This window comes from Panthera leo, chromosome C2 (assembly GCF_018350215.1).
Source record: "Panthera leo isolate Ple1 chromosome C2, P.leo_Ple1_pat1.1, whole genome shotgun sequence".
Taxonomy (NCBI): domain Eukaryota; kingdom Metazoa; phylum Chordata; class Mammalia; order Carnivora; family Felidae; genus Panthera; species Panthera leo.
Window position 1 is genome coordinate 116782893 of NC_056687.1, and position 72089 is coordinate 116854981.

General features: G+C 36.9%; 1 long non-coding RNA gene and 1 pseudogene across 1 annotated transcript; one reads left to right on the top strand and one right to left on the bottom strand.

Annotated features, from left to right (window-relative positions):
• The first annotated feature begins 21999 nt into the window (after window positions 1-21999).
• LOC122230245 lies at window positions 22000-23351 on the top strand (annotated as a pseudogene).
• A 12053-nt stretch (window positions 23352-35404) lies between these two features.
• LOC122229896 lies at window positions 35405-47861 on the bottom strand. Its single transcript, XR_006207170.1, has 3 exons — window positions 47768-47861; window positions 38412-38538; window positions 35405-35755 (listed from the first exon to the last, which is right to left on the bottom strand). It is a non-coding gene; the product is annotated as an uncharacterized LOC122229896 (long non-coding RNA).
• Between the last annotated feature and the right edge of the window lie 24228 nt (window positions 47862-72089).

The window sequence follows — 72089 nt, forward strand, 5'->3', positions numbered from 1 at the left end:
GTTAACATCATACTCAACAGTGAAAAGCCAAAGGCTTTTTTCCTCTAAGATCAGGAACAAGACAGGATGCCTTTCTCACCACTTCTATTCAACATGGTACTGGAAGTCCTAGCCACAACAATCAGACAAGAATAAGAAATAAAAGGCATCCAAATTAGAAAAAAAAAGTAAAACAGTCACTATTTGTAGATGGCATGATCCTGAATATAGAAAACCCTAAGGATCCACCAATAAAATCAGAATAAATGAATTTAATGAAGTTGCAGGATCCAATATGAATATAAATAAATCCATTGCATTTTTATACACTAATAATGAACTATCAGAATGAGAAATTAAGAAAACAATCCCATTTCCAATTGCATCAAAGTTAATAAATCTCGTATGGACTTTAAGAATTAATATTGTTAAAATGTTCATACTACCCAAAGCAATCTACAGATTCAGTGCAAGCCCATTCAAAATACCAATGACACTTTCCATGGAACTAGAACAAATAATCTTAAAATTTGTATAGAAGCATCAAAGATCCTGAATAGCTGAAGCAATCCTGGGAAAGAACAAAGCTGGAAGTATCATGCTCCTTGATTTCAAGCTAACACTACCAAAGTATAATAGTCAAAATGGTATGGCACTGGCACAAAAGCAGGCACATAGATCCATGGAACAGATAGTCCAGAAATAAGCCCATGTCTATATGATTAATTAATCTTTGACAAGGGAGGCATAAATATACAAACCATGGGTAAAAGAGAGTGTCTTCAATAAATGGTGTGGGGAAACCTGGACGACATACAAAAGAATGAAACTGGACCATTTTCTTATACCCATACAAAAATACAAAGTCAAAATGAATTAAGGGCTTAAATATAAGATTAGAAACAATAACAAATCCAGAATAAAATAAAGGCAGCAAGCTTTTGTACATCAGTCTGAGAAATATTTTTTTTGGATCTGTCTCCACAGATAAAACATATGGACTGTATCAAACGAAAATACTTTTGCACAGCAAAGAAAGCCATCAACAAAATGAAAAAGCAACCTGCTGAATGGCAAAGGATATTTGCAAATAATGTAACTGATAAGAGGTTAATATCCAAATATAAAAAGAACTTACACAACTAAAAATTTAAAAAATAGACAAAACAAATAAAAAATAGGCAGAGGACCTAAATAGATACTTTTCCAAGGAAGATACATAGATGGGCAACAGATACATGAAACAATGCTCAATAATCAGGGAAATGGAAATTAAAAACACAGTAAGATAGCACCTCATGCCCATTAGAATGGCTATTATCAAAAAGATAAGAAATGATAACTATTGGCAAGAATGTGGAGAAAAGGAAACCCTTGTGCACGGTTGGTGGGGATGCAAAATGTTGCAGCCACTATGGAAAACAGTATGGAGTTTCCTCAGAAAATTAAAAATAGAACTACCATATAATCCAGCAATTCTACTTCTGAGTATCTGAAGAAAACAAAAACACTAATTCAAAAAGATATATGTACCCCTATATTTATTATTTATTGCAGCATTCTTCAAAATACCCAAGATATGGAAGCAACTTAAGTATTCATTAATAGGTTAGTGGATAAAGAAAATATAGCATACACATGCATACATACATACATACATGCATACATACATACATACACACAAGGTAACATAAAAAAGAATGAAATCTTGTCATTTGCAGCAACGTGGATGGATATGGAGAGTGTTATGCTAAGTGGAATTGTCAGAGAGATGAACACTGCATTATTTCACTTATATGTGGACCCTAAAAACAAAACAAATGAACAATAAAACCAAACAGAAATGAACTCATTGATACACAAAACAACCTGGTGGTTGCCAAAGTGAGGAGGGTAGGAAGATGGGCAAAATAGGGGAAGAGAATTAAGAATTACAATCTTCCTGGGTGCCTTAGTGGCTCAGTCAAGTTGAGTGTCTGACACCTGCTTTCAGCTCAGGTCATGATCTCATGGTTCATGGGTTGGTTTCCCATGTCTGGCTCTGCAATGATGGGCTCTGTGCTATCATGCAGAGCCTGCTTGGGATTCTCTGTCTCCTTTTCTCTCTGTCCCTCCCCTGATCATGTGTGCATGCTCTCTCCCTCTCTCTCTCTTTCTCTCAAAAATAAGTGAATAAACATTAAAAATTTTTTTAAGTTACAAACTTCCAATTCTGGAATAAATAAGACAAGGAACTACAACATACAGCATAGGGAACGTAGTTAATATGTAACAGCTTTGTATGGTGACAGATGGCAGCTACACGATGATCACTTTGTAATGTATATGTGTTGAATCACTATGTTGTATACCTGAAATTAATATAATATTGTATGTCAATGTCACTTCAAAAAATTCTCATCAGAAGAAAAAAATTTGTAACTTTGGTGACAGATGGTAACTAGACTTACTGTAGTGATCATTTTGTAGTGTATACAAATACGGAATCATTATGCTATACACTTGAAACGAATATAATGCTATTCATCAATTATACCTCAGTAAAAATCCAAATTCCTTGTAATAGATTACAAGATCTACTTCCTTCCCAGTAGTATCTCTCTGACCTCAATTCCTATAAACCTTCTCTTGATTTATGCTGGGTTTTTTGATATACCATGCCTACCCCCCGATTCAAGCAATTTGCTCTAGCTATTGGTTCTTCCTGATTCTCTCTTCCCCTACCACATCTATAAGTCTAACCTACTCATTGTTTAAGTATTTGTTGAATGTTTTCTTCTCAATTACACTTATCCTTACTACCTGTCTCCAATACTGTAGATGCCATTCACCATCTGAGTTTTTTTCTCAACAAGGCATATATTTATGACATACTAAAATGTTACTATTTATTATTTATTGCCTCTCCCACAAGAATATAAATTTAATGAGGGAAGAGATTTATTTTTAACAATCTTTTTCACTTATGCATCATTCCCAATACCTGGCATGCGTAGGTATTCAATGAATCTTTGTTAAATGGTGTAATAAATTTATTTTCTTGTACAGCTATTGTCTCCTGAATCTAGGAGAATTCTTTGAGAATGAGCATTGCTGAAATGTGGAAGCAGATTATCTTTTCCTTCCTGTGTTCTTATCTTACTCCTTCTGTCTCTTTCACAGACACAAATACATACACAACCCCCCCTCAGACATGTTTAGGCACACACATTGAAGAGGAGAAACTTGGTAAGCGTGACCTGAAATATAAAAGGTTGATGTTGCAAGTAAGAGTGGCAAGAAATAAAAAGAAAGAGAGAAAGGAAGGAAGGAAGGAAAGAAGGAGGGAGGGAGACAGGGAGGGAAGAAAGAAAAGAAGTCATGTGAAATTGATTATTTCTGATGAAACAAGGAGTAGGGTTTTAAGCAGCCACTTGAACTGTTGTGCACAGTATGCTTTCATTATTATTCACCCTCGTTTCTTCTCATGCACAAAGAAGGAAATTAAGATAATACCAAAACAATCATCCTACAAGAGAATATTTTTTATTTTTGGAGATGCTTTCAACAGCTAATGAATGAGACCACTAATTTGCATCAGAGTAGATTGTCATTCTGTATCCTGGAAACCTCTCTTAAAATATATTTTTGGAGCTTATATTATATTGTGCACTCAGGTGAATAATAGGGAGAAGTTTAATGGTACATTTTAGCATTCTCCCTTTATACTCCTTTACCTGCCCCATCAAAAAGCTAGCACAGGTTTGGAATTTCCTAACGACCATAGATTATTATGGAGGCAACTATATTCTCATCACAGTTCTTAATTACCAACAATGTTGTATACATGATAAAGGTGAAAAGTGTATGTGTCTATACATATAGAAATATTTTGTTTAAAGTCCTTTTGAGACCAATTAATTTACCAAACAAATATAAATATCTTCAAGACAAATGCCTACTGATTTGTGGTTACAAATTTGGATTTCAAAGTTGCAGATATATATGGAAACTGAGGATGTTGAGCCTTCTAATAGTTGGCATAAAGACCACAGAAACAGAAAGGAACTCACATTGTCCCAAGGTATTTTCCCTTGCCCTAACCTTCCCTTGGCTACACATTATTAAACATTCTAGAAGTCCCCCGCAGCCTAGGCTAGGAGTTAACAAACTAACCTGGTCTTAAACTAGTTTGTGTCAAGGTGGGCAGTGGTGGTTTACTTTAAAAAAGGCCTAAATGGAATGTTTAAATGGAATATTTTCAGTATCCTGTTGGACTTTTGGGCTGTGTGGATTGGAGCGCAGAAACCAGAGGCTTAGGAGTTATAAAGTAATTGACATGTCCTTACTTAGAACAGGATAGAGGTTTAGTTAAGGAAAAGTATCTCTGTCTCTGTCATTCTATCTCCTCTCTCTCAAAAGTAAAGCATATGAACTAGTAATAAGGATAAACACACAGGCAATTTTGCCTGCATTTAGCAGATGCTGCCAGTGTGGCACAGGTGGATGGTCACAGATGAGTCTTCCAGAAGACTACTGTTCTCACTCCACCATCTGAGGACACTTCAAGCTCGATATCCAGAAATCTTCTCAATGGGCTTCCCTCTGGATTCAGAAACTAGGTTTTCAACTATTAATCTTTGTTTTTCTTTTCATAGATACCCCCTCATTAAATGCCTAAATGTTTGTACAATTCAGCAAACATTCTCTACTACCAAGTCTCAACAGATGGTTCAGCAGGTCCTTAATGATCATAAAGCAATTGAAAGATAAAATGGACTTACATTGTTCAGAGGAAGGAAGGATGTCTCTTCTTTCCCCCAATCAGAGGAGGAACTGACAGAGATTCCTCGACCAAACTTCAGTCAAGCTCCTCTGAGCCATTTTCTGGACTAGGCCTTGACCTTTGGACTTCTGAGTCAGTCTTTGCATTGCCCAAGGATCCTGCTAAATAGGTTTAGTCAGAACTCTCCACCTTAATATCTAATCATTCTTGACTGCCTTCAGCAAGTATCCTGTCGAGTTGGTTTAGCAAGAATCTCCATCCCTCTTAATAATTTTCCATCCACAGCCCTGCTCCTTGGTTATAAATCCCGACTTATGGCTGAACCCAACCCCCCCTCTCCCCTACTGCAAACCCCATTGCACTAGTCCACTGAATGAAGTCTTCCTTATCATCTTTAACGAGTATCAGAATAATTTTTTTCTTTAATTTTTTTTTCTCCTCAATACATAGAGGAAAATGCAGGTACCTAGGATGAAACAATAGTTTTCCTGCAACAGAGAACCACCATTGTCAAGGATTAAAAGATATCCAAAGTATTTCAATCTTGTTGGACCAATGTGATGCATGTTTGCCTCATATCTGATAATTAGTAGTAATATCCAGGTAGTCTCTTAATGTAATAGTGTTCGTAATCATGGGTATTAGAATCAGACAGACCTATGTTACTATCCTAGCCATGTCAGTTTCATTCTGTGATCTTTAGGTGAACACTTGACCTTTCTAATATTTAACACTTCATTTGTTACATGAGCCTAATGATGACATATATAATATATTAAATGAGATAATACATAAAAAGAGCATAATATAGTGCCTAAAACACAGTAGGTGCCCAATAAATATTAGTCACTTTGATTTTAAATATTCATAATAATTAAGTACTTTCCAAATATTTTGTTTTGAGTTGTTCCACTTGTTATATCAGACATTCCCAGGAGTCTCTTTAAAGGGGATATGCTACTTAACACCATATTCTGAAATGAGTGATCTCATAGAAAGGTACGTTTGATATGTGAGTTATATATACATATATAATTTTTTCAAAATAACTCACCTAGTAATTCTTTCTAAACAAATCATAGTCAAAATTTATTTCCTTTCTAATCATGAAAGCCGTCATCTGGAGCCCAGGTAACATTCTGATATTTTATAGGTAATCACAGAAATCCGGTAACTTCTGGTGGATAAGAATATTAATGTGGAAAAAATCCATTTTTCTGTAACTCCTGAGAATAAAATATGCTACATAAAGGTGTAGTCAACTCAGTAAGATATTCTTATTGTTGACTTGAACCTTATGGAATCACCACTGAATGTCAAAAATAATCAAATATCAGCAATTTCACATCTCATAGTAAAAAACTATCAAATTTGTTTCCATGAATAATGTTAACTACATTTCCCCTTGTGGGTTCTAATTCCAAAAGGATAACTTATTTACTTGAGCCCTATATTTGTCCATGCCAAGCCTAAACCTTCATGGCTTAATTCCCATGCATATGAAGGTGAGGCACTGTAAAATTGGGGTTCTTAGATATAAACAACAGAAATCATTTTGGGTAGCTAAGCAACAAGGGTATTTCCTGGAAAGATCGTCATGGGATAGAAAGGAAGTTTGGAAAACCAGGCTCAGGTACGAAGGCCAAGACCCTAACACTTGTCAATTTAGGATATTTCCATAGTTCGGGACTCTGCTCTCTCTGACATTAGCTCATATGCTACTCCACTGTATCTTCCAAAAATAATCTCTACTGGACCCTGCACTGTTTTTCTCACTCTCCCAGGTTTGAACTCCTGGGAGGAAGTATCTGATTAGCTGACCACACATCATGTCACTCTACCTTCTATATGACAACGTCCCCTCATTGTCTTCTGTAATGGAAGACAAAGCCCCACCTCCAACCTTTCCTGTTATTCCTGCCAAATAGGAAGTTTATAAGTTGGGCACATGTACATAGTTTTTTTTTTTTAAGCTAAAATCCTCTAGATTTACTCCTATATAACATTATGTCATGATAGTACCAGACTGCTACAGACTAGATTTTGCATTTTCAATATTTTTGGTTGTTTATATATACTCCTATTTAAAAATACATGTACAAATGTGTAAGTCTAAAAACAAAATATGATGAACTAAATAAATGATGAACTAAAACACAGTTTCTAACCCTTAAAAAGTCTGTGGTTCAGAATTGCCCCATATGTATTTGATTTTTCTCAATTGTACTGTCACTGTCAATTGCTGTTACACAAAGAGTGACATGAAAGTCACATAAAGAACAATCTTTTGTGTGTTTTATGGTGCAAAATATACTTAAGAGAGGACTTCCAGGGATGTTATTCGGATATAGAAGTCACACATTTAATCCTTGCATAGAAAGTACAGAAGATTATCAGTTTAACAAAAGGGAAACGAAAATCAATTTTGTGTGAATTTAATCAAAATTGAAAAGTAAATAAACCTGCCTGCTGATGAATATGCTTTCTATTTGAGGGGAAAAATATTTGCATTGTCGGTGAATAAATCATCTTTCACAAAAAAAATGATTTTGTTCTTTTCCAAGGTGAAGAATTTACTTCAGATTAACCTTAAACTTTGGTGTTATAGGAGAAGTTAAAACTTTATTAAGAGATCATAAAACTATATGTAATCAGAATTATTTCACAATAGGAATGAAACTGACTGAATCCTACTTTCCTGAATCTCCCATGATATTTCAGCTCTAAGAAAGATGTCTAGAATCTCAGAGGCAGTGTGTTTTTTACATCAGCACTTCTTAGCACATTATATTCCCTAGTCTCAATTACCTCTCCCTTTACTCATTTAAAATAAGCCAGGAAAAAAAAAAAACAAAAACCAAAACTCAGTTTCAGAACATGCATTAAAATGTGACCCTTTCCATTGAATTAACAATTGAAATCACTTTAAGTTTCTATCCTAATTATACCTCTTTGTAAATGTTTCCTTCTCTAATTTAAAAAGAGAAGAAGTTTTTGTGTGGGTGTGGCTTTTTGGTTTTTGTTTGTTGTTTTTTATCCCTTTTGGGGAGAGTAGAGAGGTTTGGGGGAAAGCTGCCTTTAATATTAAGGAAAAAAACAAGTTTGTTGGTAAAAAAACTGATTAGAAAGTAATTGAACATTCACTAAATCATAGTTTTAATACAGCAGTTGTATATATTTAAAAACTGTCTTTTAATAGTATTCAAAACATGGTGTTTTTCATTAAACAATGTAAGTTCAATACATGAATTAATTGAGTATAGTACTGGTGAGGTACTTTTCCTATAATTGGGATGATTTTTACCTAATCAACAACTTAGCTGAGAGTACTCATTTGAGGATGGTTGATTGTTAACATAGGGGTGTTGTTTCTTCATCATGAAACAGAAAAGGATGAAAGGGTCTATTGAACCTTGATTTCTGATCTTGGTAAATTAGCATTATGTTCAATCAGGTTTGGCTATTTGTTTTTTTCTATTTAATATTTAAATGATGCTATAATAAATATTTGGTATCCTATGTCTATGAGCAGGAAAGGACATTTTTTTTAGGGATGCCAAAAACTAAAGTTCTAAGATTGCAATTTTCATTTTCCCCCAGCTATTTCTATGGGGAACACCATTTTACAGATACCAGATACATTACCATGAAAGAAAAACATCAACAGAGACAAGTTTTGGATTATTTTATTTCCGTGAATAACAAAGTCTTTTTTTCTGAGCGTGAGCATGAATTCATGGTATGTACCTAATCATAGAGAAGTTGGTTAAAAGGGGACTGTCGACGGTTCCAGGTCCAGTGGCTAAGTTATCCATATTGTTTTTCCCCAAAGAATAGGCTAGCAAAACAAAATGCAAAGATATCAAAGGAGGGAATAAAAAAATGTATGTATGTCTGCTTTTGCTCCCAGGTATATTTAATATGAAGATGTATGTGTATGGTGTGTGTGTGTGTGTGTGTGTGTGTGTGTGTGTGTGTGTGAGAGAGAGAGAGAGAGAGAGAGAGAGAGAGAGAGAGAGAGAGACATATATCTTAGATGACTCCTTTTAAGTTAGAGGAATTTGGAGCAAATATTAATCCTCTCTAAGGCACAAATATGTGCCACCTCACTTGAGTATTCAGCATCAGATGTGCTGAAACAAAGAGAATAAAACAAACAAAACTAACACAAACTACTAAGAGAAGGCAAGGAGGCATTTGGTATAAGACATCTATATCTTCCTCTCCATCTCCTCCGTTCCAAATCTTCCAAGTCTGTACCCAAAGTGTTTCTACCTCAGAAAGCAAGTCAATGATAAAAGACATGGCGTCAGCTGGTGGTAACCTTGACCCTGACTCTGCACGTCTGGGCCCTTGACTTCGGTGTCTTGTACAAGAGGAAAAGTCAGAGAGTTCGCATGCAGTCTTACAGCATCATATGAACAAGCATGAGGTGTCCCGTGCTGTGACTGGGAAAGTCCTTTCACTGAACTTCCCTCCTGATTCTGTCACTCAAGGCATTGAATGCAGGCATTTCTTGCATATCCGTTCATTTGCTGAGGATCCACTCAAAAGGCAAAACTTAGTCATTAATGATTCAACTATCCTATATTGATTAGGAAGACAAAGTTTAATGAATCCTAAAAGCAGACCTCTATTTCCAGCCAGCTTTTACTGACAATAAAAAATTATCTAAGGCATGTGCTCGAAATAGTGCATTCTATCAAAAACTTATTCAGGCTGACTTTACTTCAGCTTTACCCAAGATGAGATCATTATAAAAATAATCTAAAGGAGAAAAAAATTCTCCAAGCAACATGTATTTGAAACTCAAATTTCTCAAAAATAAACCAGTCTAGGAGTAAAGATAATGGCCTAATAAGCGTAATAAAACAGTATTTCTGTTTTTGCCACTATGCATAAAATTTCAGAAGCTTCAGCTTTCTTCAGATTTTTCCAACAGATTTTAAGCTGTCCCCATGGGGATAGCCAAAAGCAGTCCATTCAGCTCACATGCAGAGAGTATGGTTTCCTCTTACATATTCTTCTTGGATACCCCAGGGAGCCCTCGACTTCTTTTGTCTCCTACTCCAGCTGCTGTGAGGATATGTCTTTCTTCTAATGCTCTGATGTTCCAGCCCTGATATAGTTCTTTTCTTTTCCTTCATTCTACACAGAGGCTGGATTGGTTTGCTGCTTCCACTAATGTGACTACAGAGATCAATAATTATCTAAATTACGGAAAGCACTGTACTCTGCTATATAGACTACTGGGTTATGGTTTTGCTGTACTTTTCAGGTTTTACAGAGATTTTAAGAAACCAGCTCTATTTAATTCATGTCTCTTATACTCAGATTTCTGCTATATGTCTCTAAAGGAAATGAGGAAACACATAACATCTGATCTGAACCAAATTTTCCATCTTTTCTCAACACTTAAAGTTTATACGCACAGACTCTCTTTATCAAAGAGATTTGTTCTTTCCAAGGAAAGACCCTTTCCTTTATGCAAAAAGACCCTGATAAACATTTAAACAGACTCACTAGAGTTGCTGAAACATATCTGAAACAGATCTCTCAAGCTAAGATCCCATCATCATATATGTACACATATTAAAGTGATAAAATTCTAATTAAGAACAGGCTATTTTATTATTTTAAATATAATGGTGAATGGGCTTCAAATGAATTATTTTATTGTATTTGTGCTATAATTTACATTTAAGACTAAAGAAAATTTCTATTAGAGGAACAAGGAGAGCATCGCTTCTTAATATCATTTTGAATGGTAGGGTACCAGGGTAACTGAGTTTCCTGGAAAGAATCAGTGTTATTCCCAAGAATAACCATGATGGTCATTCTCAAGGCTTCTTGGGGGATTGAAGCACCAAGTGCACCATTTTGAGTTATTACAATGATCTATTCAAAGAAGCACTTCTCTAAGAAATTAGTCTTTTGCTTGATAGGCTTTGTTCATGTTTTTCAGACTCAGTCACTCCTAATCCTATGTGCAACAAACAAATCGCACATGCCCATACCAGTCATTCTCCCATATTTTCAAAACTGTTACACATGGGTGGTGCCTTGTCATTTTTACATATTCTATAAAAAATACATACACAGGATAATGTTGATCTAGTAAGAAATTATAACCTGAGTCTAAATGTGACATGGCTTTTAAAAAGGTGTTTATAAACCATATAAGGTTGGGGTTCTTATATGGCTATAAGAAGTTTATAAAGCCCCCTCCCCCCACTTTCATGCTCCTTGAATCCTGGTTAGGATTCAGTCTTCACTTTGGACAGACACCTAAGCCTACCACTATCTGAGTGTATATCTAAATGAGGGAAGTAGATGAGGTTCCAGAAGTCCTGGTCATAAAACTTCCCAAGCATGATATTTTTTTGTACTCTTTTCCAAAAGCTGTATCCTTTAATCTTATAGTGATAAAATGGAACTTGATTAAATTTTACGTATTGGAATGACTAGTTTTATAAATTTTCAAAATTTTTTTCTGTCTTAGCTGCCATGCAAGTAAAGGTTTTGACTAAGAATTTTTTAAAAAAGACTATTTGATATTCCTATAATATTTATTTAATCCATTCCTAAGTGAATATTAATCAAATTTATTATAACAATGAGGCTATATCCAATCATTCAAAGAGACTTCAAATATCAAATCTGTATCTTCCTTCTTATTCCCTGACCTTGAGCTCAAGAGGTTGGAGTGAGCAAATGGGGTCTCTTAGACTTTTACATGGATGGGACAAAATAAAGGAAAAAAGACCAGATTTTTGAAAAGTTTGATGTATATCAACTGTGATAGGCTTCCATGTTTGTTTATTTTCCCTAATATCATATTTTGAACCAACTCCCTGACAAAAGGAATCCAATCCAATACAGAGGATTCTGGAATCCCAAAGTCATCAAACACCAGGATAGAAATATCAACTCAAAATTTTCCACAATGGAACCTGATTCATAAAACTAAAGATGTTAAAATATGGGTTATCTATAAGGAAAGAAAGAAAAGGGTCTCTATTGAAAAAGGTCTAGAGTAGAGCAAAGAAGAAAAGAGACAGCCAGAAGGAAAATCTGTAAAAGATATCTCTGAGAAAGGTCACTTCAATTGATGTAGGTTTTTCTGTTATGAATTCCTTTTTATGTGTTTAGCTGTTAAATGTTAAAGCTTCCATTTTAAAATGTACTTCAGTTTCACTATGGAATAGGGCTCTAACCCCTGCAAATGATGGTCAGTCTCTACATATGTATTTCATTTTATGTCATGTGCTCTTTGCTCATGCTTTCTATTTTTCTTATTTGGTGCATTGATATAAGGGCACTTATCTGTCTGAAATGTCATTGTGTGAATGTGTATTGATATCCTCTTGTGTAAGTGCCTCAGGGACATTCTTTTCTGATGGATGTCCCAGATGTCAGAGTTTACACCTGTTCCTAAGTGTAAAATGTATATGTTAACTAACAAAAATAAAGTTTTATAAGGCTAATATGATTTTAAATTAAGAAGCTCATGTAAATGGATATAGCAAGGTGTAGAAATAAAACACCTCATATTTGCTTGGAAAACATATTATTTCCAGAAGAATGCAAATATGACATTTGAAGGAGAGGTCTGGATTAAATATCATAAAATTAAGTGACTAAATAGGGTAGCTTAAGTAAATGGTTTCCTGGTTCCCACAGGGTTATGATTTTTCTCCTTGTCCTGACATTAAATAGCCAATAGTTTGGGGGTAGAGGGGAAAAAAGGGGAAAATTAGAAAATAAATGTCAATTTTTGAATATAGAGTTTAATAGTTTTATGAGTTCTTTAAATATAATATAATCCACAATACAGTTAGTGGTGATATGTGTTAATAGAAGCCTAGATGATATTCTCCACTTTATCACTTATTAGTAATAGTTACTCAAACATCCATTCAACAAATATTTAAGTGCTTAATATGTATCAACACTATTTTATATTTATGTATGTCACAAATCAAAATAGTTCAAAAGACACATAACTGACACCATGTTTCCACTTATCCCAATGGCAGTCTATTCTCTACACAAAGTAATTTTTTTTTTAATTTTTTTTAATGTTTATTTATTTTTGAGACAGAGAGAGACAGAACATGAGCAGGGAAGAGGCAGAGAGAGAGACACAGAATGTGAAGCAGGCTCCAAGCTCTGAGCTGTCAGCACAGAGCCCGACATGGGGCTCGAACTCACGAACCGTGAGATCATGACCTGAGCCGAAGTCGGACGCTCAAACGACTGAGCCACCCAGGCACCCCATACACAAAGTAATTTTAAAATATAGAAATATATAGATATAGATAGATATAGATGATATAGACAGATATATAGATAGATATAGATATAGATATAGATATAGATATAGATATATAGATATAGATATAGAAAGATATAGATGATAGAGACAGATAGAGATAGAGATAGAGATGATAGAGATAGAGATAGAGATAGATAGAGATAGAGAGATGATAGATCAGATTATTCTACATCACTCCTGCTCAAGACTCCCTGGTAACTTAAATTCATAATAAAACACAAACTCCTTATATGCCTTTAAACCATACTTGATCTGGGTCTTGCCTCCTCCTTTGACTTCACTTCTATTCCCATCTTCAGCTCCCCGCCCCCGCCCCAGGTCCCCACCACTGCCACCCATGGTTATCATGTTTCTTCTTTACGTGTATACTCTCTGCCCTTGAATACATCTAGCTTGTTTCTACTTCATGGCTTCTACACTGTTACCTCTCATTCATGTTCTCATCAGATCACATATCATTTATCCCATCCCATCACTATTTTTTTTTCCTAGTATTTAGCATTATCTGAAAGGACTCTATGCATTTGTTTACCTGTTTTTATTCTGCCTCTCTGACTAAAGTGCAAGTTCCTTGAGAGCAGAGAACTTGTCCATTGCAGTCACTGTAACTTCTCATGCCAGATATTTCATATAAGTTTCCCATGCCAGGTACTGATATAAGACTTAATATAAAATGTAGTTAATTTATTGAATGAATGATTTAAACTTTTACTGTTGATTAAAACTATCATGCTGAATATTTGTTACTCTATTCTCTTGTAATATGGTAGGCTACTTTGGAAGCCATTGAGAATCTAAGAACTTTGGGTCTCCATATTTCGGTACATTTTGAGTACTAAAGTATTTGGGTTAGTTCTTCCTTAGGTTCATTGATTTATCTTTCTGTTGACAGTAAGTCTTCTTTGAGTAACCAAGACTTCCACCCTACCTCATCTACTACTGTTCTGAAATCAAGAAGAGGCAATTTGGTATGCATTGTGTGTAAACTAAAGGTGAGAAGGTTTTGAAGGAGGTCAATTTACAACTATCTGCTTGATAAAATTGTTCCAAGTGAACACACCCGTGTAACTTCCTTCCAAATCAATAAATGCAAATATAATCTACAATGTGGGAGCCTCCTCCTACTTCTTCCCAGTCATTATTTGTTTTCAAAGATCAGAAAATTACTTTGATTTCTATCACCACCAATTACGTTTTGTTTAAAATTTCACAAAAATAGAAGCAGAAATAGGTTTTTGTTTTGTTCTGTTTTTTGGCTTCTTTGGCTCAACAGGACCTTTGTAAGATTTATCCATACTGTTGCATGTAAAAGTAGTTCATGCTCATTGTTGTATAACAGTTCATGGCAAATATATATACTACAGTGTATTTATCCTTTCTATTGCTGACAGATACTTGAGCCCTTTCTAGTTATTGGTTGTCACAAATATTGATACTGTGATATATCTGATAGATATTTAGGTAGGATTAGAATTGCATAAACTTAGCTATAATAGATCTAGCAAAAATAGATTTCCAAAGTGTGTGAGAATATTACTTGCTCCACATCATTGTCAACTTCTAAAATTGTCAGCCTTCTTAATTTGCCATTATAGTACTTGTGTACTATTATAGTACTTGATGTATAGAAGGTGTGTGTGTGTGTGTGTGTGTGTGTGTGTGTGTACATATCCTCAAAATGTCTTTTGTCAGATAATACATTGCAAATATATTCTGCCATTCTTTGATATCTTTTAACATTCTTTCTTTAAATTTTTCAATGTTTATTCATTTTTGAGAGAGAGAGAGAGTGAGACAGAGACAAAGCACAAGCCACAAGCAGAGGAAGGGCAGAGAAAGGAGGAGACACAGAATCTGAAGGAGGTCCAGGCTCTGAGCTGTCAGCACAGAGCCCAATGCGGAGCTCAAACCCACAAACCGTGAGATCATGACCAGAGTGGAAGTGGGACCCTCAGCCGACTGAGCCACCCAGGCGCCCCTCATCTCTTAACATTCTTAATGGTGAGTCCTGATGGGCAGAAATTTTAATTTTTGTAAAAATACTTTATTTATCTTTTTTCTTTTATGATTAATCAATTTTATGCTATGCTGCTCCACAATCATGAAAATGTATTCCAATGTTTTGTTTTAGAAGGCTTATCATTACAGCTTTTATATTTAGGCTTATTGTCCAAATTAAATTAATTTTCATGTTTGATTTGAAGTACATGTTAAGATTCATTCACAAACGAAACCACAACTAAGCAAATTATAATCAAATTGCTAAAAAAATGATATGGTTATGTGAAATTATAACTTTATTAGAGAGATTTACATTTTGGATAGTGACCTTGAATAGCAGTTTAAAAGAATTTTGAGGCTTGTTTAATTATCTGGCCTCAGAATTCCAAATGGATCTTTAAGGTGGCAAGATAGATACATGTTTCATTTTCAGAGAAACTACCTGAGCAATTTCCAACGTGGTTGTAAGATTTTCTACTTCCAACAGCAATGTACAAGAATTTTAGTTTCCCCATATCCTTGCTAACACTTTTCAATCTTAGCTGTTCCGGTGGGTATCTCATTACAGTTTTAACATTTTCCTGGTAACTAGTGACGTTGAATACCTTTTCAAGCACTTATTGGAAATTCATGTATCTTCCTTTATGGAGTGCCTATTCAAGTCTTTTGTCCATTTTTTTAAAAGTTTATTTATTTATTTTGCGAGAGAGAGAGAGAGAGAGAGAGAGAGGAGCAGAGAGAGAGAGAGACTGAAAATCCCAAGCAGGCTCTGCACTGCCAGCACAGAGCCTGATGCAGGGCTTGAATTCACGAACATGAAATCATGACCTGAGCTGAAAACAAGAGTCAGACGCTTAACTGACTGAGCCACCCAGGTGCCTCTCTTTTGCCCATTTTCAAAATTTGGTTTTGTTGAGTACTTAGAACAAAAGTTGTCATTCTCAGTGTTAATACTTTTGAAAGGAGAAGAGTATAGACAAAATAGGTAAGAATACAGGTGCAGTAAAAGTAGACTCGGACTCATAGAATCCAGTTGGGAATAATTTGGGGAAAGAGTGGACAGAATCTCAGAGGATTTAGGGTCAGAATTTAAGCCTATGGATTAGTTATTATTTACTACTTGAATATCAGCTTATTCACAGGAAGGGGAGGGTCCACCTAAATAAAACACTGTATTCTCTTTTTTTCTTAAATAATCTGAGGCTTAATCATTTGTATTCAACTTTTAGAAGATTTTTTTACTTTTTAAACATTAATAAAATATTAGCATTTAAAACTGACACTTGGTAGCTATTAATAAGGTTTCACATATTTTGAAAATGTAAACTAATGAAATATTTATCTCTTGACAACGTTGAAATTGAAAGCATTACTTTATTATTAATATTTTTAATATGAAATTTATTGTCAAATTGGTTTCCATACAACACCCAGTGCTCATCCCAACAGGTACCCTTCTCAATGCCCATCTTTATATGTTCTATCATTTATCAGGTTCTTATCATGATATCCATCTTTTAGTTTTCCTTTATTGTTACAAGTGAAATGATACATTTTATAGGTAACTTAGTTGAGAAACAGTGAATTACGTGTAGTTACAAGATACTCGGGAGCTCAGGATTCAATGGCATGTGGTGTGAAAAAGGAATTGAGGTCATTCACTTAAATCTAGATGTCCAGGGCACCCAGTTTGACACATAGGTTACGGAAATCAACATGTTTTGTAAACTTTTTGGAACATCAAACTTCAAACACAGTAAAAATTGTGTTTTTACGAAATATTGATCATTTTTTAGAACTGTGCTTCCACAATGCTGCTTTAGCAAGTTAAAGCAGGACAAGGGGTTCCCAGCAGCATCCTGACACATTCACCTCAAAAGTACTCTGATGCTAGGGGCACCTGGGTGGCTCAGTCGGTTGGGCGTCCCAACTTCGGCTCAGTCATGATCTCACAGCTCCTGAGTTTGAGCCCCGCGTTAGGTTCTGTGCTGACAGCTCAGAGCCTGGAGCCTGCTTCAGATTCTGTGTCTCCCTCTCTCTCTGCCCCTTCCCTGCTCACACTCTGTCTCTCTCTCCTTCGAAAATAAATAAACATTAAAAAAAAGTGTTTTTTTTTTTAAAGTACACTGATGCCACTTAACATCCTCTGTTTTCCTTTAGGTTATATTAACTCCAAGATGCTTACCTTTATTTGATATCATACCCATATAGAATCTCAATTTCCCAGATCATGTTACTGCCTTTGCCAAAAAAACTACTGCCACTATAAAAAAAGAAAAACCCAAGGTTAGCTATTATGTGTAGCTAGTGAATGAGAGTGCTACCTTTTCTGCTTCTCTATTTTCAATACTCTATTGTTATCAATTATCAAAAGCTGTAAAAGATGTTTACTGTAACACGTGAAGCCTCAGAATATAGCTAAGATGAATGTTAAATTACATATAATGTAATCTGCCTGCATAAAAGGACGATATTGTAGATTACATTTTCAACTATGCCACACACTTACCATCAACAGAAAACAACAGAGTTAGCCATGGAGTTGAACCAGCCCATGCCAATTTTGTTATTTCATATGCTGCTCTCAAAACAATAGCTCTGGAAGAAATCCAAATGGAAACTCAATTCAATAGTACTCTATTCCAAAGGGTTTGTGATGGGACCAGAAGTATAACAAATGTGACTTGAGGGCACAATGTTCTAAGAAAAAAAATGGCGTATCTCACATAAAAGATGAGCTGATTACAACTAGTGGGGGGCAAATTATAATATGCGCATGGATATTCTGACACATAAGAACACAAAAACATTTTAGGTGCATGAAATAATATACTCTACACACTCAAAATCTGAAGTTTCACTACCCGATTTAATTTCAGCGCAGAATTCTTTTTGCACCCTACATATTACATATTAAATTATATTACCACTAGTATCACAACCTGTTGCTTTGTTTTCCTTTCATTCGAAAATGTTTCTTCTCTTTCCATTTATTGTAAACTCAATGAAGCTATTTATCGCCAGATGACAAACCTGCCAACAATATCTATTTGTACATAGAAGTAGAAAAATTTCTCAGGCAAAATGAGTGCTTTTTTTTTTCCCCTGAGGTAACAAAATATGTCATTTATCTAGATACAAATGTTTCATTTACATTATTGTAAATATGAGGCAAAAATATAAAGTTCTCACCTTTTGGGGGCTCCTGGGTGGCTCGGTTGGTTAAGCACGTGACTTCAGCTCAGGTCATGATCTCACGGTCTGTGAGTTCAAGCCCCATGTCAGGCTCTGAGCTGTCGGCACAGCCTGCTTCAGATTCTGTGTCTTCCTCTTTCTCTGCCTCTCCCCCGCTTGTTCTCTCTCTCTCTCTCTCTCTCTCTCTCAAAATAATATACATTTAAAAACTTTAAAAAAGAAAGATTTAAAATTCTCACCTTCTTAATGATTTCCTTGGGCATGAAACCAGCACAAGGCCAGCAATGTTAGAGTAATTTTCTCATAAATTTGTTACAGATTTACTGTAACAAATAGAAATACTCGTGTGTATGTGTGTCTACAGTCCTTAAGCCATCTTCCCTTGTATCACTCTAAAATCTTGATTTCAAGGATAAAAATTTGGTCCAAATATGAAACATGGCAATAAGAATAAAGGAGTTCCTTTTTTTCTCAATTACATTTAAGTTTCACCATAAAATTGTCCCTATTTCCTTTTCTTAACAAAACGCAAATATTCAAGGGGTTAAATTCCCTAAAGTACACCAGGAAGCAGCTTATCTTTCCCTCTACTTCACATCCTTCCAACCTTCCTTCTGATCTCCCTGTCCTGGCCTTTTGATGGCAACTCAAGCCTATCTTATGAGTTTACAGTGACTTTCAGATATTAGAAGTCTTCATTTCAGATATTAACAACTTTAGCCCAACCCATATCAAAACATCAATTTCTCCTTCCATTTAAATACTACCCCAATCTAGTCTAACCCATGGCCAAGCAAGTAGCATTATGGAAAGGGACATACACTGTCTATTCTTTTACCCAGGTTTGTGGAGTCTAAAATATTTACAGTTTGGGGAGAGGCACCCTCTTTACAAAAAAAAAAAAACAACAAATTAGTAATACAAAATTTGGTCCATGGCATCCCAAGGATATCTGTGCAAATGAGGCACTCTGAAGTTTCAGCTTCATTAGCTTCAAGGTAAATCCACCCATACCTTCACCTTGCACTCCCTCTCTTCCTCCTCATCCTCTTGGTTTTTCCAAGAACAAAAGCACAATGAAGAAGGTTTTGAAAAATGAAAGGTCTTTTTAGTAGTGGAATTATTGGCTATTCTTTCTTGGCTCGCAATGACTGGTTATTTGTCAGAGACTATGAGTCTGGAGTTCTCTATGCCCAGCAAGAGAGTGGATGCAGAATTGAATACGAGAGAGGCTAATGTCCAGGAGGAGACAAGAGACCTAAGCAGGGGTTTTGTCTCCGTATTTATTGAGCTCTCAAGACATTACCCTCGTGGTGAATGTGAAGAAAACAAGATCTTACACACATGGTGAATGTGAAGAAAACAATCAGAGAGTAATCATTAACTTGTATGTGTAAGAAGGAAAGGGTCTGGCGGGTAAGTGGAGTTTGTGATCAAAGCATAATAGTATATTGGCATCAGATGGAAAGTAATTTCCTGCAGATGATATAACAAGTTACTCGTGATCTCGTGACAATATCTCACTAACTAACCTCGGGCATTTTCACTCCATGGTGGCAGCTTTCTGCCCTAAGCTTTTTTCTAACTCATTGATGTAAGTAGAACCTATTTCCCCACAGTTATTGCCCTCTGTCATGGCAAACATCCAACACTTGTAATTTTATGAATCATGTTATTCGATTCTTTATGAACCACCTCCCCTCTCTACCCATCCCATGGTGACCTTCACTATTACATGTTCTATGGTGAAAATGTGGCCATCCTGAGATAACATTTTGATTTCACTCCTGGTTAGTGCCTCTGACAGTTTACCACACTAGGCCTTCTCTATGGCAAGCATGTTTTTGTTTTTGTTTTGTTTTTATTGGTGGTGGTGGTGGTGAGGGAGGGGCACTACTTTCAGTAATACTTCAGTCTAGCTATCTTCCACAGTACCCACTTGGCTCAATGAAACATAAACCCCCTTGTTTGTCAAATTATAGAATTTCAGCTTGCTTCTACTATGGCTTCTCTTCTCTTTACCTCATCAATGTAAGGGTGCTCCAGTCATCATCAGAGCTTAAGAACTTTTTTTCTTAATTTTTAAATGTTTATTTATTTATTTTGAGAGATAGAGTGCACAAGTGGGGGAGGGGCAGAGACAGAGACAGAGACAGAGAATCCCAAGCAGGCTCTGTATTGTCAGCACAGAGCCTCATGCGGGGCTCCTTCTCACAAACTGTGAGATCATGACCTGAGTCGAAATCAAGAGTCCAACGCTTAACTGACTGAGCCACCCAGGTGCCCCCAGCTTGAGAACTTTCAATGTGAGAGTGAGGCTGAAGTTTCTTTGCTGCCAAAATTCAGGCTCTCCTAAAACCTCAATACTCTCTACCCTGATAGCAACACCCTGAGTTTCTGAGCTCAGGAACATGCATTCAGGAACTAGGACCCTGATTTCTCCTTGGCCCCAATTTCTCCTAATCTCTTCAAGGATTTTTTAGAACTTTCTAATTTACTTTAAGGGGTACCTACAAGGAAGGTACCTACCTTCTTATAAATTCCTTCACTTCAAGAAATCCTGTCCTCATCAATATACCCCAATCTCAATCTACATAGGTTTCAGGTGAGCAATGGTTACTGTGCTAGTCTGACTTTCTTTCAACCAGTTCCATTACGATGTGTGTAGTACCTCTCTTTGGTTTGTGGCATTTGTATCAACAACCAATAGTATAAGCAATGTGGCTTTAGCCAAGATTATAAGGTAATGGAGAAGCCCCATTCTAAATGTTGTGCTTTTCTTTCCTGGCTGTGAAATGACCAAGCAGCTATTTAGCCCAAATTAAATACAGGCTTTGTGACCTACAAATAGAGAAGTTATATTGATTCAGCCAGAATTCTGTTCATTTATGGTTTATGGAATACCAGTGTAAAGGTTTGAAAAAAATTGCAGGCACATTATTTAAGACAGGATATGGACTTTCAGTGATGTCACAAAATTATCAATGTTTAAGATATGTCGGGGCTCACAACTCTCTCTCTATTTTGCACCTGGCTTCTTGACTGATCCTTATTAAATGAAGTTTTTATAATTTCAACATTTTCTTTCCATTTTATACTTTCCAAAAATATTTTAGCAGCTATTCATTGCTGTCCAGAGTCCAGCTTTATTCACTTGGTTATTTAAGCCCCTTTTTTATTAGAGTTGAGCCTTCTGGACAGTCATATTTTTATTCTACTCCAACTTATTTGATCCATTCTAGATAGTCTATTGCCCACTCTCCCAAGAATTTATTTACACCCTCTATACACCTGGAATTCTCCTTTTTCTTTACCTTATCTCCATTCTTCAATAAAATCTCTATAATACATCAACACAGAATAGATGATCCTAATTCACAATTGCTAGTATATATTTTTTCTGCTTATGAGGTACAACTAGTTGGTTATATACTGGTTTTTTTCAGGCACTACCCCTTTTTGAGCCACTACCCTATTCAGAATATATGTAGTGATTTGTCTTCTCAACTGTATTGCAATCTATGAGACTTTGCCTTACATGCATAGAACTACATTTTGAAGGCCCTTATTAAGACTTGCATTTTTAAGAATAACTATGAATAGAATTTTAAGAATATAATTAAGAGGTTCTCTTACATCAACCACGTAAGAATCACACTGTAAGAAGCAACAATCTCCTCTTCTTCTCCACCATCTGCTTGGCAGCCTCAAAGCAGCAACCATGCATGAATGCATCTCCATCCATGTTGGCCAGGCTGGTGTCCAGATTGGCAATTCCTGCTGGGAGCTCTATTGCCTGGAACATGGCATCCTGCCCACTGATCAGATGCCAGTGACAAGACCATCATGGTGGGGGGAGGACTCCCTCACCACCTTCTTCAGTGAGACGGGTTCTGGCAAGCATATGCCCAGGGCCGTATTTATAGACCTGGAACCCACAGTCATTGATGAGGTTCACACTGGCACCTACCACCACCTTTTCCACCCTGAGTAGCTCATCACAGACAAGAATGATACTGCCAATAACTATGCCCAAGGATGCTACACCACTGGCAAGAAGATCATTGACTTTGTCTTGGACTGAATTCAGAAACTGGCCAACCCGTGCACGGACTTCAGGGCTTCTTGGTTTTCTACAGCTTTGGAGGGGGAACTGATTCTGGGCTCATCTCCCGGCTAATGGAATGTCTCTCTGTCGATTATGGCAATAAGTCCAAGTTTGAGCTCTCCATTTACCCAACTCCCTAGGTTTCCACAACTGTAGCTGAGCCCTACAACTCCATCCTCACTACCAACCACCCTGGAGCACTCTGATCATGCCTTCATGGTAGATAATGAGGCCATCTATGATATCTGTCATAGAAACCTCAATATTGAATGCCCAATTTACACTAACCTGAATAGGTCGGTAGGTCAAATTGCATCCTCCGTCACTGCTTCCCTCAGATTTGATGGAGCACTGAATGTTGATCTGACAGAATTCCAGACCAACCTGGTGCCCCATCCTCACAACTACTACTCTCTGGCCACATATTCCCATGTCATCTCTGCTGAGAAAGCCTACCATGAGCAGCTTTCTGTAGTAGAGATCACCAATGTGTGCTCAGAGCCAACCAACCAGATGGTGAAATATGACCCTCGCCACGGTAAATACATGGCCTGATGCCTGTGACACCATGGCAACATGGTTCCCAAAGATATCAATGCTGCCATTGCCACCATAAAGACCAATTACAGCATCCAGTTTGTGAACCGGTACTCCACTGGTTTCAAAGTTGTCATTAACCACCAGCCTCCCACTGCAGTCCCTGGTGGAGACCTGGCCAAAGTACAACGAGCTTTGTGCATGTGGGCAACACCACAGCCACTGCTGAGGCCTGGGCTCACCTGGACCACAAGTTTAACCAGATACATGCCAAGTATGCCTTTGTTCAGTGGTATGTGGGTGAGAACATGGAGGAAAGAGAGTTTTCTGAGGCCTGTGAGGACATGACTGCCCTTGAGAAGGATTATGAGGAGGTTGGTGTGGTTTCTGTTGAAGGAGAAGGTGAAGAAGAAGGAGAGGAATACTAAAGTTAAAAATGTCACATAGGTGCTGCTTTTACAGTTTATTCTGTTTTAAACATTGAAAAGTTGTACTCTGATCAGTTACATTGTATGTAGCTGTGTATACTCTCATATACAATTACTGACCTATGCTTTAAAACAACACTTTGTTACAGACTTAGGCTATCCATTACTCTTAAGGGTTTGAATAAGGGATTCCCTGTCTTAGACAAAAAAAACAAAAACAAAAACAAAAACAAAGAATAGGGGCGCCTGGGTGGCTCAGTCACGTAAGCAGCCAACTCTTGATTTTGGTTCAGGTCATGATCACACAGTTTGTGATATCCAGCCCAGCAGGTTCTGTGCTGACAGAACAGAGCCTGCTTGAGATTCTCTTTCCCAATCACATTCTCTCTTCCCCTCCCCCACTCATGCTTTCTTTCTCTCTCAAAATAAATAAATTTAAAAAACAGAATAGAATTAAAATAATTTACTTTTTTTCTTTTACAAAGCATATGCATGGGGCGGGGAGTGGGGAGACAGATGAAAACAATTCATCAAAGAAGCTGTGACACCTTGCCATGACATATTTTGTTATTATTGACTATGTCTAGTCGGGCAAGGGGCAGTAGGGGGGTCAGTGCAAAAAGAGTTGGAGAGGATCTTGTTGTTTTTCCCCTCTCCCCTGCTCCTTCTTTATTTCATTTGGATTAGATCACGTTACATATTGTTTAGTTAACTTTGTCATTCAAAGCATCATTATAATAGACAAAGATGAAGGGCAGAACCTCTCAATCTTTTCCAAGATCATAGTGTGTATATGTAGCTTATGTTTTTGGCATTGTGCTATTGGTTAGAAAGAGGGGTTAATAGAGATCCTATACAGTTGTTTCCAGAAGGCACCTCAAGTGTCCATAATATTGTAACTGTTCCCTATATTTTCACCCTTGGCTCCCTTCAATCCATTATAAATTCAGAAACTGATGTGATGCTTTAAATTATATTTCACACAATTTTCCTTTCTGAAAAGGAAAGTTAAAGTCCTTACAAAATTAAAGTCAGTCCTTACAATTAACTTCAGGGTACTGTATGACTGCCCCCTACTGTCCATTCCATCCACCCTATAATTTCACCTCATCTGCTACTGCTTTCTCCCTTTCTCTTTCGCCTTCAGCAACAACTCCACAGGGCCTTTGCACTTGCCATCCCATCAGCCTGCAATGCTCTTCTTCCCAGTTGTCCCATGACCTTTTCTCCTACTTTCTTCAGCTTTCTTAACTTTTTCAGACGTCTCCTTCCCCTATGTTACCCTATTTACATGACATTCCCCCACCTTTTTCAGTTTTGTTTTTTCCCCAGCTCTACATTTTTACCAACTTCTTTTATTTATTATCTGTTTTCCTTCAGTGACATATATATTCCGTGAGCACAGTAAGTATTGTGTATTATGTTCATTGCTACATCCCTAGCATTCAGAACAGCACCTGACACCAAATAGGACCTCAATGAATATTCGTTGAATGAATGAAACAGCACCTACATGAATGCCGAAGTAGCAAGGCAACGGGGGATACACAAAAATGTGTAAAACATAACCTTTATGATCCAGGAGTCCAAAATGTGTTACAGGAGATCAATATAAACATAATGAAGATAAAACAAGTACAAAATATGTTACAAAAAAGAACTATGGTAAAGACTTCTTTGAATTTGAGTAGGACAACATTAATAATTATGCTTAATCTTGTAGAATGAGATTGAAATATAAGACAATAGGGGGCGCCTGGGTGGCTCAGTCGGTTGGGCGTCTGACTTCGGCTCAGGTCATGATCTAGTGGTCCGTGAGTTCGAGCCCCGCATCGGGCTCTGGGCTGACAGCTCGGAGCCTGGAGCCTGTTTCGGATTCTGTGTCTCCCTCTCTCTCTGACCCTCCCCTGCTCATGCTCTGTCTCTCTCTGTCTCAAAAATAAATAAAACGTTAAAAAAAAAATTAAAATAAATAAATAAATAAATAAATAAATAAATAAATAAATAAAAAAAAATATAAGACAACAGAAGTAAAAACTAATTCTCAGCTGGGGTGCCTGGGTGGCTCAGTCGGTTAAGCGTCTGACTTCAACTCAGGTCATGATTTCACAGTTCGTGGGTTCAAGCCCCACATCAGGCTCTGTGCTGACAGCTCGGAGCCTGGAGCCTGCTTCAGATTCTGTGTCTCTCGCTCTCTGCCCTTGACACTCTCTCTCTCTCCCAAAATAAACATTAAAAAATAATTACAAAAAAATAAAATGTGCTAATTATTAAAAAAAAAAAAAACTAATTCTCGGCTAATAACCAAGCACGAGAAAAACAAAAAGTCAATGTTAGGCAAATATGTTGCCTATTAAGTTGGAGTCAATAATGCAATTTGATGGAAGTGTTGAGTATGAGGAAATACAGTGCAGACAGAAAGGTTATATCGGTGTTATGTTGGAGAAGAGTTTTAATGTCAGAGGCAGGGAGTGAGTGATATTTTATGGACAGCAGGGGACCTCGTAAAATTTTCTAGCAGGAAAATGAGATGGTCATGCCTGTGTTTTGGAGGAATAAATGGTAGTGAGGGAGAGGACAAGGACAGATTGGAAGTAGAGAGATTAGTTAGAAAATTATTAAAATATTTGGGGAAGCACAATGAGGGCTAAAGTAGGGAGTAGCAACAGGAACAGAAATGAAAGAGTAGATTCCAGGGATAACAGAGGGTGGATGGAAAGAACTGGGCGACTAATTTAATGTTTGTTATAAAAGTGCTGTCCGTTATCCATGCTGATAATTTTCTGACTCAACTATCAATGAGAGTGATCATCTGAATTAAAAATTTTGTTGTATTTCTACTCAGTCCTGGGATCTTACAGGTACTAGGATGTGAGAATATATTCAGAAGCAGAAAGTGTAAGGATCCTTTCTTTGCAATGCACTAAGAATTCATATGGAATAAAAATTTACTCCTAGCCTGAAATTTCCAGCAATGCCAGGAGCTCAGAGTTAGACTAATTTGTGCCTGTAACCATCAGATTCAAACAATGGTCTGGCACATATGGGAAACCAGTCATCCTCATTTGCCTCAATTCCACTAGGGAATGATAAAAAGAAAAAAAAATATATTCTCAACATGAAACATTTCATGCTTGCAAGAGGAAGATGAGCATCTCTTTCAATGAGAATAAAACCTCCAAAAATATCCTTCAAATTTGAGCAGGAGGCTTGCGTACTAGAAAACAAACCACAACAAACAAATAAAGGTGATCAAAACATGCTCAGAATAGCTGAGCAGCAAACAAAGACAGAAAGGGTTATGTTGGGGACACAGCAACATAATTGGATTCCTCTGCCAATCCCGGTAATTAAAATGGAGACACTCCGTACCTTAGTTGCTCTGCAATCCCATAATATGTTTGAGATTAACAACCCTTGAATCTTGGTTTTACTGCTATATTATTTGAATATACAATACGTATCTCTTGCCATTTTCAGAATACACAGATCAAGGTTCCTGGAGGGCTGAGAGGATTTAGAAGCAGCTAACGAGAGAGCCTGACTTACACTCTCCATCTCACTTCCCTTGCTGCCATGGGTATTTTGGCCAAATCTGAACAGAAAACAAACAGAAAAGCGGAAGTAGCAACCTTTGCAGTGATTTAAACCTTTGCTTTCCCATTTCAGAGGGGGAAAAAAAACAAGTTGCTGCTCTGTTGCTTTGCATAGTCTCTTCTGTTTTGCCAGCATGGTGTGTGTGTGTGTGTGTGTGTGTGTGTGTGTGTGTGTGTGTGTGTCTGTGCGCGCGCATGCGCGCGTGTGTCTGTGTGTGATCTCACCAGTGCCTTGTAAAAATGAAAGATATAAAATGCGTTGTTGGCTTGAGCTGCCTGGCTGCGTTATCTGTGAGGGACCGTTATCTTCATTGATGCTGCCTTACCCCACAGCCTTAATACCCGCCCCCCCGTGTCTCAGATCCCATCTGTGGAGGGGGTGGGGGAACTCGGGTCTCCTCACTGGTCTTTGGCCTTACCTGGCTGGTGCCCACAGGTAATGTACAGCTGGCTGGCCACTCCAACCACCCACACACAGGAGACTCTGCACATACAAAGAGCCCCTCTGCTGCTAAAAGGCTTTTCTGTCTATAGATGGTAATTTCAGCCAAATTCCTGCTTGCAGAGTGATGAGAGCTCCTCTAGACTCTTGTGGAACTGCTTATCAGGTGGCAGATATGGTATTACAAAGGGAACAGGAAGTACATGCCAGTAATTAATATTATGTCTCGTCCCCAAAGACATTCCTGGTCCCTTTATATGTTAGTTAGCTGATCCTCCAAATCCTCTGAGAGGTAATGATGAAGTTCATATAAACACCGAGCTTTCTATCTAATTTCAGCTATTAAAAGGGAGGGAGGCAAACAAACAAATAAAGCAGGTTGGCAATGCCTAAGAAAAACCTCAGCAATATTGGGTATGCAATCCAGAGGACAGGGACTTGGGCACCTTGTTTTTCTGGCTGCAGGGGTAGTTTCCAGTAGGTCTGCTCATTGTAATGGGTATTCCAAGCAGCCTGGAGTAAAAGGAAGTTGAAAGGGCTAAAAGAGAAAGCACAGGAAGACTCTGCACCATTTTACTTCTGTTTCATCCCTGGACTAATACCTTTTGCAGAACAAGACCCTGCCAACAGCAACTTGTCACTAGTCTGCCTGGCGTGGTGCAAAAGAGAGCCCCGTTCGTAGCCAACCTGTCTGGTTAGTGAACGAGGCGGTGAGCTGGAGACCAGAGGTCAATCAGTGATTGCTCTTACCTCAGTGTACACATCTGTCCGTCTTTACAGGGTCCTGGCGATAGTGAAAGAACAAGTGGAAACTCACACTTTTAAAAATGACTTACGTTATACATCAACTACATGTTGGCATTAAAATAATAGGCATTCCTAAGGTAAATGTGTAGTCTAAGCCTGTGGAAAATCCTAGAATTCATGCTTTTGATCATTCATTTATTCAATAGATAGTCACTGCAAGCTTCGCTGTGGCATCAGCCGCTGCTGGGCAGTACACATGACGATCCCCGTTTTCAGAGGGTTTATAGACTAGACGATCAAGTTGGTTGGATAATGCTTGAGAAAAATGGGACATCATAAGCAGACATAAATGCTGTTAGAAGTATTGACTGGAGAGAACAAAGGCGGATTTCTTTTTTAAAAACAAGATGTATTCCTCCAACCCACCCCACCCCCATCTCCTATGTTACACTGTTACAATTTTATTTTTTATTTTTTTTCCAATATATGAAGTTTATTGTCAAATTGGTTTCCATACAACACCCAGTGCTCATCCCAAAAGGTGCCCTCCTCAAACTGTTACAATTTTAAAAGGACTCAGAGATTATACAGGAGAGGGAGCCCAGCCCCACTACAGTCCCATGAATGCTGAATATGATCTGCCCCCAAAGAATCAAAACAGCCAGGGGAAATCTGATCATTGTGTTATTTCTAAGAGGAAACGCCATCCTATCTTTGTGATTTAATTGAGTTAAAAAATTCCAATTTGTGACTGACTGGGTCATCTTCATTATTTCAGGGGGATCATGCCATCTCTTGACTCACGATGGCCAAATATTTTTGATTCATATACAGTAAAAATAAAACATGACATACTTTACCTTGAGGACAAAGGCAAGGCACTGTAAAATAAAACAACTGATGAAGTGTCAAAACTCCTCCAATAAGGACAATCTTTGCATTCATAAGGTCTTTATTTTTTTTAAGACACCATTTCTCTAGCACCCATTAGCAAAATCAAAATATATTTTTCCTCCAGAAAAGTCACACTAACCTGTTATAACTATTTCTGTCGGTGGAAAAATACCCTGATTGAAACCACGAACACTACTTCTTCCGAACACCAGTATCGCACCAATGGCTGTTGGAATCTGAGTATTTGAGTTCAAGTAGAATTTTCGGATCTGAGAATATCAGGAGGAAAAATGCTCAAGTCTGGGTCCACATATGCTCAGCAGGAGTTACACTTCATAGCAGATGCTCCAGGGGGAGAAGAGAAGCAGATGTAGCTGTGGAGAGGAGCCGGCCTCGTCTCTGGGATGCTGTTCCACATAGCTGGGGCTCAGCGCTTGTGAATCTGGGCGCCGCACAGCATTATGGCGGGTGCAGTGGTTCAGTTGTTATTAGTGAGTGTCATTGTGCCCTGATTGCAGGCACTCAAGTGTTCAGAAGGGGAATCAGGGGTACCAAATGGAGAAAAACAATACACAGGAGCCTAATATCTTTAAGCGGGTAAATTATCTTTTCCTTGAGAAAGCAGAAAATGTTAATGGCTGAGTCTGCCAAGACATTTTATAACAGAGGTAAATAAAGAAACAAAAGATTGTTCGAGTACTTTCGTGTGCAATTAAAGCACGTTATTCGCTACCCTGAATGAATCTGGGATCACTGACTTAAATGTATGGATATGCCATAAAGAGGTGCGAGTTGGCTTGATTTTTGTCTTTGTGAAAAATACTTTGTAACTGGAGATTTTTCATTTGTGCAGTCACATTTGATATGTCTATACTGCATCAGAATTTGAGTAAAAGTAAGCTCTATTCCTGTTTATCTTCTATATTTTCCCTCTTACAATCCATCTTATTGGACTATTTTTCCATCAAGACTAAATTTTGTTAATCAAAGTTTCTTTTGTTTTAGATGATAAAACAGTTCCCAATCTATAAAATTACATTAGGGGGAAAAAAAGGTAAGAGTCTGTGAAATAAGGGGTTGTCAGAAACAGCAGAGCTGAGCAGGCTGGACAATGGTGGCTGAGTCTCCCTGCCTGTCTCCTCAGTCTCAAAGGGGATGCTTTTACCTGTGACACTAAGAAAGTTAGGCCTACCTTCCCCTCTGGGGATTTCTGGACACGTTGAAGGAGAACTGACCTCTTTACCCCCAAACTGTGCCGGCACTTGACTATTCCACTGGTCAAATGGCAGAAGGCAATAAATGGAAGTTACTCTGCTGATGTCACAACAGAATACATTTGACTGCTAAAATAATCTCCCAAATGTCCTTCCTTCATCCCGCTCACAAATGACAAGTAGATTGATAGAAGAAAATATGTCATATCCTAAGAGGAGGTGACATGACAAAGTAGAATAATCATAGGATGTGTTTTCAGATCTCTTGGGTTCGTGTTCAAGCACTGCCTTTACCAGCTGTGAATAGTAAGTCATTTCATCTTCCCGAGCTTCATAATCCAAATATATAAAATGATAATGCCCCTGCCACCTAATTTACAGTGATCCCATGGTGACTGAATGAGAAATGGATATGCAAGCATATTTTCAACCCACAAGCATAAGATTATTGATATTTCCTTGTACATGGCATGTTCTCAATATAATATGTACATATTGAATGAAAGACTTGATGTACTACGAAACCCTTCTAAATAAGGCAAAATAAACAGGATGGGCCCTCCCTACCACCAAAAAGAAGAAGAGGGAGGAGAAGAGACAGGAGGGGGAGGGGTTGGAGAAAAGGAACGGTGGATAGAGTAACCTCTTCAAAAAAATATTCGGTTTATCTACTGAAGCCAACATTTCATATGCATTGAGGGTAGACTCTTCCTCTACACATACTGAAAATATATTCAATTTCCAGAACTCTCATCCTGATTTGGAAGTTGATATCTTTCCTTTGTGGCACATCTCATTTTTATTTTTAGCTGAAAAGGGAAATTTGCACTCATTGACAAGAAAGATATTTTTCACTCGCTGCTTAAATGTCTACATTCAAGACATGGGTGTTTATTCAATATGTTTTTATAATGACATCTCTTAAAAAATGGAATAAATAACATTTGATTATGGCAAGTAATATAATGAATCCAACTACAAACTATGAAAACTGAATCACTGTACAATGCAAGTTAAATCATAATGAAATAATTTGAGTTTAATTTGAATGTAATAACCCATTACATCTTCACATCTTTCTTTCTTTTAATATAGTGAGCTAATTACCTCCTTAAAACCTTTATATACAAACATGTATAAGAGCCAGAAAAGTATTCTGCTCTCTGAACTCCAAAAACACTTAGGATAAAAAATATATATTTCAGATGAATTCAGTAGATTGTTACTGAGAAATTATTTTTATGCACTTCACTGTCATGTTAGGGTGAAGTGCTTATTCCTTTTCAGATTTTCCAGTCACTTTCATGTCTTTTAATATTTTTTAATCTTAAGTTCTTCCCTTTTCCTGTTTATTTTTAATTCTTTTGGTTTGAAGAGTAAATAGCCTGCTTTAATGCTCTTAGCGTTTTCATTTACAACTTTAGTGTGCATTTATTTTTGACAGAGAGAGTGAGCAGGGAAGGGGCAGAGAGAGAGGTGGACAGAGGAACTGAAGTGGTCTCTGTACCGACAGCAAAAAAATCCTTATGTGGGGCTCTAACTCACGAACCCATGAACCACGAGATCGTGCCCTGAGCCGAAGTCGATGCTTAGGCACCTGAATCACCCAAGGTGCCCCTACAATTTTTTTTAAGTTTTTAAATTTATTTACTTATTTATTTTGAGAGAGAGAGAGAGAGGGAGAGAGAGAGAGAGAGAGAGAGAGAGAGAGAGAGAGAGAGAGACAGGGTGAGAGCAGGAGAGAGGCAGAGAGAGAGGGAGATGGAGGGTCCCAAGCAGGATCCACGCTGTGGGCACAGAGCCTAATGTGGGGCTTGAACTCAGGAACCATGAGATTATGACCTGAGCCAAAACCAAGAGTCAGAGGCTTAAACGGCCGAGCCACCTAGGTGCCCCCACAATCTTAAAGCACGGATTATTCTCCAACTGTATTATCACAAGTTACCGTAGTGGTTGAGTTCTCCTTTCTGTAGATGAGGAAATTTTACTCTTTTTAACTGCTGCCTTTCCAACTTCTGAATTTTAGTTTATGTTAACTGGTATTTCGACGCAGAGTACCTTTTCCGCTGATAAGATTTTTTCCCAGACCTCCTTTATCATACAGTTCTATTAGAATTCCCGTGATAAATTTGACTTTTTTCTGCATTTCAACTTTTCTAATAAACAAGACACAACAAAAACAGATACTGCATACATACACTGGCAAGTATTTTTTAATTTTCCCCGGTGTTATCTGGTGAAAAAACTGGCCACTTATTTTGAATCATTAGTTTCTATCTTTCGGGTCATTTTTGATTTCCATTGTCTTATTCCAGATTTGCTGAACCTATCAGTACTGTTTATAAAGGTCTTTGGAATTTATTTGTGGTAGTTTTTAGTAAAGTACACAGAAAAGATAGGAAAAGGAACGAATGACCGTTGGTGGCTTTGATGTCAACAAGAATTTAAATCACAGACTACCTTTTAAAAACATAATATATATTTAATCATGGAAGAGGTCAATTTCAGGGAAGTTGGTCAAGCAGTTTTTGTCTGATACAATCTCAGTAATTAAATGAAATCATAGATGTAAGAAATCCTCATCGGCAAATTGGCAAGGCTCACTAAACAAAATGTACACTTGAGACCATTCAATGCAATTCTGGTTCCATGACCCTTGTCAGTACTGCTGCCACAATAATTCTTATGTTGAACCCAGATGCACATTCTACCAGTCTTACATAAGCAAAGACAACCACTTTCTTTTGGGCTTCCTTCTTGTCAGCTTTAATAAGGTGCTTCATCTTACTGACCATTATGGTGCTACCCCAAGAGCCAAAGATCTTTGATTATGATTGTTAAATTTATTTTAAAGAACATATTTTCCTCTTCAAAAACAATTTCTAAGCACTTGCTTTTTATTTTGGAATTGCACATGCTTTGGAGTTACATCCTTTTATAACCCAAACTTCCCTTCCTCTTCCTTATCTCTGTTTACCTCTGGTTTAACTGCCATGTGCTTTTCATTAACTGTTTTTATTGGGTAACATAAAAGGCATAGTTCCTGAACTCCTATATATGTAAGGTTGTTTTTCAATTAATTTCTCATGCGATCAAAAACTCAGATATATGGAATTTGGGGTCAAACCATTTTCTTCAGCAAAAAGTCTGTAGACATTGCCAAATCTTCTGGAGTTTGGGTTATCGAGTAGACATTTGAGGCAAATCCGATCAGTGATTTATTTATTGATTTATTTATTTTGCAAATTTTATTTTATTCAGATGCCTATAGAATTTTGTTAAAAAAAATATATTACATTCAAAAATTTAACCAGAGTGAGGCCAACACTCCTTCAGGACTGTAGAGTTCATTCCAGAGCAGTGTAAGCTGTGGTGTTTATGTCATCTGTCTACGTTGCATTATAACTTTCTGTTTTCTAGTGCATCTGCCAACTAGACATTGTCTCTTTAGCCCCAGCGACAGCTTCATCTTCAACCCGTATCTTTAACATGCTGCACAGTACTTGGTACAATATAGCTTTCAAAAAATTTTTCTTGAGGGAATGAGTAAGCAAGCAAACCTCCCTTAAACCTCCCTTCAAATTCCAGAATGCAACAAATTTTTTTTCCACTGAAGTTCAGGGCAAGCCCACAGATAAGTAGAAATGAGGATGAAAAGTCTGTATATTTTTTAAGAAACTTTGAGAAAAAACATTAAAATATTATGACAAATATGAAAACATGGTTCCTAATAATGCACTATCAACTATTAAGATTGAAATGCAGCTGTTTTATCTTTGTTACATCTGTTGATTATTTCATAGATGTTTACTTTGTTATGTGGTTGGTGATTTTTGGTGGTATGATTATTTCCAGTGGGCACTGTCTTTCCTGGGAAAAGCCTGGAAAGCATACACAGGATTTTTAAGTTTGCCCCTGAGAGGGACAGAATTCACTTACAAAACACTGAGAAGAAATTGAATCTCCTAGCTGCATGTGGGTAGGCTTGGATTTCCATTTCTCCCACGTGATTTTTTTCTACCAGAGCTGTAGATAGATGGAAGGCTTCCGTGATGTACTTCAGGATAAACAGCAGAGTATGCTTTTGGTTCCTAAGTGTATTTGGAGGCTTCATGCCTTTGAAGGCATGAGGGCTTCATCTTGTATCTTTACTTGAGCATCAAAACCCAGGATCTAACCTCATAAAGTTAAAATCTATGCTGGAAAACCCTAGGCCCACCCTGCCTTCAGTGCTGCATTGACCGTGTTCCTGCCTCATTCATAGCATCTGACAACTTTTTTGTTTCAATTTTATTATTTGAGTTCAACCATATGATATTTAAAAGTTTTTATCTATACATCATTGGTATGTATTTGAAGCAGAAGTTCACTCTGCTTCTGACTTGACATGCATTCACCTTTTTATTTCCGGTGCCTTCTCAAATGTAGACCACAGTTGCTCAAATGTTTATGGAATTAATTATTGATAAGTGAATAAAACAGATGTGAACACCTGAAGTACTGATGTTTGTTAAAAGGGTGGAGAATAAGCCACAAAATGGTTTCCCTTATAGGACCAGGAAAAAGAAAATAATAAAAAATAATAATGGGAAATACAGCAGTGTAAAAAAAAAAAGCAGACAACAAAGCACTAAGGAATAACTTCTGTGATTTGCAAAATTTGGTCTGAGACTTGACTTCTATAGGGAAATAAAACAAAAGTCCTCATTATGACCCTAGGACCCTTAATTGCCATGTTGATACTTCACTTATTTTATTATATTAAGCTTCTGTTGCTCTTCATAAAATAAACACTATAAAAATTCTGCCAAAAATGAAAGAATATGTCATTGAAAATAAATAGTGAAAATGCCATCTAATGCAAATTTCTGGTAGCAAATTCCTCTCCATGACACCCCCAGCTTGACAAATTTGGATCATACTGTGGATGTATAATTTTTTTGGCAATAATGCCAGTTTTCTCCCAAACAGAAACTATGTGTTCACCGCTTTCCAGATGTACAACTCCCTCTGGTTAATTCTTACAAAAATGGCTTTCATTGTTCAAAAAAAAAAAAAAAAAAAAACAATTTGAACAAGTTTCTTTGTGTCTTTATTGTTTCATTTGATAAAAGCCAGTTTATCTACCCAGCACATACATTGCCTTCTCAAAGTACCTTGTGGCAGCCTAGCTTTTTTTTTTTTTTTTTAATCTGCATTTGCTAAATTTAGTATGAACGGTAGGATAATCCTTGCTAGGAAAGTGGATTATAAAGATAAAAGAAAGAAGCATTAAGTTCTTTCCCCAACCAGTTCCAAATGTGCCTTTATGCCTATAATATCCCATAAACACCAGGGCAATTGCACCAGCTGCTCTTGACTCTCGGAGGGCATGATATTTCCTCTCATTCTGGCACCAGCCACCACCCCAAAGGAAAGAAACTCTCACAAGCCAGAAGTAGACAGGCGGCACTTTCACCAGGACTATAGATAAACACTAGGACCTGATAGCTCTCTGCTGACAGTCAATTCCTATAAAAATAAAAAAGTAAAGTATAAAAAGACACTCAATCCAGACATAAAAACAGGTTTTTGGATATTTTTGCATTATATCCTTCTGATATTTTATTAGGACGATATCCAGAACTCTTGGCAATGATGCATTAAATGGGAGTGAGGTGAAAAAAAAAGAGGGGTTTAACTCACTGATTAATACATGGTTTGCTCACTTCCATTAGCAGGAGCACTTTCTTTTGCGTTACTGTATTTTTGTATATTTGGCTTATGTTAAAGCAAGAAACACCATTCAAATACCATAGAGCATGAGGTATACATCATGCTTCACTTTATGGCTTTATTTCATGCTATCAAATGGTGAGACTAGACTAGACACTTTCTTACTCTTAAAACGCACATAAAACAAAACCACACCCTCAAAAAGCACTGAGAAGTGCTAATGATGCTGTCACTAATGATGCTGTCCCGAAGCATCATTATCTCAACATTCTTGAACACTGGCCACAAATTACTGTGTTACTGATACTGAAAATAAATAAATTAATTAAATAACAACAAAAGGAAAAAAAAGAGTGCACCATCCCAAGCTTGAGCAACTAATAATGATTGTCCAAAGGGGTGTCCATATATTGTGGCAATTCTTTTACATGTATTCACCTCAACTCTTCACTAAATTCCCATCATACCCCCACCTTGTCCTGGCTCTATACTGGAGAGAGGCAGAAAAATCACAACCCACTGAATCCTCATTCAATATGATGAGTGCATATAAGGGTACCTATCTACCTCTTTAGAACAGGCAGATAAAGCTTCAGCAAATTTTTCGGAAGAAAACCTAGATTTCAGTCTTATCCCTGACACTGCTGAGATTTGATGCTGGTTATTTAATTTTTTAAAACCTCTGTTTTTTCATCTGTAAAATGAAAATACTGTAAAATACCCTACACCATTTCTTCCTCAGTGTTTTTTGCCACCACAGGGTGAAATATAGCGCACGAGAACCTTTTTGAGACGGTTTATAATCGTCCCTGTTTGGGGAAGGTTTACATTTGGTATATACAGCTGACAGTGAGAACTTCCTATGGGCCAGATACTGTTCTAAGTGATTGAATATTTAACTTACTCAGTGCTCACAACAACCATAGAGAGGATTATTGCCCCTATTTGACAGATCGGTAAACTGAGACCCTAAGAGAATAAGTGACTCATAGATGTTGTTCATCTTTACATTCTACCAAAGCTTTATGGATGCCACTGACTGAACTGGTACCACGCTTACACTATGACACAAGTAACTGGAGTCTAAAGTGGTTTAGCTATACTATTGTGCGACATTTGAGTCCTCAAAAACAATACCAGCCAATATGAAGGTAAGGTTGGAATCGATACACCAAGTATCTGAATTGTCTACGTGGAAACAATGGAGTCCAGGCATGGAAGGACAAAGGTCAATGACAGTGACCTGCTTTTGAATGGCCCATAACTGCATAAGATTAGACTTTTACGTCATAATCAGTTTGGTGGTGTTATGACCACAGTCTATGGAGGCCACAGCAGGAAAAAAGGGTGGTGGGGAGAATTTGGGAAATCCTACCACACCACACTCTACTGGTAGGAGATAAAAATGTTACCAACCAAAATTGCCTGAGCAGGGGAAGGCTGAGAACAGGAAGAAATAGGTATTATTAAATTGTTCATATAATCTGGAAGGCAGCCTCAAAGAATGCATTAGAGTCTTTCTACACATATCGTACTGTTTGACAAGAACAGCAAGTCCTTAGGGGGTGATCATAAGTAGTAATGGCAATAACAGCACTTTTATGGGGAAGGCAGAAATGTGGATGCATTCATGGGTGTATTACGGGGTATATGGTCCACCTTTTAGCTATTTTCTCTCTTTTTCTTAGAGACTATTGTTACTTCCAACTTAACAATCACCTAATTGCTCAACATTAGTTCCCAGCGTTCATGTCAGTTTCCAAAGAAATGGATGATTTTCTTTTTTGGCCGTAGACATGGCATCTTTTATCCATTGCTTAATAACAAAGCTTAATGGCTTAAAAAACAACTTCGTCTCACAGTTTCTGTGGGTCAGGCATCTGGGGACACTTAGCTAGGTACCTCTGACTCTGGGCATCTTGAAAGATGTTGTCCAGGACCTCAGTCATCTCAGGGTTCAACCGAGGAAGGATCTACTTCCAAGCTCATTCCCATGGTTGTTGGCTGGATATTCTTCTTTTGCAGACTGCTGGGCCACGAGCCTCAGTTCCTCACTGGCTATTGGCTAGAGGCTGCCCTCAATTCGTTGCCACATCACCTCTTCATATCACAGCTCAAACATGATAGCTTTCTGGGAAACCATTGGACACGAGTGTCTTCTAGATTTGGGCCTTCGCTTGTGACATTTAGAGGCCAGGTAGTTTCAGGTATTGGTAAACTAAGAGTTTATTTTTTTTTTTTTTTTTTTTTTTTTTTTCTCTTTTTTTTTTTTTTTATTTTTTAATATATGAAATTTACTGTCAAATTGGTTTCCATACAACACCCAGTGCTCATCCCAAAAGGTGCCCTCCTCAATACCCATCACCCACCCTGTCCTCCCTCCCACCCTGCCCTCCCTCCCACCCGGTAAACTAAGAGTTTAAAATAAAAACAGTGGAAGGCGATAGCTAACCTCAAGTGTCCAACGTCTTTGGGAACCAGAAGGTCCAGGAACTGAGAGTCCACACACCTGGTGCATCTTTCACATGAATGCTGAAGTCATTATAATCGCTGACGGGAGTTGGAGTGCACAGAAAATTCTGAGAATCAAAGGGAAGGCGTCACAAATGTAAGACAGGGTGACAACATGACACGGGAAGCAAGGAAAATCCCTGATCGCACTGGGGACATAGATTCTGGGAGTGTGAGACATTAAGCTGCCTCTGATTGGGTGAATTGTAAGACAAGTGGTGACCTCTAGGGAGGCCCAGGTTATTTCAGTCCAGGAGGTGGAAGGCCATGTTCACTGCAGTTATTGTGGATCTAGAAGAGTATCTTTATCATAAAGTGTTAAGTCCAGAATTGCCCAAAGAAGTGGTCAACATAATAAACAAGAGCTATAGTAAGTGTCCCCCCCCCGCCAAGTGCTTCACTTGCCCCGTTACCTCCTATACTTCTTAGTTATTCTCTATGTAAAAGACTGGGAGGTGAATTTTTTAACAATGAGAAACTTAAAAAATTATTAAAAAATGAGTAGATAATTTATAAACAGAGAAAAATTACAGTTCAGAGCATGTACTAGTTTCCTAGAGCTGCTGTAAAAATTTTTCTACAGCTGGATGCTTTAAAACAAGACAAATGTATTCTCTCACAGTTCTGGAAGCTAGAAATCTGAAAGCAAGGTATTTCCAGGTCTCTGCTCTCACTAAAAGTTCTAGAGAAAAGATCTTCCGTGCCTCTCCCTAGCTTCTGGTGGCTGCTGGCAATGATTGGCATTCCCGGCTTATAGCTGCATAGCTTCAATATCTACCTCTGCTTTCACATGTTCTCTTCCCTTTGTGTGTATCTTTGTGTCTCCAAATCTTCCTTTCCTTATAAAGTTTCCAGTCGTTTGACTTAGAGCCCAGTCTGACCTTACCTTAACTTGAGTATATCTTCAAGACCCTATTTCCAAATCAGGTCACGTTCATAGGTACCAGGGGTTAGGACATTGTCTTTTGAGGGAACATAATTCAACCAACTACAGATAATTATCAGATAATTCTTGGACTTTCAACACTAATTTTCACAAGCCATATCATCCACTAAAAGAAGAGATGACACAATGAACCTTAGAGTATTTCTTATTCAGTTAAACTACAGTCTCATGGCCCTAGAGCAGAAACTGAAAAGAAGTTATTTCCTCAACCCCAATTAAGTGAGTTCTTTTTCGTTAAGTTGCTCAGCCTTTAATTGCGATATCTTCCCTTTTCAGAAAGTGTTGTACAAATAATGACTAAATGCATATGAACGAATTTAGATTAGACATAGCCTTAGCCTTGGTGATGTTTTTGTGGTGCTTTGCTCTTCACACTTCCAGGGCTGAAAACACTGTAGGGAGCTGAGCAATTGAGGAAAACGGAGGGAAGAGGGGCAATACATCAGAGCTGTTTTCCCACTTCAAGTGACTTGACTCTAAGCTTTCCCACCAGTTCAGGGTTCTCTGGGGTGGAATGCTTAACATCCAAACAACGTGCAAATGCATACCGTGAAACAATATGCAGCCTCCTTCCCATAAACACCACTGGGGAGAAAGAAAAAGGTGTTTTTTTTTCCATGTTGTCAAATGACTTTGGTCACAAAGGAAGTGTGAAAGCAAAGAGATTTCTCCCCCCCCCCCCCACCTCCGGCCTTATCACTGCAAATATGTGCTGTCACGTGGACCGGCTCTCAGGTCTGTACAATATAAAACCTCTGAATAGAGATGCTATACGCGAATGTACAAAGGGTGAGGTGCATTTAAAGTTTTTTTTACATGGTCAACTGAAATACATACTAGTTTTTTGTTTTTTTTTTAAGGAAACTACCATCTTTTATCCTTTTTTAAACCATTGGTGAACAATAATTCCTGAGGAATTACTAATGTGGAGTTAGTTCATTTATTTTGCAAAAAAAAAAAAAATGAAGACCAAATTTTATACATACATACACGTAGTTTTTTTAAGAGAGAGAGAAAGGGAGAGCGCAAACAGGGGAGAGGGGCAGGGGAGAGAAGAAAGAATTTCAAGCAAGCTCCTCTCCGAGCACAGAGTCCAACACAAGGCTTGATCCCACGACCCTGAGATCATGACCTGAGCTGAAATCAAGAGTCAGACACTCAATCAACTCAAGCCACCCTGGCCCCCCCAAAATGTTTTCATCTTTAACTGTCTTTGTTCTCTCTGATGACAACATTTTCCTTTTTTATTATTGACTTATTTTTCTTTTTGAAATTTTGACATTAGTTTCAATGTCATGAGGTTATCTTTAGACATAATTTGTGAGTGCATGATGTGATTCCTATTGTATTTTCTTCACCTCATTTTCATCACCATAGACTTTCACCAGATCCCGTTTAACTCACAAACGCATCCCATGTAGTCGTGTTCTCACAAGTGGTCTTTGCCTGACTTCTCTTTAGTCCATTTTGTCAGCCAGCACTATCGCAAACTATGAAAGCAAGTCATATTGAACTCTCGGTGTACCATTTCTCAACTGACTCTCTTCTTCCAATATACAAAACTCAATTTCCCATTGGCTTTAAAACCTACCACTAGGAACTCAACACTCCCCCTGGATGAATTATTTTTGGTGTATGCCTGTTGACCTGCAAGCACAGTTATTTATTCCTCAACAGTCCTGTCTGGGACACTTTTCTCAATCTCTGAACCTAATAACCAAAGCCCTTTCCACATCATTCTTCTGTATACAACTTTGGCCTATGCTATCCCAGCTTCAGTTATTTTTTTTTTACCTGTAAAATGAATGGTTGGAATAATTATTATAAGAATTTAAGAGTGCCTGGGTGGCTCAGTTGGTTAAATGTCGGATTCTTGATTTTGGCTCAGGTCATGATCTCACAGTTCATGAGATCAAGATTGCTCTTGCTCTCTCTCAAAAGAAATAAACTTCTAAAAAAATCCATGAATTTATGTCTTTTGTAGTTATTTATTTATTTATTTATTTATTTTGAGAGAGAGAGAGAGAGAGAGAGACTGAGAGTACAAGCAGGGGAGAGGGGCAAAGGGGTAGAAGGAGAGGGAGAGAGAGAGAGAGAGAGAGAGAGAGATCTCAAGCAGACTCTACACTAGCTGGGAGTTGGACTGGGGCTCGATGTTACGACCCTGTGATCATGACCCGAGCCAAAATCAAGTCCTACGCTCAACCAGTTGAGCCACCCAAGTGCCCCAATCTTGTATAGTCTTTTAAATCTGGCGCAAGCTCTATTGGCTAAGTACTATTTTAAATTAATCTTATGAAAGCTCAGTAAGAAATTCTATTTGATATAAGAATATACTGCTTCATCTCATAATTTACACTCTACCTCAAATCTCATAAGTAGAAAAGAATGTAAAAATAAATAAACAAAAATATAGGCTTTACCAAAAACAGATGTTTTGAGAGCCTTTGCTTCGACTCTGAGCTCCACTGCTGCTGGCATATTGCTAAGAGTAAACTATTCAGTTGAAATTTCAAGTGACATAGTGCCTGGATGGCTCAGTCAGTTAAGTGTCCAACTCTTGATTTCAGCTCAGGTCATGATCTCAAGATTCATGAGTTCAAGCCCCGTGTTGGGATTGACAGCACAGAGCCCCATGTTGGGATTGACAGCACAGCACAGAGTGGTTGGGATTCTCTCTCTCTCAATCTCTCTCTCTCCCCCTCCCCTGCTCATGCTGTCTGTCTCTCTCTCTGTCTGTGTCTCTCTCTCTCTCTCAAAATAAATAAATAAACTTAAAAAATTAAATTTCAAGTTAAAACAAGTGGTTTTTGTTAGTGTAATTGATGAGTGATGAGCTATTTTATTCTTAAAGAGTCAAGTGGAAAATTATCATCTGATTAGACAGAATCTTGACAAGAATGTTGATGGTACACTGTAATGTGTAAAATAAAATCTACACATTTTTTCTTTCCCATATTGCTATGTAAAAAAGAGAAATCAGAAGACTTTAGAACAGAGATGATAAGATGAAAGGTCCTGATCTTTTGGATGATGACATGTGTAATGTGAAAAATACAAGAAATAAATAAAAATACAATGAAGACAATCCATTATTAGCATAATGGCTTAAATAAATTTTTAAAGTATGTATGCATGATGCAAAGATCTTTTCAGCAGCTAAACTAAAAGTGATATTTTTACTTCAAGGTAACTTAAAACTAGAAAGCCAGTTTCAAGATGATTTAGTATAGTGTTAGTATAGGATTAAGGGAAATAAATACCCAAGTTACATCTGGGGATATGAAGTACGTCTGATTAAAGCTAGTAACAAAGAAATAGGAAAAATATTCAATTCTACATATTTACTAAAAAAGAGACAGATGTTTCTGTATAGAATTATTTCCTTAATTGCAGCATTGGGTAAGTTCAATTGTTTAAAATATTAACTTTTAAGTAATAAAGAATGTGTGATTTATCAGTTTGCATCTCAGAAACATCTCTAATTCTTAAATTTTGCTATTTAGGTAGGGTGATGGTGACCATCCAAGATATTAAACTTAAATTCATTCATTCTATCAATTATATTGATTCAAGAAAAGTTTATTGTTTGCCTATATGTTGTCAGAATTGAAATGTTGAAGGATGAAGAAATAAATATTTATTACCTATTAATGTACATGGCATTTTGCTAGCTATTATGGGACTATCTGTCTAGGTGAGAGCTTACAATTCTCTAGATCCATGGTGTTATGGGCTGAGTTGTATCCTCCACAAATTCGTATGTTGAAAACCTAACCTCTACTACCTCAGAGTAAGACTATATTTGGAGACAAGACCATTCAAAAGGTGGCTAAGTAATGAGGCTTCTGGGTGGGTCCTACTCTAATCTGCCTCGTGTCCTTACAAGAAGAGGAAATTTGGCCACATGATGGGACACGATGTGCACAGAGAAAAGACTATTTGAAGACACAGCAAGAAGCCAACCATTCATTTATAAGCCAAGGACAGAGACCTCAGAAGAAAGCAAACCTGCTACCACCTTGACCTTGGGCTTCTTGACTCCAGGACTGTGAGAAAATAAATTTCTGTTGTTTAAGCCTCCCTCTGTGATATTTTGCCATGACATCCCTAGAAGACTAACACACATGGGTAAAAGCCTGAAGCAACTCCTGTGAGTTGCTTCAGAAGCCTTTCCATTTATAACACTGCATTGTCAAGGTTCAGCCTGAAGGAATGATTGCACCAAAAGATATCTGCTCAGTGACTCCTGTTTCAGCTCTTCTGGTGACTCACTGTTCTATTATAAACATATGCTGCCAGAAAAGGTCTGCCCACCCTGGCTTACTTCTGCTCTGTATTTCTGGACACCAGTTCTGTTTCTACCCATTTGATTCTCCTGGCGCTACCTAGGGTCTCCCTGGGCAGCCAAACTTCAGTAGGCATCATTACTAAAACTTAATCTTGCTGAACTTCAAATGGTGCCAATGAACTACCTACCCCACCAGCTTCTCTGTGCTTCCCAGAGCCATCACTGGGGTGAGGTGACCCTACACTGGCATGGCCCCAGGCATGAGTGCGTCCTGGGCCTTTGCACCTTTGGCATTTCACTCTCCTCATCAGAATTCCAGCACTGCTGGTACCACACATTTCCCGAGCATTCCTTAGTCCAAGTGCTTGACATTCTCTCAGAACATATACGGTGTCGTTAATCCTTGAGAATAAGTGCTAAATGAATGATATAAGTGAATTCTTCAGGAGCTGAGGGAAAATTTGCTCTACCTTCAGGCTATAAAAATAGCTTCATAACATGAGGAGCCCGAAGCATAGAATTTTACCAGTGTCTAGAAGGTAGAATCTTCAAAACCAACCATAGGAGGAGACGGATTATAAGTACCACAGTAACTGATTCAAAAACCTCAGAGAAAACCTGGGCTGCAAGTAGCCTGTCACTTACCAGCTGTGTAGCACGGAGCAAATTACAGCCTCTCTGAACCTCTATTTCCTCATGGGTTTATTTAGATGATTAGAAATAACCCATGTAAAATGACTTACTTTGTGCCAGGCAAATGGCCTGGACTCATTAAATGGTTCTACACTTATTATCATTGTTTCTTGATTAATGCAAATCCAACCGCCATCATCTCAGCAGGCCTCATTTTAGCACTCACATGACAGACATCAGAAATCAAAATTGACCTTAGCAATGATTTAGTCCAGTCTCCTCATTTTTCAGGGAAAATTGACGCCCAGAGAAATTAAATGACTAGCCCCAGGTTATAGAGCCAGTTGGTGGCAGTGACAGTGACAGCCACAGAACATATGATTGCTTACTCAGGTTCAGAATACTTCTCATTTCAGAGGATTTCTTTAACAGTAGTGCACACATCTTAGCAAACATGCATTTTTACATGTATACTAATTACATATTGTCAGTGAACTGAAATAAACGGAATAATTATTAAATCTAGGCGCTGGGTAGTGTGGCACATTTATACTCAGGACCACCCAACGTACAAAGTAATTGAGGGTTCCTGACTGTCTAATCTCCATCACAAGCCCTGACCCTGCCAAACAGGGACAGAGTTCATGGTCGAAATTTTAACTTGGCTAATTATCAGTATCTCGGACTCTGGATTAAATGTTTTTTTCAGGAAAGTGCTTTCTGTTCCAGACTGCCACTTGCAAGTCTCCAAATGGCAAATGGGAATGTGGAGAGGGGACCCAAGGGGGCATCCTGCCTTTGCAGAAGTGGAGATGACACCTGGGGCTCCTGGGGTGACCTCTGGGCCCTCTGGCCGGTCCATCCTCAGGATCCTTGTACTGTGTTCTGAGGTAAAGCATAAACCTGTGACTTGTTCTCTTAGACGCTTCAGGTCTCGATGGTCCTCTCCTCTTATTTTCAAAACCACCTCCCATGTGGTGCCTGAACAGACCATTTGTGCTGTGGCTTTGCACCATGATCACCCGTGTCTTGCAAGGGTAGTCCCAGGTAGGCCTCCTAGCTCTGGTCTCAGCTACCTTCCATCTTTTCCATGGGGCTTGTGGGCACTTCTGAGTCCCATCCATGCCCCACAAAACAAGGGCATCTCTGTGCATTTTTTTTTTTCAGAAACGCTCTCTGCTTAATTCTGCCATTTTCTCAGATACTCTGTCTGCTTAATGCTGCCATATCTTCATTTTTTTCTGTGCCATGTCTGACCCACGTTGCTATAAATACCACAGTGTAGAGGTTGTCTTTTCAGAGTTCAAAATAGAAGTGGGCAAAACCCCTTCTGATTTGTCTTTCCCCTCAATTAACTCCACACCTCTGACTGGGATTTCACAATAGCTAGTGAAAGCTCTGACCCTTTTGTCACAATCTGCTTTTTTCTCCACCTTGGTGTCTGTCTTTCTTCCCAGACTTCATTGGATCATAAGGAACTCTCATGACCCTTTCTCTTCAGTCTACTTCAAACTCTTCTTCTGACATAATTTCCTGTGCCTTCTCCACACTTTGGATATTAAACACCTATGTTTTGAGTCAGATAGGCTACGATATCAATACTAGAGTTTCCGGAGTCTAGGAACTAGTATTTAATTGGGACAAATAATATTAATATCTGTGTCAAAAATGGCTTAAAACTCTTCAAAGATTTTTCTTTTCACTGGGAATAAAATACAAACTTGCTACCATAACTTATAGGGCCTAGTATCACCTGCCCCCCCCCCCTCCACCTTCCAACCTCATTTCATTCTTCTCCTTGGCCATTCACCCCAAATACATATATCATATCAAGGAAGCCAATGCCCCATTCAGAATCTTTTTTTCTCATTCTCTTTTCTGGAGCTTTGCAGACCCAGCTTCTTCTTATCTTTTAGGTCTCAGCTTAAAAATCACCTCTCCAGGGGCACCTGGGTGGCTCAGTTGGTTAAACATCTGACTCGATTTCAGCTCAGGACATGATCTCACAGTTTGTGAGTTCGGGCCCTACATCAGGCTCTGCAATGACAGTGCAGGGCCTGCTTGGGATTCTCTGTCTCCCTCTCTCTCTGCTTCTCTTTCTCTGAAATAAATAAACATGAAAAAAAAAAAAACTCTCCAAAAAGGAATTCTCTGAGCTTCTTATTGAAAAATTTTGGAAATTAGTACTCATTGCCTCCAGCCATTTGTTTCTAAAACCTTGGTTATATCCCTCATGGTGCTTAAGACAATTTGAAACTATTTTTCTCATTAGTATGTTTGTTCATGCTTTCTCAATAGAACAGAAAATGCATGGTACCTGAGATTGTGCACTTACCTTGTTCACCGTTTTTATCCCTAGAACTAAATAGTGTTTGGAGGATAGTAGACACTCCATATGGAAGGAATTAATGAATTAATGAATATATATTGATATGCTAGGAGTCATCATAAAGCTGACATTTTCTTATGTACCTAGATTATTTATACTTTTGAGAATATTATAAGTTCTATAATACAGAATTATGGCACATAAAAACTCAAAATCCTGTGATGTTTTTACCTAAGGGTATAGTTTTCCAAAAAGACTAAATGACATGTATTAAAAAAAGGAGAAACCTTAGAATTTGACTATATTTCAGACTAACATCTTATTTTCTTTCTAATGACTTTATCCATTTTATTGCTACTTAGTTTGCAATACTTCTGTTCTCCATTGCACATTCTTTTATATAAAACATCTGTTATCTCTGTCGCACAAACTTGAACATCCTCTTAACAAACGACAGTTATAGCTGACCCTTGAACAACAGGGATCTGAACTGTGCAGGTGCACTTACATGCAGATCTTTTACAGTGAATACAGCACAGTATTGTAAATGTATTTTCTCTTCCTTATAAATTTCTTAATAACATTTTCTTTTCTCTAGTTTACTTGATTGTATAATGTAGCATATATAATACATATAACATACAAAGTATGTTAATCAATTGTTTATGTTATTGGCAAAGCCTCTCATGAACAGGAGGCCATTATTAGTTAAGTTTTGGGGAAGTCAAGAGTTATGCATGGACTTTGAGCATGTGAGGGTTGATACCCCTCACCTCTACATTGTTCAAGGGTCAACTATTATCAGATGTCTGCTTTTCAAGTATATAAACACCAGCAGATACACATTTATGGAAATTTTACTAAAAGTTAAATTTATACTAAAAGTATAAATTATTCTAATTTTTATTAATAATTATTATGCCAAAATTATAATTATTATTATTATTATACTAAAATTATGATAATTAGTATGATAATATTATACTATATTAATATTATACTAAAAGTATATTAATATTATACTAAAAGTATATATTATTCTATCTGGGGATATTGAGGCTGTAATAAAGGGCAATTGTCACCTGATACTGTTGGTACCTTGTAATGAAGCACATCAAAGCAGTTTTTTTCAGCTAAAGCTGATAGAAAAATGGCAGAGCAATGGCCGTTTCTTCATTATTTCCTTTCCCCTTTTCTTCTTCTAGGACAAAATGGAAAACATGTTATTAAAATACCAATTATATTACTCAACTGGAATATACATAAAGATAAACTTACAAGGAACAAGATTTAATAGAATTTTGTGACTAGGCTTGCATTGTAATTTTCATTTAATTGTCCGTTATTCAGAATTAAACCTCTGTTTTTCTGCTATAGCTCAATTACCTACTTAGAAAGTCATTTTATTGTATGGCAGAAACTATTCATTTCTATATATTCTTTCTTTTAATTAACCATTGCTTCATGTGGGTTCTAGATTTATAGTTTGAATCTTGAAACAATAGATTTTACGTGTTTGGGGTTGGATTGGAGGTTAATGATTTTAATAGTTCAGTTATAATTTAGCTTCCTCAGTGTAAGTCTCTATAGTGTTTTACGCTGGTGTTTTTCTGAGCCTATATGTTCCTACCAGTCCTAAAAAAAAAAAGAAAAAAATTCTAATTTTATCTTTGTTCCCTGCATGATTCACAGAACTGAAATTTAAACAAGAAAAAAATAACCACATTGAGACAGAGGCTGTTCCTATTCTGTAATAATATCTATTCATGAAGAAAAATGCATCACACTTTTGCCTTTTAATTCTAGGCATTCATTCATTTGCCATCTTCATCTAATACAACCTTATTTGAAAAAACAGAATATGCAGATATTAAATTTTTAATTATAAACATAACTGATAATTTAAATCTTATTTTCTTTCCATATTGATTAAACAGAAAAAAATTGCTTTACCTTTCAACATGGACAAATGTATTTATTTTATGAATAATATATGGAGTATTAATTTCTTCACAGCCTCCCATGGCCAATTTAACTGTAAGATGAATCATATTAGCTGCCCTCTACTGAATGTACAAACTGTGGTATTCATGGGTTAATTTTCTAGGTCTTTGTTTCATTCATGTCTTTTTTTATTTTTTTATGTTTATTTCTTTCTGAGAGTCAGAAAGAGAGCATGAGTGGAAGAAGAACAGGAGGGAGGGAGACACAGAATCCAAACCAGGCTTCAGGCTCTAAGCTGTCAGCACAGAGCCCGATGTGGGGCTTGAACCCACAAACTGTGAGACCATGACCTGAGCCAAAATTGGTTGTTTAACTGACTGAACCACCCAGGCGTCCCTCATCCGTGTCTTTTGTATGGTACAATATAAATTTTGTACATTGTAAAATATTAGTTTTTACTAGTTTTTGCTTAATGATTTCTTTCAGTCTCATAAAACATTGACAGATAACTAGAGAGTGTCAAAACTTAGATTGTTTTGTACTGAAAGATTTTCTTTAAACGAAATTAAAATTGCTGAATATATTAAAGCTCTAATACTCATGCTATTATGTTGGTAATGTTCCATATTTCATAAAAAGTGTATATATGATTAATTAGTTCTTGAATTATATCAAGAGCACATGTCGCCAGTTTGTTCACTGACTGAATAATTGAGACATTGGCTGGGAGGTTAGATTTATCTTTTTACTCTCAAGCTCTGTATGAAATAAGTAAAAATCTGATTACATTTTATTCTTTATCACTAACTTTTTGCCTCCCCCTCCTCTTTCCTTCTTCCTCCTCCTCCTACTTTTCTTTATTCTCCTCCTCCTTCCCTTTTTTCATACACCCCCCCCCCCCCGTTTTTAATTTGTACCATTTACAGTAAGGAAAATAGCACCTCTGTATCCACTTAGTGTTTGTCAGTACACCTTGACAAATACCTGTACTATTATTTTTTTAAGTTTATTTATTTATTTTGAGAGAGAGAATGAGAGAGTGGCAGAGAGGGAGAGAGAGAGAACTCCGAGCAGGTTCCACACTGTCAATGCTGAACACGACCCAGGGCTTGAACTCTTGAATTCTGTGAGATCACAACCTGAGCCAAAACCAAGAGCCAGACACTTAACTGACTGAGCCACCGAGGTGCCCCAACACCTGTACTGTTTTTTTTTAAGTTTATTTATTTTGAGAGAGGAGCCTGCAGGAGGGGAAGAGAGAGAGAGGGAGTGAGAGAGTGAGAATCCCAAGCAGGTTCTACACTGTCAGTGCAGAGCCCGACGTGGGGCTTGAACTCACGAATCATGAGATCATGGTTTGAGCCGAAATCAAGAGTCAGGTGCTCAACTGACTGAGCCACCCATGGGACCCCACCTGTAATATTTTTACTCTTGGTCTCTTAAGTATGGAGTAATCCCTATTGGATTATCATTATTGCTTCCGTGCTCTGTGTAAAGAGTTTGTTTGTTCAGGGGTCCTGGGTGGCTCAGTCGGTTAAGCGTCCGACTTCGGTTCAGATCATGATCTCACGGTCCGTGAGTTCGAGGCCCACATCGGGCTCTGTGCTGACAGCTCAGAGCCTGGAGCCCGCTTCAGATTCTGTGTCTCCCTCTCTCTCTGACCCTCCCTCGTTCATGCTCTGTCTCTCTCTGTCTCAAAAATAAATAAACATTAAAAGAATATTTAAAAAAAAGAGTTTGTTCATACAGCTGTATTTTAACTAGATGAAAGTTAAGAACAAATTTTAATAATTAAAATGCATTTAATTAAATTTAATGTCCCCAAAGTTTGGAGATTTTATTGCTATTTTCGATGGAGCCATATAAAATTAATGCAAGTTTTTATAAAGATATATTATTAAGGCTTTAAATTTCCATCAAAAAATTAAATGAATACAGAAGTATATAAAGAAAAATGTCATAGCTCTCTGCTTATCATCTTTAAATGTTCACACAGAAGGCAGTACTGATAAGTATACACTTCCATAATTTTTAAATATATATATAGACATATCCATGCAAAAACAAACACATAAATATATTTTTTAAGGAAAACTGGATCATAAAATACAGACTGTTTTAAAATCAGATTTTTAAAATGAATACTTTTCCAAGGATATCTGTATTTTTAAAATTATTTTAAAATTATGTGCTTAGGCAAGTATTTTAGGTATAATAAGTGACATAGATATGACATTCATATTATTGACATTATATTTTTTTCATCTTTAACTACAAAATGGAGGAGCAAAGCAAAAACAAAAACCTAAGCATGGTTCAGGTGAAATTTGATTAAGTTGCAATAGGTGATTTATTTGAAATTCCAGAATTTGTTATTTTGGGGGCTTAGATTTTTTCATCTGACAAACATGCATGAGGTGAGAAGACATCGGTCTGGTTGATGTCTGATAACCTGTAAAGATAGCACTTTATAATTCCATAATACAGGTTACACACACAATTAACAGCAGTGGTGATCGCAATAGTGGAATAAATTGTAAATTGTATTGTGTTCATTAAAAGATTTTAATATAATCTTAATGTTACCCAGAGTAGCTGTACTCTGAATAAAATAGAACTTTTTCTTTCATATACAATTCTAAGTTGTGTGGAAGCTTAGTCATCAAAGTTGTCAGAAATTTAGGCTCCTTCCATTTTGTTTTTCTGCCATCCTGAACAGTAGCTCCCATCTCATGGCCCGAAAAGGTTGTTGTGGCTCCTATGGTCATGGCCACTTTCTAGACAGCCAGATGAATAAGATGGGAAATGAAATGCTGTCTCACACCCTTTAAAAGCAGGGGTGCCTGGGTGGCTCAGTCGGTTAAGATTCCAACTTTGGCTCAGGTCATGATCTGACGGTTTCATGAGTTTGAGCCCCACATCAGGCTCTGTGCATTGATTGCACAGAGAGTGCTTAGGAATCTCTCTCCTCTCTCTCTCTCTCTCTCCCTCTCTCTCTCTCTCTGACTCTTCCCCGCTGGCACTCTCTCTGTCTCTCCCAAATAAATAATAACAGAATTTTTTAAAAATTTTAAAAAATAAGCATTGTCGAGAATTTGCATACCCATCTAATCTATTCCATTAGCCAGATCTTTATCACCTGGTTATACCTAACCCCAGGCAAAGCTGGGATACAAGCTGGGATTCTATGTGTTTAGCAAAAAAATGTTACTGCATTAAAAATTATAGGAAGGGATATGGGGGACAAATAATATTTCTGTCACATATTGACACTGTCATGAAGAGTTTGAAAAAGGTTTTGAAATGCTTTATCTTACTTGATAAGGAGGACCAGGGGTGGCCCAAGATGGATGCTTTAATATTCATGACATCTATGATTTTATAAAGAAAAATGATGTGTCTAAGAGATTCTTGGATTAGAAATTAGCTTATCCTCTTTCACCCTGGCAATTTATCTCTCATGTCAATTATAATTTGACTGTTTCCATCCTTTGTGTATGCCACCACTCCCCCACTGCCATTAGTAGAAAGAGTGTAATTGTAACAGTAGAATTGTCCTGTCTTTCCTATTCCCCTTGGTTAAATCACTTAACTTTATTTTATCGGAGTTTTTCCACCTGTTAAATTCTGAGCACAGTGAGTGTGCTATTTCTGTGGATATGCCTAGAAAACTATTACGTAGAAAAAAGTAAAGACAATTACAAATATTAAGAAATTTGATAGATGTCACAGTTAAAGGAAATAATTATAACCACCAGTTATTTATTGCCTACTATGAACCAGACACTCTCTTAGATCCTTTAAATATATCTTGTTTCATTTAGTCTCTACAACAACCAACCATACACTTCATTTCATATTTTCTCTATTTTACATTTGAGGGAACTGAGGCTCAAGACAGGTCACATGATTTACCTACAATGTCACTTTCACCATGCTCAGGCTTTCCTATTTCAAGCTTTTGGGGGTTTTATTCTTTTATGCTTTTGAACAAAAGACTAAAATATCCTTCTGAATTCGTTTACTGTAGTGAGTTACTATATGAAATTATGTCAGATACCCTCACAAGTATCTGACATAATAACTCCATTGTGTGTAATAACTAAATAGTTCTAAGACTGACAATATTTTCTAAGACAGATGATACTAAAATCAAATACTTTGGTTCTTTCTCCTGAAGGTCATCCCTGTCACGCTATTTTTGTCCTCATTCAATGACTGACAAGTGATGCTGCTTAAAGTCCACTGCACTCATCATTAACTTGAATTGTCATCTATCTTAGTCCAGCCCTTTGTGAAATCAGCATTGAAACCCAAGGATAGCTCGGCATGTGCTTGCTCTGGTTGAGTGAACGTTGGGGCCTATAAAGACATGGAGGTTGAATTCTCATTTCGGTATATCACCTTGTAAGGTGGGCAATGTGCGCTGACATGGAAACCCAGAGACGGTTTCATCATGGCTAATGACAGTGTACCTAGCTGGTAGGTAATTGCAGGCCTTCAGCCTACAGTACTCCACTCTTCATGAGACTAATGTTTATTCGGAACAATAAATATAAGGTCTATGACACCTTTAAAGTTATGCTTAAATGTGTTCTGGCCACTGATGAATGACTGTAGCTGTTTCATGCCTTGCTAAACATACCTGGTTTTTCACAAGCAGTAGGTTCTGAAAGGAGAAGCATTGACAGTGAGTGCTAGAAAAGTACACATACTAATTTTGTAAACTCTAGCTCAGACTGGTGTCCACTTCTTCAGGGGATAACATTAATAGTTTTGTGATCCCATCTTGACTCTCATAAATGCTGAGCAGATGAGGGTGGGGGTGTCGTCTCTATATCCAAATCTGCACTCTGCTTGAGCTTTGTTTCTGACAAGAAAGCTAAAGAATGTGGCTCTCCAGCCCTTTTGGAGACACTGTGAGATAATGTACCTTTAAAAATTCCTTTTCTGGGGCGCCTGGGTGACTCAGTCGGTCAAGCGTGGGACTCTTGATTTTGGCTCAGGTCATGATCTCCCAGTGGTGAGATCAAGGACTGTGTCAGGCTCTGAGCTGGGCACAGAGCCTGCTTAAGATTCTCTCTTGCCCTCTGCCCCTCCCCCACTTGCATGCGTATGTGTGCTCTTTCTCTCCAAAAAAAATTTCCTTTTCCGTCTAAATTAATCACAATGGACTTTATTGTTTGCAACTAAGAACCCTGAAGCTACTTCCATGAAACCTGATTAAAAGTTCAGAAAATGAGATTCATCCATTCATTGGATCGGATGTTTGCTGTTTCCATTTATTAATTTCTCTTGGCCCTTCCTGAGTAAATAATTGTCTTATTTAAGATATTTTTTGAGCACCAACTGTATGTATGCCTTTTTATTAGTTCTTGGGGGGGGGGGGTAAAAATAAATACATTAGACAGGGATCCTATCTGCAAGGAATTTGTACCAAGTTGAAAATTTGTACCATGCTAGAAAACACAAAGTGGCGAGTGCTATGGGAAGAAGTACAGAGAAGTACTTTGCTATGAAGAATCAGAGGAGAGAGAGTGATTTGGTACAGCAAGAGAGTCACCTCCTTCAGAGAAAAGATTGCATAGGATATGGGACTAAAAGTTTGGAAAAATTGGGGCAGGAAGATCAAGAGATAGGTATCTCTTGGGTAGAGAAGGCATGAGGGAGAGAAAATATGTGACATGTATGAGCAACAGGCATACTTAATTTTAATGCAGCATTAATGGACCAAAAAAGGAACAAAACAGGAAAGGCCAGATCACAGAGCTTTTAGCTTATGTCCTGGCATTTTGACTTTAATTTGTCGACCAGCGAGATTTCTTGAAGGATTTTGATGAGGGAGCATTTTGAGAAGGTATTATTTTATATATTTATCGGCTTAACTGACATGTAATTCACATATCATTCATCAACTTAAAATGTGAAATTCAGTTTTTGGGTGTTCATGATGTTTTGTAGTTTTCACGCTATAGATTTGGCACTTTTGTTAAATTTTTCTTAAGTATTTTATTTTTTGATGGTATTATTAATGAAATTGTTTTCTTAATTTTAATTTTGGATTGTTTAAGTGTATAGGAATACAATGGCCTTGAAATGAATTAAAGACCTGAATGTGAGACCTGAAACCAGAAAACTCCTAAAAGACAATGCAGTAAGCTCCCTGACATCAGTTTTGGCAATGGTTTTTTTGTTTGTTTGTTTGTTTTTGTTTCTTTGTTTTTTGGGTTTTTTTTTAATTTAACACCAAAAAGAAAGGCAACAAAAGCAAAATCAAGAAATGGGACTATATTAAACTACAAAACGTCTGCACAGTGAATGAAACCATCAACAAAATGAAAAGGCAAACTATTGAATGGGTGAAAATATTTGCAAATCATATTATCTGATTAGAGGCTAATACCCCCAAAATATAAAGAACTCATACAACTTAGTAGCACAAAACAAACAATTAAAAAATGAAAAGATCTAAACATTTTTCTGAAGACATACAAATGGACAATAGGAACATGAAAGGATGCTCAATATCATAAATCATCAGGGAAATGCAAATCAAAACCATCATGAGATATCACCTCATACCTGCTAAAATAACTGTTATCAAAAAGAAATAACAAATAAAATATTAGCAAAGATGTAGAGAAAAGGGAACCCTTGTGCACTGTTTGTAGGAATGTGAATTGGTGCAGCCACTAGGAGAACAGTATGCAGATCCCTCAAAAAATTAAAAGCAAAACTACCATATGATTCTGCAGTTCCACTTCTGAGTATTCATCCAAAGAAAACGAAAACACCAACTAAAAAAGATATATGTACCCCCATGTGTACTGCAGCACTATTTACACTAACCAAGATACTAGAAGCAACCCAAGTGTCCATCGTTGGATAAATGCATAAAGAAATGGAATATTATTCGACCATAAAAAAGGAAATCTCAGAGAATAAATTTTAAAAGTACTCATTGCAAGAAAAAAAAATTGTAACTATGTATGGCAGAGGATGTTAACTGGATTTGTTGTGGTGATCATTTCGTAATATATATAAACAATGCATCATTACATTGTACACCCGAAACTAATATAATGTTATATGTCAGTTATATCGAAGGAAGAAGGAAAGAAAGAAAGAAAGAAAGAAAGAAAGAAAGAAAGAAAGGGAAAAGAAAAAAGGAAAGAAGAAGAAAGAAAAGAAAAAAAAAGAAATGACAGGAAGGAAGGAAGGGAATTTTGCCATTTGAGACATGATGGATGGATCTTGAGGGCATTAAGCTAAATGAAATAGGCGAAACAGAGAAAGACAAATACTGTACAATCTTGCTTATATGTGGTCTAAAACAAACAAACAAACAAACAAACAAACAAACAGCAACAAAACACTGAGCTTACAGATACAGAGAACAGATGGCCAGAGGTGAGGTGAAGGAGATGGAGGACAAAATAGGTGAAGGAAGTTAAACTTCCAGCTATAAGATAAATCAGTAATAGGAACATAATGTACAACATGGTAACTATAGTTAATACGGTATGGCATTTTTGAAAGTTGCTAAGGGAGTAGATTTTAAAAGATTTTATCATAAGGGGGGGGAAATGCAATGGATTTATCTGCATTCATCTTGTATCTTGAAACCTTGCTGAACTCATTTGTTAGTGAATAGATTTTTAGTGCTTTCCTTAGCATTATCTACAGATAAGATCTTGTCATCTGCAAATACAGATGTTTTTATTTCTTCCTTTCCAATACGATTTCTTTCTTTCTTTTTCTTGCCAATGGCTCGGGCGAAACTTCCAGTAAAAGACTGACTGGAAGTAGCAAGAATAAACCTGCTGGTCATGTTTTTCACCATTAAGCTTGATGTTAGCTGTTCATTATTCATAGATGACATTTCTTAGGTTGAGGAAGTTCTCTTCTTTTCTTAGTTTTTAGAGTACTTTTATTATGAAGGCCATCCCAATATCTGTATATGCAAGGGACTGGAAACTGAAGATACTGAAGATGTTATGCAAAAATCAAGGCAAAAGGTGATGATGGTCTAAGTTAGATCATAAAATACAGCATAGCCATAGATGAGAGGGATATTGAAGAGATGCAAATATTAAGTACTGGCGACTGAGTTGATAAGGGTGAAGTGCAGAGGGAGGTGCCCATGTGGGCATCTGAGGGCGTTCAACACGACAGAATATGGTTAAGAAGAGCCTGGGTTAAAATCTCCGCTTGACTCTCACAATTATGTGATCTTATAGCCAAGCAACCAAGCCTCATTGTGGCCTCATTTCCTTGGCTATACAAATGCTGATAACAAGAACTGCCTCACAGATTTTCTGTGAATATTAAATGCATCCTAATATGTAAGTCTTAAACAATGCCTGGCTCTGAGTGTTACCTGCAATTATCATTATTTCAAAAGAATCTATTTGTCCCCATAGTTTATGAACAAATACAAACGTATAGTCACCACATCAATATTTTCCAGCCAAAAAGTAGACATAGAAATAATTTTCTACTCACAGTGAAATGAAAAATGCATTGACTTTATTGGTGTAAAGTATTATTTATCAGAGGTGAGGTTGAGAACACATCTTTTGAAATGACATGTTCACATTTTCAGGGCAACAGGTTTTTTTTCTCTATTCAAAACCTTGACTATTAATGAGAAGACGGCACAAAATACTCAGAAATGTTTAGAAATAGGTATCCAACTAATATATGCAAAATTTGTCTTTAGAGAATAAAAATGCATATTAAATAAATCCAGTGAAACACAACCATAGCTAAATTGTCTCACACACAGACCTGCTAAACAAAAGGAATAAAATGTCTCGTCTCTAGGAAACTACTGCAGTTAATCAAGCCTTAACATATTTTATTCTTGAACTTTTCTTTTATCCAAGTCCAGAATAACACCTAATTAGAACATAGAAAATGGTGATACCATGGATTATTTTATCTAAAATGGCTACATTTAATCATTATCTCAACTTCTATGTTCATATACCTGCTCCATAGTGTAGAGTAATTCCTTAATAAATATATTTGAACATTATTCCAAAATCACAATTTAAGAAATGGACTAAAGAAAGCCTATAATGCCCAGAAGAAATATGGTGCCATATAAAATAAGATTCAGGTCACATATTTATACTTCGCGTTGATAAGAGTATAACTTGTTTCCATCCCAAACTAATAGGGATTAAAACCTTAACAAATGTTTTCCTCAATAGGTCCAACTTCTCTCTTTCTAATCAGACTCTTAAATGTCGCCAATTTTAGGGGCGCCTGGGTGGCGCAGTCGGTTAAGCGTCCGACTTCAGCCAGGTCACAATCTCGCGGTCCGTGAGTTCCAGCCCCGCGTCAGGCTCTGGGCTGATGGCTCGGAGCCTGGAGCCTGTTTCCGATTCTGTGTCTCCCTCTCTCTCTGCCCCTCCCCCATTCATGCTCTGTCTCTCTCTGTCCCAAAAATAAATAAAAAACGTTGAAAAAAAAAATTAAAAAAAAAAAAATGTCGCCAATTTTAAACTAGTTTGGAAAATTTGAATAAATAAAATAGCATATTAAATGAAATTGTTTATGCAATGTACTTTTTATCTAATGATGTTGCATCTGAAAAAAAAATACATATCATAGAATATATGATACAATTATACTGCTTCAAATTCCAAAATATACTCAATAAAATTTTACCACAGGAATACTGAGAATAAAGAATAAGTGAACACTACTATTAGAAACAATGGAAATAAAATAATTCAACTTTCTACAAGCAGTTTAGATTTAGGTTTCAAGAACTTAATAAAGGATGCATTAAAAAATAAGACCTCTATATTTCAGAGTCTGTATTAGAAAAATAATCAGAGACATTGACAATGACATAAGTTGAAAACGGCCGAGAAATTACAAAATAAAAAAGAATATTTTATGTATTTATAACAAATATCCTTTAAATATACTCATTTGTAACTAACTATAACATATAAAAGTTGGAATTCGCCTATACAGTGAACTTTTGAACAATGTGGGGTTTGGGGCACTAATCCTCTACACAGATCTATGTATAACTTTGATTCCCAAAAACTGAACTACTGATAGTCTACTGTTGACTGGAAGGCTCTAGTGATAATATAAATAGTCAATTAACACATATTTTGTGTTATATGTATTATGCACTGTATTCTTACAATAAAGCTAGAGAAAAGAAAATGTTATTAAGGAAATCATAAGGAAAGAGAATATACAGTATACATAATACTATACTATATTTATTTAAAAAAAATCCACAAATAAGTGGGCCCATGCAATTCAAACCTGTGCTGTTTAAGGGCCAACTGTATATTCCAAAATAGAGACATAATAGTACAACAATAGGATGAAATATTTAGCAACTATTCAATAATGGTTTAAAGACATTTCACTGACTTATGAAATAATTCACTATATAAAGTAAAAAGGAGACACAAAACTCTAAATATTTCCTGTTTTAATTTATAACATTCATATATATTTATCTGCATGTTTTCTCAGTTATGGTTAGCTATAAGAAATCTTTTTTCTCTGAGGCCCGGGACTCCTGAAGCAAATGTGACATTATAACGCAAAGTTTTTAGTCACTAGATAGTCAACTAAAGAATTTCAAGCCCAGAAGGCTTAAATATTACATTGATTTAGCAATTTGGTTACGGCATAACTAGTTAACTTTAAAGACCAGTACAAGTTTAGAAATGTAAAAATGTTGACTGGCTTTTAGCTTTGTTGTAGGAGGCCCAGGGGATTGTTGTTGCTCTGGAATCCATAGCTCCTGGACCACCTTAGATGTGATCAAGGAGTCCATCTCCATTGCCTTGCCACTCTTGACTAATGTAAGAACTAAATCCACCTGCCGCCATAAAATGGAAGGCCCCATGACCATCTTTCTATAACAATAAAAAGTAAAATGATCTGCACTGGATACTGGACTCAAGACACCACCCTTATACCTAGACCTGCTGATAAAAATGTAGCTCCTCCTTCAGTCAAACAAGAACAGATAATTGTAGGGTTCCCTCTATTCGCTTTTCTGTGCCAACAGCAATAAGGCCTGCATTAGTCAGTTTGGGCTATGATAACAAAATACTATACTGGGGGGCTTTAAACAAATAGACGTTTCTTAAATTTTAATCTTAAACAATAAAAAATTTCTTAGAGTCCTGTGGGCTGGAAAGACCAAGATCAAGGTGCCAAATTGGTCAAGTTCTTAGTGAAGGCTCTCTTCTCGACTTGCAGACAGAGTCACCTTTTCATTGTGTCCTCACTTGGCAGTGAAACAGAAAGAGAGCTAGTCTCTTCCTTTTCTGATAAGGACACTAACCCCATCATGAGGACCCCACCCTCATAACGTCATCTAAATCTAATTACCTCCCCAAACCCCACCTCCAAATATTATCACATTAGGGGCCAGGGCTTCAAAATATAAATTTTGAGGAGACACAAGCCTTCAGTCCATAATACTAGGGCTCTTTTAGTTCTTCCCTAACGTGTGTCAGAAAACTGAGAGCTGTCAGTAGGGGTTGTATGTTTCAATGATAGTCTGTGAGTTCATTGTAAAGACTCAGAAATTTTGAGAAGAATCTGCTTCTGATTGTACTTCTAGGCCTAAAAGTGTACGTCAGATAGGACATACAAACCTATAGATGGATGTACAAATAATAGAAAGAAATCATCAAATTTCTCTTGGAAGTGAAATTACAAGCAAAAATTTTCTCTTACACTTCCCAATTTTTAAATCTATTCTAATTTAAAAAGATAAGCATAGGGGCACGTGGATGGCGAAGTAGGTTAAGCATCCGACTGTTGACCTCAGCTCAGGTCATGATCTCACAGTATGTGAGTTCAAGCCCAGCATCGGGCTCTGGACTGATGGTGTGCAGCCTGCTTGGGATTCTGTCTCTCCTCTCTGCCCCTCCCCAGCTTGTGCTCTCTTGCTCTCTCTCTCTCTTTCTCAAAATAAATAAATAAACTTAATTTTTCACCAAAAAATAAAAAACTCATAAACTTAATCATAAAAATGTATAAATCCAATGACATAGTGCCTGTTCAGCCATTAAGGGCTGGAGATTAGACTTAGGCCTATAGTGAAATCATCCATGTTAAAGAAGGGATCCATTAAATAGATTATAAACATATTATTTTTTGTATTTTAGGTTCTGAAAACTTTACATGAAGGCACACTAAAAGGCACACCAGTTTACATCGTGATAATGCTAAATCAACTCAGAATTCTGTCTTTGACAATGGCAATGAGGGTTACCTCATCCATTGTATAGTACCTCTAGCTTTACTTTCGGAGACCAAGTCCAACTGAAGTGAGACACATTAAAAAATGTGAGATGTGTCCGTGGCATTTACCTGTCATCATCTTTAATTCACTATCATTCCATATTTATACACAAAGGTTTAAATTTACTTGCACTATGCTCAGATGAATAAAATAAAGTAGCTCCTTTATTATGTCTCTAAGTTACTTGACCTTTATCTTGAGCCTCCTGAACCTCAGAGGAGGGAAAAATCTTATTCAGTAAATCAAAGAGTCAGTTCAATGCAATAATGGAGAGAGTCACCTTAAGCAAAATGCTCAATTTGCTCATTCTACTTCTCTTTTCGTTTTCGTACCCAGGATGGCATCTGACACAGGAGAGAGACTTTGTACTGGAGGAGAAAATTCTCTGCTGTTGTTGTTAATCACTGCGGCATTTTCTGATTACTTTAGCTACCTCTCCCTTCTCCTTGCCTAGTGAGTGCTCACCTTGTTGTTATTTTTGGTTCCAGGGTAATGTTTTTTCTGGCCTGCCCATCTAGGCTTTGTCAGAGCCTGGTCTTTATCCTCAGTAACCCAGCCTTCTCTGCAATAATAGGTGACAGAAATCTCTCTAATGCTTCCCCACACCTTCTGTCTACACCATGGCCAAGATGTCCTCTCCTCAGCCTCTCCAGGGTCCTTGGAAGGCTCTGACAGCTGACTGTACACCGTGTCCCCAACATGAGACTGGAGTTCCATCCATACAAGACAAGAACTAGGTGAGTACAATACAGTTAAACATGAATCCATTTTTTCCTTAACAAAACTGAGATTCCAAATTTACTTGCCATGGAGCTGTTCTCCAAGGTCATGGAGGTGCAGGATTTGGTGGTAAGAATTGGGAGAAAGAAGAAACTAACATTAAAGAAGTATTCCCAAATTCTAACATTTATATGGAGCAAAGTGTCCTTCCCTTTTTCCCTCATTTTCTTTTTTTTTTAAATGTTATTTATTTATTTAGAGAGAGAGAGAGAGTGGGGAGAAGGGGCAGAGGGAGAGGGAGAGAGAGACTCCCAAGTAGGCTGTGTGCTGTCAGTGTGAGATCATGAGATCATGACCTGAGCCGAAATCAAGAGTCAGTCGCTTAACCAACTGAGCCACCCAGGCACCTCCCTTCATTTTCTTTCTAATGCACCTCCCTTCTCTAGACTAAAACTCCAAAACAAGAGAAAATCAGGATCTATTTGCCTAACCTCTCTCTCTCTGGCATCTTTTTTTCTTCTTATTCCTATGACTTTTATATTACTAAAAGGAGCAAGAATCTCTTTGTAGAAGTTTTGTGCCATATTCTCCTACCATTTTCCTCCCAATCTCAATGCATCGCCGCACTATCAATCAACTAGGTACACCAGAAATCTAGGAATCATCCTTGACATTTCTTTTTTCTTCATTCCCCATATGTAATTCTACCAAGTAATTTTGGCTGATCCTTGTATGAATCTCTCAGCTTTATTCACACCTCCATTTCTTCTTCCCTCAATATCTTACTTCAAGTAATAATCCTCATCTTCTGCCTATTGCAGAAGTCTGTACTATTGCAGTAGTCTGCTAATTGCTCTTCCTGAAACTACTTTTTTTTTTAAGTATAGTTTAAACTATAACATGCAACGTTGTATTAGTTTCAGGGGGACAACATAGTTATTTGACAACTCTAAACATTGTGCTATGCTCACCACAAGTATAACTACCATCTGTCACCATATGCTTTTACATTACCATTGACTATATTCCCTATAGTGTACCATTTATCTCCATGACTTATTCATTCCATAACTGGAAGTCTTGCCTCCCACTCCCCTTCCCCATTTTGCCCATCCCCCCACCACCATTCCCTTTAGCAACCATCAGTTTCTTCTGTGTATTTATTGGTCTGTTTCTGCGTTTTGTTTATTCATTTGTTTTGGTTTTTAGTTTCCACATACAGGTGAAATCATATGGGATTTGTCTTTCTTTGTCTGACTTATATCACTTAGCATGACACACTCTAGGTCCATCTGTATTGTTGCAAATATACAATGGAATATTACTTTGCCATAAAAAAAAACAATGAAATCTTACCATTTCCTGCAACTATTTTTGCCTTCCACAAGTTGTATCTTGCAGCTTGATTGCTTTTTAAAAACTTTTTGCTCTCTAAGGCTTTCCCTACCTAATTCCTGTCTCACCTCATACTATTTATTTCTTCACTCTCTATGCTGACCCATATTGACTTTTGATGCATCATGAATCATTTTCTTCATTGTTCCTGATTCACTCTAACTCATTCTTCAGATCCGAGCTCAAATATAATTTCTTCAAGGAAGGCTTTCTTAAATTTGTTGGACTAGATGAGGTTCCTTTACTATAGATCATTAGAATATTTTTTCATAGCACAAAATAGTTTGTAATTATATTAGGTAATATATTTCTTTGATAGCTGATATACTGTAAGTTCTACAGTGGTAGGGATCATACCCATTTGGGTTTTTATTATTATATGTATTACTATATTTTTATTAGTCCTAACATTTTTTAGAATAACTGGAATATAATGGTATTTAATAACTTTGTTAAATAAATTAGATGATACATGATTTTGAATTTGGATGTGGAATATAAGTAATATGAAGTCAAAGATGATTGTAAGTATAGAAGGCTTGTACACATGATGTTCCTGTGTCAGATATTAAATATTTTGATTCCCCAGTCATAAATATTAGAGAAAATATTTTTATGCTGATCTCCACTGAGTTATAATTGACATTATATATAAGATATTTCGAGGTTTATCATGAGCTTTAAGTCATTAAAACTGAAATTAAGCACTTTCATGTGTATGTGTGTATGTACACACATATAGAGTAGCTGGGCCATAAATATTTAATTATCTAGAAGTACTTCAAATGCTATGACATAAATATATACATGATCAATCCCATATTCCACATGATATTAAAATAAATAGTCTAAAATTTTCTGTATTTGCTGTGTATATTATCAGTGAATCTCAAAAATAAAAATGATTATATGCAGTAATATAATTGATTTATTACCACTAATTATTTCAGTGATAACTTCAAAGTGCTTGAAGAGATTCAAATTATTATATGAAACACCAATTAAAATAGATTTGACAGCTGATAATAAACCCTTCTTTGATTATCTTCACCAAATTTTATGATAAATTTGCACTTTTTAATAGTGATACTGGGAAGAGACTGAGTGGTAAAAATAATTTTTGTAAATGACTCTAAGATTTTATTACCATACCATTTTCAATATCGTAAGAATATGTTAGTTTTAATTTGGTCTGAGATTAAAATACAACGCATGATTTTTTGAAGAGTTTCCCCAGTAACTGTAAGTGAGAAGTATTCCCATTTTATAAGGCTATTAAAATGTTGAATCTGCTAATTTTAAAAAATATGGATGGGTATATTTCCCAAACTCCAGGAAGGCAAAGACCATGTCACACAGCATAAATTTCAGTTTTATCACTACTTAAAACATATCATTTGAAAACTTTCCAAATTATCATTAAAATTTATATTTAAGATATTAAAATCCACCTGAGCAAAACTGGTAGTATTTCATTTTACACACACACACACACACACACACACACACACACCAAACTAAACAGACTGTATGATATTAAAATTGACCTGAGGATATTTTTCATTTCCAAATTAGATTCAGATGAACCTTTCTTTTTTTTCAGGAGTGCTCCCATTTATATATTTTAAAAGGTTACACATAACTCTTACATAAGTAAGGATATGAAGTTTGCCTTCTTAGAAAGTGTTTTTCCCATTAAAAAACAAACCAAAAAACAGATGCACCATTGTCTGTTTCACAGTCAGAGCCAATCTGAAATGGCTGATGCTAGCTCAGGGAAGTCATAAAGAGATCAAATGACTTCTGGGCCAATGGAAAGCCCTACTGTCTAAGTGCTTTTCAGGCCAATTTGAAGAAGTAATTAGACTTACTGGAAGCTTGTGTGAATAATGCTGCAAGTACAATTATGAATGCCCAGACATACTGCGTTCAATATAGAAGACCCTGTCTACTGATTCTGATGGGACAGATGCAAAATTCAAGACTTTGATATTAGAAAGAGTAAAATGATGGTGATGTTATGATATATTAAAAATTGTGGTTCATTTCCGGAATTAGTTGTCATTAGGTGAAAAGCCAGCTATTTGTCAGTTCAAATATAAATATGCTGTCCTCCTATCTGTCTTTAGCATTCAGCTTTTCTTGTTTTAAATGTATACAAATGACTGTAAATCTAAGGAGTTTACAGATAACAATAGAAAAGGCTTCTAAGAACTGAAAATCAATAAACACATGGCAATTGCAGGCCATTGTAATGTAATTAGGGGATGTTGTGTGGATGCCTCTGAAGTGCCTATAAATGAATGTGACTTCAGTACTGCTGCCAAATGAGTCCAATGTCCCACAAATGAACTGAAAACAAAGTGCCTGGAACACTGTATCTGCAGTGTCACTTTAAGATGACTGCTGTGCTGTATTACTGCAGTGATTTGCTGGAAATAGCATGGCATATATATATATACCCAGATACTGTATTTAAGCCTCATCTTATTCTAATGAAAAAACATGTTCACCATTCATGAGAGTCTGTATGTCACCAGAGTCAGTATTCAGCATGACTGAAAAAGATGGAAAAATGCTTTATTCAATGTATGACTAGAAGCCGATTCTGACAATATTAAAATGTTCATTACGAAGTTGTAATAATAAAGCAAAAAGAATATAGAATATAGTTGGTTTCTATTGATTTCAAACTTGCAATAATAGTCAATATTCAATACTCGGATGCTTTCTAGGGAGTTTTGTTTTTCTTTTTCTATAGAAAACTCGTGTTAACTAGGACCTGGTAGTTCAAATAAACATGTACTATTTTCATTATCCTTTTACAAACTCCTATTTTCTTAGTGCTTATTATGTGCCCGGTAATAATTAATTTATAAATGTGAATTCACTTAACCCACATAAAAATCCTGTGACATAAGTACTTTAGTCCTATTGGCAGTTGAGGAAGACAAAACACAGAGAAGGAAGGTTAAATAATGAACCTAGGGTCCCAGAACTGAGTGAGTGAAGGAGCCCAACTTAAACCCAGAGGGTCTGCTTCAGAGTACTGGATCTGAGTGTTAAGTTGCAACATATATATTAGTATGTATGCAAACGAGGATCATCACAGAGTTTTAAAAAACGTTTTGATACCCAGATCCACCCACCCCCCCAACTCCCCACCCTAGGTTTTGAATTAGTGAGTCTGGGATTAGGCGCAGGCATCTCCAATTTTAATAAGATTTCACAGTGATTTTGGTGCTGGTATTTTGTCGGCCACCCTTAGAGACATACTGATTTAGAAATGCCAGGTTATGTCCGTAACATTGGATTCTTTATTCTCGTTCCATTTTGTGTTCATCCACAGTAATTTTTGTCACCAAATGATTAAAGCTACACCAGCACTCATTCTGCTCCTAAATAGAGTGAGTTCAGAGACAAAAAGCCCATATGGCCCATGCTGCCATTTTCAATTATCGCTGAGGTCTAACCCTTCACAGATCAAACACTTTTAGGAATATTATTTATTAATCTACAGTAATTAGTGAGCCAAGAGCTATATAAATTTGTGTTAACAGAAATAGTCATGAGCATCTTTACTTAATACGACTAAGATACGTGTCTGGGAGTCTTTGCACTCTTTTCTATTAAACTTTTTTTTTTTTTTTACTTCATCCACAATGATCTAGGATGAAAATTTCTTTTTGTTTTTCAAATGAATACTCCCTACTAGCACCACAACAGTTAATTGAGTACTTTCATTTTATAAAATATCTTTGAGTGTAATGACTGCAAGTACTTTGTTGAATATTCATTAACTATCCTTTTCTCACAGGGCATATAAATCCTCTGAAATGCAATACATACACACTTTAAACTTTGACATAAAATACTCATATTTCTAAGATAAAGGAGTTTTCCTTCTTTAAGCACTCTCTCAAATCATATATAATCAGGAACATTGGCAACATTGCCGCTATGAGAAGGACAGAGAGAACATCAAGAAATCCAAATGAATTCAAACCCATTAAATGTAATGGTGTGGTAAATCTCAGTGTACCATCTGCTGTAGAACACTGATACACTATTGGAATTCCGCATCTTATTTACATAACAGATAAGAATGCGCTAGTAGATTTATACGGTGAATAAATACCGGAGACAAAACTAAGTTTTTCCTATATTCACATCTGGGGATATCCACATCTGTATGAAATTTAACCTATTTCTGGTTAGCTATTCTGGTACAATTTAAAATACCACCTTACCCAAATGTTATCAGTAATGTTGCGTATACAAACTGATCAATAAAAGAAACCAACAGTTCATATACAATACTGTATAAAATGTGAAACTTACACGAAGAATTCTATCTCCTCAATACTGATATGCATATTTAAGGAACAGAACTCTAAGACTATAGTAGATGCTTAATATATCTGTGCTTACATTTCACAAATAACTTGGTAGTAATTCTTTCTAGGGATGTTAGACTCCTACTTACTCATAAACACTTCAGGAATTTTAGGGTTGTAATTAAAATCCCATTAAGTTTATACAACTAATTAAGTTCAAATGCTTTGAAATCTAAAATATTTAAGTGAGATCCTAAAAACTAGAACAAGTTTGAAAGAAACAGAAAATCACATTTTAAAGTGGAGTAGTCTCTTGCCCTGGAATTCAAATTAATCTCTCCTTTCTTCCTTTGCTTTTATTTAAGGATTTACCTTAAATATACATGAATCACAAAGCCTATAGATATTTTCACGAAGCATATCCCCCAGGAGATCACATTATCTATTTCTATATGTATCTTTTTCAGCAGCTGGAATTAACAAGGTATTCTGATGAGTTATGCATACTTTCATCTGCATTATTTTTAAAGTATTTTTTTTATTTAAAGGAGATAAAGAGAAAATTGATATTTTTTCAGGATTACTTAAATTGATTTTTTTTTCAAAGCTCATGAGATACCAAATTTCTGCTGGATCCTCTTGTGTGACTTCCTTCACTAGCGATGTTGAATAATTAAGCACTTTTGCATTTACATCCGGCGACCAGGATTTAATTAAACACAGTTCTCATCTCTTCAACTGCTCTTACCAAACCTCCCGAAGTTGAAGAGTGTTGCTGTTGACAATGGCAGTCCACCAAGTGGAAAATTATGCAAAGAAAATTGGGAAAGTAGGAAAAATGCCAGGCCTGGTGCCTTAGGGAGGGTGGAGGGATATGAAAGTAAATACAGTACAGAGTATTTTGGTTATTGCTGTTGGCACTCTCCTTGATTATGTAATTGACTTTGTAAATTGATATATTACATGTTTATTACTTATTATCAAATCACAGGAATAGGAAACAATTTTGTTCTTGAAAGAATGATGGCCCATTACACAAGTCCCATCAAGAATGTATTTGGCTATGTAATTGACCATGGTGGTAAATTGAGCTAATTTTAAAATGGGCTTTGTAAAGCAATATTTATGTGTGATTCCCAATAGTGAGAGACAAGTTTTTTACTATATTCGCATGTTTCACATCTTACAGAGGACCAATTCTTTTTCATACAATTAGAATTTTGCGAACAGGGACAATTAATGAATATAAAAGTAGACTCCAGATTCACATTTTAAATGCTGTGAAACCACGGTGTCCTACCAATCTGTTAACTTTAAAAAATTAGTTTAACTTTATAATTTAACAAAATTCTAGAAAAACTTCAATTATTGGTCACAAATGCTATTCTAATTCTTGCAGTAATTGTTAAATACCTATTGTGTGCAGACACGCTCCAAAATACACAATGCCAAAAATGAAGAGAGGGTCTTTGCTCTCCATACGACTTCGATTCGTTTCCAAATTGTATTTTATTGAAGTATAATTAACCTACTGTGTTATATTGGTTTCAAGCGTACAATACAATGATTCCACAGTCTTGAACGTTACTCAGTGCTCATCTTCTTTATCCATTTGTCTATGGATGGACACTTGGGCTTCCATATCTTGGCTATTGTAAATAATGCTGCAATAAACACAGGGGTGCATATACCTTTTCAAATTAGTGTTTTTGTTTCCTTTGGGTAAATACTCAGTTGGAATTATGGGACCAGATGTTAATTCTACTTTTAATTTTTTGAGGAACCTCCACACTGTATTCCACAGTAGCTACACCAGTGTGCATTCTGCACATAGGTTCCTTTTCCTCCTCCTCTCCAACACTTAATACTTCTTGTGTTTTTGATTCTAGCCATTATGATAGGTGTGTGGTGATATCTCATTGGGGTTTTATGTTTTATTTTCCGGATAATTAGTGATGTGGAGCTTCTTTTCATATATGATGACCTCAGTTTAAATGTGCTTAACTCATAAACATATGTGTAGTGGTTGAATGGTGTCACTCTTCCCAAAAAATATATGTCCATGCCTTGAAATCTGTGTATGTGACTTTATTCAGAAAAAAAGAGTCTTTTAAGATGAAGGATTTTAATATGAAATTTTCCTAGATTATTGTGGGCCCTAAATCCAGTGACATGTTCTTTTTTTTTTTTAAGTTAACTGAGAGAGAGAGAGAGAGAGAGCGAGCCCACACGTGTGCGAGCAAGTGGGGGAGGGGCAGAGACAGAGAGAGAGAATCGCAAGCAGGCTCTGGGCTGTCAGCACGGAGACTGATGCAGGTCTGGATACCAAAAACTGTGAGATCATGACCTGAGCAGAAATCAAGAGTCGGACACTTGACCGACTGAGCCACCCACGTGCCCCAGTGACATGTCCTTACAAGAGAAGACATAGAGTCTAAGAAGAAGATACTGCGCCCTTATAAGAAAAGACACAAGTATCATGCTAGGTACAGAAAGACAAATACTGTATGATTTCACTTATATGTGGAATCCAAAATCACCAAACTCACAGAAGTAGAGGGTAGAAGGGTTATTGAGAGGAGCTACTGGTAGACAGGGAAATGGAAAGGTGATGGTCAAAAGATACAAAGTTTCAGGTATGAAAGACAAATAAGTTCTGGATATCTACTATACTATGGTATTGTGCCTATAGCTAACAATACTGTATTGTACACTTAAAATTTTCCAAGACGGTAGATCTTATGTTAAATGTTTTTTCTACACACTCCTCCTCCTCTTCCTCCTCTCCTGCTCCTCCTCCTCCTCCTCCTCATCATCATCATCATTATCAAGGTGGCAAAAGGTAATGGGAGGTAATAGATATGTCTATGACCTTGATGTTGGTGATGGTTTTATGGGTGAATACTTATTCCCAAACTATATAGTATACATTAAATATGTACAGTTCTTTAAATGTCAATAATACCTGAATGAAATGGTTTAAAACAGAGAGAGAGAGAGAGAGAGAGAGAGAGAGAGAACAGAGACACAGAGGAGACAGCCATGGGAAGATGGATACAAAGATTGGAGTTAGGTAGTCCTAAGCTAAATAACCTCTGGAGCTACCAGGAGCTGGAAGAGGCAAGGAACGACTTTAACCTAGAGTGTTCAGAGGGAGCGTGGCTCTGTCAACACCTTGATCTTCTGGCCTCCAGAACTGTGAGAAAAATATTTCTATTGTCTTAAGCCACAAAATTTGTAGTAATATATTGTGGACTCCCTGGGAAACTAACACAACATGTTTAATACAAAGCATGTGCTGCTGTAGCATAAAAAGATATAGGCTTTGGCGTTAGATTAAGGCTTTAAGACAACTATTTATTACTTATGATTTTAGGCAAGTTATGTGACCTTCCCAAGACTGTTTTCTCAACTGTAAAATAAAAATGGTAGAGGTCAAGTACTGTGAGGATTAAATGCAATTGACTATGGCTGTGGTATGCCTGGAACAACCATGCCAGTAAGTTCTCAGCACATATTTACTCCTTCGTTTTCCTCTCTCCTCCTTTTTGTTTTTCTTCTTTTCTCCTGTCTAAGTAATTAGCTAAAATATTAATTTGTTAGCATTTCATTTGTTATTAACTTGTGGGAAAATGATCATAAGAAACAAAAGATACATTAACATTCAAAGAAAACAGAACATTTTAAAATCTTGTGTTCTTTTTATAATCACAGATAGTGCTATTTATGACTAGGTAGAACAGAGAGATAAGAACATTTTCTCTGCTGGGGGCACGTGCGTGGCTCTGTGGGTTAAGTGTCTGGCTCTTGATTTCTGTGCAGGTCATTAACTCACAGTTCGTGAGACAGAGCCCTGGATCTGGCTCTGCACTGAGAGCAAGGAACCTGCTTGGGATTCTTCGTCTCTGCCCCTCCCCCATCCTTGCATACACACATGCGCTCTCGCTCTCTCTCTCTCTCTCTCTCTCTCTCAAAATAAATAAATTTTAAAAATTTCTCTACTTTCCTCAGTAAATAATTTATTCTCTCAAAATAATTTTATATACTATTTTAACTCATCCTTATAACATACAAATAAAGAATGCAATATAAAATACATTTCCCCTCATTTAATGGATGAATGAATTGGGCCTCAGAGAGGTGAAAATAAAAATCAATAAAGAGAGAGGCAGTTTTAGAATCTAGAGCTGGTAGAATCATGGACCCCAGAATGTCTACATTTTAATCCTTAAAACCTATAAATATGTTATCTTGCATACTAAAAGGAACTTTAAGGTATGATTAAGTTAAGGATCTTAAGATTTTCTGGGATTTTCTAAGTGGGCCCAATGTATGTGCACGGGGCCTTATGAAAGGGAGGCAGGGAGGTCAGAATTAGTAAAGGCAACATGACAGTGGAAGCAGAGATGAGACCGATGAAGAGAGAGAAAGGGAGAGAAAAAAGGAGGGAGAGAGGAGTGAAAGGAGGGAGAGAGGGAAAGAAGGAATGAGAGAGGGAGGGAGGGAGAAGACTGAAAGAGGATATACTTCTGGCTTTGAAGATGGAGAAAGCAAGGGGTTATGGGCAAGAATGCAGATGGCCTCTAGATGCTGGAAAAGGCAAGAAAATGGATCCTTCCTAGACCTTTCAGAAGGAGTGCACCCCAAGGTGCAACACGCTGATTTGGGGATTTCTGATCTGTAGGACGATAAGACAATAAATTTGTATTATTTAGTA